This window comes from Lepidochelys kempii, chromosome 1 (genome assembly GCF_965140285.1).
Source record: "Lepidochelys kempii isolate rLepKem1 chromosome 1, rLepKem1.hap1, whole genome shotgun sequence".
NCBI classification, from domain to species: domain Eukaryota; kingdom Metazoa; phylum Chordata; order Testudines; family Cheloniidae; genus Lepidochelys; species Lepidochelys kempii.
The window spans coordinates 175,590,441-175,662,529 of NC_136380.1; the positions used below are offsets into that span (position 1 = coordinate 175,590,441).

Here is a 72,089-nt window from a genome sequence, read left to right on the forward strand (position 1 = left end):
CGGCTAACCTGGTGGTTGAACTTAGTGACTTTGTCCTTACCCATAACTATTTCACATTTGGGGACAATGTATACCTTCAGATCAGCGGCACTGCTATGGGTACCCGCATGGCCCCACAGTATGCCAACATTTTTATGGCTGATTTAGAACAACGCTTCCTCAGCTCTCGTCCCCTAATGCCCCTACTCTACTTGCGCTATATTGATGACATCTTCATCATCTGGACCCATGGAAAAGAAGCCCTTGAGGAATTCCACCATGATTTCAACAATTTCCATCCCACCACCAACCTCAGCCTGGTCCAGTCCACACAAGAGATCCACTTCCTGGACACTACAGTGCTAATAAACAATGGTCACATAAACACCACCCTATACCGGAAACCTACTGACCGCTATTCCTACCTGCATGCCTCCAGCTTTCACCCTGACCACACCACACGATCCATCGTCTACAGCCAAGCTCTGTGATACAACCGCATTTGCTCCAACCCCTCAGACAGAGACAAACACCTACAAGATCTCTGTCAAGCTTTCTTACAACTACAATACCCACCTGCAAAAGTAAAGAAACAGATTGATAGAGCCAGAAGAGTTCCCAGAAGTTACCTACTACAGGACAGGCCTAACAAAGAAAATAACAGAACGCCACTAGCCGTCACCTTCAGCCCCCAACTAAAACCCCTCCAACGCATTATTAAGGATCTACAACCTATCCTAAAGGATGACCCAACACTCTCACAAATCTTGGGAGACAGGCCAGTCCTTGCCTACAGACAGCCCCGCAACCTGAAGCAAATACTCACCAACAACCACATACCACACAACAGAACCACTAACCCAGGAACTTATCCTTGCAACAAAGCCCGTTGCCAATTGTGCCCACATATCTATTCAGGTGACACCATCACAGGGCCTAATAACATCAGCCACACTATCAGAGGCTCGTATACCTGCACATCCACCAATGTGATATATGCCATCATGTGCCAGCAATGCCCCTCTGCCATGTACATTGGTGAAACTGGACAGTCTCAACGTAAAAGAATAAATGGACACAAATCAGATGTCAAGAATTATAACATTCATAAACCAGTCAGAGAACACTTCAATCTCTCTGGTCACGCAATCACAGACATGAAGGTCGCTATCTTAAAACAAAAAAACTTCAAATCCATACTCCAGCGAGAAACTGCTGAATTGGAATTCATTTGCAAATTGGATACTATTAATTTAGGCTTAAATAGAGACTGGGAGTGGCTAAGTCATTATGCAAGGTAGCCTATTTCCTCTTGTTTTTTCCTACCCCCCCCCCCCCCCGATGTTCTGGTTTAACTTGCATTTAAACTTGGAGAGTGGTCAGTTTGGATGAGCTATTACCAGCAGGAGAGTGAGTTTGTGTGTGTATGGGGGTGGGGGGGATGTGAGAAAACCTGGATTTGTGCTGGAAATGGCCCACCTTAATTATGCACATTGTAGGGAGAATGGTCACTTTGGATGAGCTATTACCAGCAGGAGAGTGAGTTTGTGTGTGTGGTTTTTGGGAGGGGGGTGAGGGGGTGAGAGAACCTGGATTTGTGCAGGAAATGGCCCAACTTTATTATCATGCACATTGTGTAAAGAGTTGTCACTTTGGATGGGCTATCACCAGCAGGAGAGTGAATTTGTGTGGGGGGGGTGGAGGGTGAGAAAACCTGGATTTGTGCTGGAAATGGCCCACCTGATAATCACTTTAGATGAGCTATTACCAGCAGGACAGTGGGGTGGGAGGAGGTATTTTTTCATATTCTCTGTGTATATAAAGTCTGCTGCAGTTTCCACGGCATGCATCCGATGAAGTGAGCTGTAGCTCACGAAAGCTCATGCTCAAATAAATTGGTTAGTCTCTAAGGTGCCACAAGTACTCCTTTTCTTTTTGCGAATACAGACTAACACGGCTGTTACTCTGAAACCTCACATGGGAAGCAAATCCAATTGTGGATTTGCAAATGCGATTGCATGTCTAGCAAGAATAGTCATTGTTGGGGGGAGGGTTTGAGGCCTTGGCCTTCTGACATGATCTCTTGACCTGCTGCGACCTGACACACCACACCTCAGAAGTAGACACCGCCTCATAGTACAGGCCTCTCTATCTAAATCTGTCCAGAGCAATAAGTTCCCAGGTTTTAATGCCTATCTTGAATGATTTGATGTTGGCCTTCAAAATGTCTTTATATCTGAGGATGGGTTGACACTTACAGTGGATTCCTGTGCACAGTTGGCTTTAGAGCACCACTTTCAGTATACAGAAAACCTCAGTAGGGACCATGCGTCTGACCCAGCAAAGTTGAGACCTGAGCATGCTCTCGATTCCAAGGATTTGGCACCTCTCAAGGACTTCAGTGTTGGGGATCCTGTTCTACTACTTGATGTTGCAGATGGATCTTAGGCAGTGAAAGTGGAAGCTCTCCAAGTGTTTGAAGTGCTGTCAGTATAGCATCCATGTCTCACAGCCATAGAGGAGTGAGGTGAGAAAAACAGGATGGTAGATTTTTATCTTGGTTCTGAGGCAAACTCCACGCTCCCGCCAGAGCCTGAAGATGAGCCTGCCAAACGCCATACCGGCCTTTGCCAGATGCTGAATAATCTCATCTTCCAACATGGCGTTACCGGAAAGTTTGTTACTCGGCATAGCAGAATTTTTGATAGAGTTGAGGGGTGAGTTGTCAGTTTGGATAATGGACTCATGGTACTTGTGATGCTCATGATGTGGTGCTGTCTGGTACATGACCTCTGTCTTGTTCAGGCTAACTGTGAAACCAAAGCATTTTAAGGCCTAGGCAGAGCAATACAAGACAACTGAATGTCGTCAGGTATGTGTGCAATGATGGCACAGTCACCAACAGGAGCTCTCTTAAAAGCTATTTGATTACCTTGGTGCAGGCCCTGAGATGCTGTCGACAATGGACCACCATCCAATCTAAACCAGATGTGTACCTTTATGCCAAAGTCCTGGAATGTGAACAAGAGCATGGCTGAAAAAGAGACAGTGGCAAAGAGGGCTGGAGCCATTACACATGCTTGTTTGGTGCTGCTGGTGATAGGGAAGGCTTCTGATGAGTCACCACACTCCATCACCCTGGCCATCATGAAATGAGTGGATGACAACAATCCTCTTCTCTGGGAACACAAATTTATGAAAGAGTTTCCACAGGCGCTCGCAATTCACAGTGTCAAAAGCCTTGGTCAGGGTAACAAACACCGCATACAGGTCCTTATTGTGGAGTCATCTCTTGTATTTGTCAGGCTGCAAAAATCATGTCCATGGTGCCGCAACCAGCATGAAAGCCACTCAATGACTCTGGATACACCAGGTCCACTAAGAGAGATGAGCCTGTTGAGGACAACCCAGGCAAGGATTTTCCCAGTTATGGACAGCAGTGAGATTCTGTGATGGTTGTCACAGCTCAGTATGCTTCTCTTCCTTTTGTACAGATGGACTATGAAAGCAGCCTTATACTCCTGGGGCATGGTACCCTGTTCCCATATAGTCTTGAAAAGGCTGGTGAGTTTCCTGACCAGGTGGGCACTCCACAGTTGTATACTTCAGATGGCATGCTCTGGGCGTCCGGAGGCTTGCTCCGGGACAGCTGTTTGTTGGTCTTAGTAATCTCGCCTAAAGAAGGGTACAACGACAGCTCCTCCAGGACAGAACACAGTGGGAGTGAGTCAATGGCTTCATCGGACGTAGTGGATTGACAGTTCAGGACGCTATCAGTGCTCTGCCCAGCGAGAGAGAATCTTGCCTTTCTCTGTGAGCAGCCAGTTACCATTTGCTGTGAGTACAGGGGCCATACCACTGGATTGTGTGTGTGTGTATGTTTACTTTAAAAAGCTGATTATGGAATATTGGTTAGTTTTTCATGCTCATTAATTAAAGCACATATATACATCTCTCTCTCAAGTGTCAGATTTTATATTTTGGTCTACTTTGGCGTGTAATCCTAGCACAAACAAAATCAGAATAGCACAAATCTAACAACTAGCACTCTTGACTTTCAGTGGTTACCATCATCAGGGAAGGAATAACAGCCTGTATCATCAAATTACATGGGTACCTTCAGAGAGAGAGAGCATGGTAGAAATCACTGCATTAAGCCTTAAATAATACAAACACATTACCTCACACTGATTCACTAACCCAACAATCAAATGAGATCTTCAACAGTCACTGATGAGCACACAGCATACCTCAGGAGTCTCTCTGTGTGTGCACAAAACGGCTTTAAGACAATTGTGCTCCCTTAACAGTAGCCCACTGCATGTCAGTCTAGTCCAGGGATCAGCAACATTTGGCACACAGCACACCAGGGTAAGCCCCCTGGTGGGGCGGGCCGGTTTGTTTACCTGCTGCATCCGCAGGTTTCGCCGATTGTGGCTCCCACTGGCATATCCCACTGGCCATATCCCAGCATATCCCTCGGCCCACGCCGCTTCCCGCAGCCCCCATTGGCCTGGAGTGACGAACCACGGCCACTGAGAGCCGCGATTGGCCTAACCTGCGGAAGCGGCAGGTAAACAAACCAGCCCGGCCCTCCAGGGGGCTTACCCTGGCGGGCTGCATGACAAATGTTGTCGATGCCTGATCTCGTCCTTCAGGCTGCTTTAATTTATGCAGATTATGTATGTAACAAGGAGCCACTCCAATGTTTGGGGATTACTGGGGCACTAAAACCCTCCATCCCACCATGCCTTCTTTCTCCAGGCCACAGTCTTGATGCCAGCTACATAGTGGGTAGATTTGCTATCTGACACCAAAAGATCTGCCTGTGCTGGGGTGATTGTCCCATAGCCATCTGCACCAGATTTATGGCCACTTTGCACTGTCAGAACTGTACAAAGCCATCTTAACACACAGAAGAATCTAAGATAATGTATGTACATTTCTTTGTTTAAACAATTCCATTACTATTTACATACTCTTTGCCCCTCTTTTCTATGTTAAAATGATGAAAAGCAAAGATAGGGTCATAAACTGACATCACTTATTGCAACATATATTTTACCAGATTTTGATATATGCACTATACACATTATAATGTAATGTTTTATTAAATATATGTTACAAGATTTACAGTCTAGGAATACAATATAGCAAAGTTTTTTTAAAGAAATGTTTATAGAAATCATTTTTATAACAGTATTAAAAGACAATATTATCACAACATTTAAATATACAGTATGCAAGGCACCTTCCTATCAAAGAAATAAGGCAATTAACTAGTTATAAACAAAATTCACTAACTCAAAACTTAAAATCACATTAATTTCTTTGTGATTGGACTGAAATAATTTCAACACCAAATTGCATAACATGCTATATTTTTTTTGTCACCTGAGCTGATTTCTGTCAACTTCATCATGAGGTTTTACATGTACCCAGAGGCATGGCTATCTTCATATTATCAAAGGGTTTTTTTATTTTTTAATTCTTTAAAACCTAGAACTAGTGGAGAAAAATCCTTTAACAGTCACATTGTAAACTTTGCAACAGATAGGTAGGTGAGATTAAAAGAAAATGCTACCCGTAAAACTGAACAGAGTCTAGTTTGTAATCTTGACTCCAAAGTGAAAATAGGTAAAGATGAAACAAACAGTACTTCATTTCATAATATACTTCAGTTTCTCCATAGTTGAAATTCATGGGGAAATACAGCCTGTTTCTTCATGTTTATACCACTGTTATATCATGAATCTTGTATGCGAGGTCATACTATAAAAAAGAGAATACCATTAATCTATATGAGGTGCTGATATTTGATCATCACTTAAGTAAATAAGATAAACACCATTAGGTTCATGCAGATTATTAGGACTGAAATCAATGGAGTTACTCCTACATTAAAATAGGGTAATGAAGTGGCGAGTAAGTCCCAATATTAATATGTTAGAACAGAAATGAGCTGTCGCAGGCACTGCCCCTGCAGCTCCCAGCCAATGGGAGCTGCAGGGGCAGTGCTTGGGTTGGGGGCAGTTTGCAGAGCAGAGGCCCCTGGCTGCCCCTACACATAGGACACGGAGAGGGGCCATGCTCCCCAGCTGGAGGGCCGGAGCGGAGCAAGCCCCAGACCTCACTCCCCAGCGAGAGTTTGAGGGCTGGATTAAAACAGCTGGCCGGCTGGATCCGGCCCGCAGGCCGTAGTTTGTGCACCCCTGATCTAGAACCTGCTCCCACTGAAGTCAACAGAATTTTGCCAGTGCTTCCTATGCCTATAAGACCAGACTCCTTAGTTCATCCATCAGCTAGTGTAAAGTTATCTACAGCATATTTTCAAGTATTTATCTGGTCTAGTTTAAAATCGCAAGCAAGGCGTCTCCCACCATCACTATTATGAAGATATTTTTTGTGAAATTCAACTTGACATGTGCTTTCCTTAATTTCATCCCATCACACCTAGTTACCAGTTGTTTCACCCTACAATTATTTTTCCTCTTTTGTGTTTACAACTTTTAAGTACTTAGTTATCATATCCCTTCCCAATGCAACTGGCTATTTAGTCATATTTATTTTGCATTCTTAATGTTTCTTTGTAAATCAGCCCTTCCAGTTGATTGATCCTTCCATCACCCCACCACCCCCACCTTCTGAGTACCTTATCTTCCTGGTACTGAGGTACTCAAAACTAAATAGAATATTCCAGTACTCATCTCCCTAACGATGTATAAAGAGGAACTATAACCTCCCTTCTTTATGACATGATACACAAATTGCTGTTCAAGGACACAACTCAAAACTAGATTTCCTTTTTTTGGCCACCACATTGAGCTGAAAGTTCATATACATTTTACATACTGACTGCTATCACCCCTTGCTGTATTTCAGCACAACTCATTTCTAATAATATACAGAAAATCTCTTTTCCTAATTAGTATATCATGGAAGCTTGCAACTGTCCAGGAAGCATTTCATTTTGTTATTGTCTAACCCTATTTCCAAACTTATTATGTGCCTTTGTATTATTTCTCATTCTTCACTACTGTTCATACCATGCCTCAATTAGACAGTATTTATGAATGTAATTAGCACACTATTTATTTTCTCTTCCAGATCATTAATTAAGATGTTGACTCAGACTGGAACTCTTGTAACACTGGACGCTGTCACTTCCTATAGACACTTCCTTATAACTTGACACAGTGCTGATTAGCATTAGTCTTTGTGTAAAATACTCCAGCTACTCAATCCCTGTAAAAGTGATTATTGATAACCGCATTTACTTTAGACCATCTGCCTACTAGTTTTGTAAATCTAGCTGCAAAAAATCTAGCTTGATCTGTCATTCTTCATAAAGCCTTTCGGGTAAAGGCTTGTCCATCTAGATTTTTGTCTTTATTATTTATCCCTTTAATTTAGTACGGGTTAAAGTTAGCGGCACCATAAAGCAGTAATAGTCAGGATCATTTGTTTCATCCCTTTCCCCTCCCCCCATCATTTTGGAAGATTAGCATCATATGTGCTTCTTTTATTGTAGTAGTAGTATTTATTTGAATCCCCACTGTACTTGCCACTGTACAGAGAACAAAAAGACGGTCCCTGCTCAAACATATTGATCTATGTATTACTCCATGTAGCATGTGCATCCCCATACCTGTGACCACAGGAACAAAAACAATACAAAAATAAATGCAAAAACATGATTGTTACACCCATTTTTTTCATTTTCTTTTAAATAGATTGTAAACTTTTTGGGGCAGGGACCGTCTTTTTACACAACAGCTAGCACAATGAGACTCTGCTCCTACTTGAGGCCTCTAGGTGTTACCATAGTTCAAATAAGTAATAAAATAATAAGATAATGAAAGAACACTTCCCAACAAAAAATAATCTTCCTTCTCCTGTGCCACAAAGACAACGACTGCCACAAGGTCAAACTTTGCTTCTGTCAAACAACAGGGTAGGGACGTAGATTCCAGAGTTGAGGGCCTCTGTCAGGAATGCTCTGTCCCCACTCCTTATATGAGCAAATCTAGGGCAAGTTAACAAGATATTCCCCCAATTTTGGAAAACCTCTGTTATGTAGCGCACTGTAATTGTCAGAATATTCATGATGAAAAGGCTGGGCTGGAAAAAGTATTGAGCTAAATTCAGCTCTAATGTCAACAAGTGCAAACTCCATTGACTGAAGAATGATACCTATTTTTCCAGTCTAAATTAGGCCCTTTGTTCCCACACATGCTTCCCATGCAGATGATACTTGCCCCAAAAGGCAGCTTTCACCAGAAGATGTATTTATCTGACATCCAAAAAATAAAATAAAACAATCACATATCTTCTCAGACATTTGGAGGAGCAATGATCTGTTATTCAAATCTGGGTTTTCACTGGGTACACTCCAATTTTTCCAGTTCATATTAATCTGTCCAAAGTACTGTCAATCCTGAACTCAGGTTTTATTTTCCTCAGTTTATCTTTCCTCTGCTGGTAAATCTCTTTAGCAAACAAAGGATAATAAAAGAAATGTCTCTTCATCCCAAGGCAACAAAATCAACAACTAACATGGGACTTCAATTCAGGAAAAACAGGAGGTCTCATGCAGCCAGTAGTAAATCAGAGTTTCTAAAAATTATAAATAATTTTCTAACACAAAAACAGTTCTGCAACCAACAGAAGGTAATGCTATTCTGGACCTCATAATGATAGATAAAGATGAATTAATCACTGACCTCTAAGTTATTGGTTGCCCAGTGACAAGCAATAATGACCCGATTACATTCAATATGGACAAACTTGGCACTTCAGAAAGGCTAATTTCCTGAAGATGAGAAAAATTATGAATGAAATTTATTCGGGAAAAAAACCCAGAAAAGTGTAAAGCTGTGTTTGGCCAGATGAATGTCCTAGCCTACAAGGGAGACATCTGTAATTAACATCTTCTAAGGAGGTGCAGCAAATGGGGACTTTACACACACGTTCCCTGTCCTGTCCCCTAAGCTAGAGAGTCTCACACTGTAGGAGCGAACAGAACTATTTTTTCTATATTGTGCCTGATACATATACTGATCAAAGCCAAGCTTGTAGAGAGTACAGCTGGAATCATCCTTCAGGTCAAGATCCATTTACCATTTTTGTCTGTTTAGGAATGGGATTATCAATACCAGGGTGACCATCCTGAATCGTAATTTTAGGATACAGACATTGAAGTGTTATCTCCATCCTCCTTTCTTCTTAGGGAATCGAAAAATATTTGGAATAAAATCCTTTTCCACCTCAGCATTAGGGTACAGGTTCTTTGGGTCCCTGTAGAAGTAGGGAGCCTATCTCCTGTAAGAGTATCCTTTCATGAGAGCAATCCTTGGAAAGGAATGAGAAAGGGGGTTTTGGAAGGGAAGAGGGGAACTCTACGGTACAACCAAAGTGAATAGTATCAGGAATCTATTTGTCCGTAATCATCCATCATATATGAGAAAACTGGGCTAGGCAGCCACCAAATCAGATCTTGGGAGGACCTGGCACCTGGGTAGGTTAGTGATTCTCACAGATCCTATCAAAGACTTCTTGGCAGGTGTTGCCCCTGAAAAGAAGAGGTAAAAGGAGCATTATGTTTATTTTGTTGCATCCTCTGACACTTTTGCAGCAGTTCAATAAGCTCTCTGGTGAAAGAAAGTACCTCATGTACTTCCTCTTGGCAGCTGAGGTGTATATCCCCAAGGAACCAAGGGTTGCCCTTTAGTATTTTAATGAGTGCAATGCCTTGTTCAGTCAAAAGATTGATAAGTTGTTTCCCTCGAAGGGCAAATCTTCCACAGGGAACTTTATTTCCTTGGGGAAACAGTGCTGGCCAGCGTGCTCCTTGACTCCTCAGACCCTTGCACAAGCGTCTGCCTAGCCTGGATCTAACTGGGGACTCATAGCCTCCTCCATGTAGTGTTTCCAAAGCCTGAACTCCCCGGCTTAACAGGTTTGAGACAAAAAGGAGTGATACTGCACTGAGTGGAGATATGAGCTTCTCCAAGACAGTACAGGCACCTCTGGTGCTCATCTCTGACTGGGAAAGCAGGGAAGGAGCAGAAGTGGGGCGAGGGGCATTAATTTACTAAGAAAGTTTTATCAGCTTTTGTAGACAGTTCTCCAATATTTATAGATTTTTATATAATTATTATATAATACTTACAAAAACAGAGTCAAGGATCAGTTGTGAACACTGGAGGGCTCCATCCCAGACCATGTGGCAGTAAGAAGGGACTGGGGAGACGGTCAGTCAGAAATAGTGCAGGTATGGACCAATAGACTCCAGTAGCAAGAATCTTCTGGTCTCAGGCACATTCGTATCCTCAGTGGAATACACATAGGGAATAGCACTCAAAGAAGTTTATTTGTACAGTATATTAGGAACAAAAGAAATCACAGTAACGGGGTAGGACCATTACTAAATGGAATGGCAAAACTGTTAAATAGTGATGCAGAAAAGGCAGAAGTGGTTCAATTAATATTTCACTTTTGTATTTGGAAAGAAGGACGATGTACTGGTATTGCATATGATAAAGAAATACTTTCCAGTCCATTAGTAACTAAGGACGATGTTATGCAATGTGTAGTGGGGATAAACATTTTTGAATAAACAGACCTGGATAACTTGCACAAAGAATCCTAAATGAGTTAGCTGAGGAGATCTCTGGTCCACTGGTATTAATTTTTAATAAATCTTGGAATATCAGGGAAATTCCAGAAGACTAGAAGTGTGCTAATATTGTACTGATATATAGGCCAGTTAGCCTGACGTCAGTCCTGGGCAAAACGATGGAAAAGCTGATACACGATTCAATTGATAAAGAATTAAAGAACAGGAGTATAATTAATGCTGATCAACATGGTTTTGTGAAAAAAGTTAGTCAAACAATCATTATTTCACCTTCTTTGGTGAGATTATCCATTTGGTTGACAAAAATAACTGTGTAGGCTATAATACTTTGACTTAGTATACTGCATGACATTGATTTAAAAATTGGCACTATACAATATCAATAAAGTACATGTTAAATGGACTAAGAAATGACAGATCTCAAAATGTAGTAATCAATGGGGAATCATCATCAAGTGGGGATGTTTCTAATGGGGTTTTTGCAGGACTTGGCACTGAGCCTGATACTATTCAACATTTTCATCAGTGTTCTGGAATATATCTGCAAGATATGTTCAGCCAAACACAATTTATGCTTTTGTCAAACGCGAGTTATTGAGCTCAATACGGAGGTAACTCTGTAAAAAGTAATGCCCTGTGACATACAGGTCAGACTAAACAGTCCCTTCTAACCTTAATAACTCTACAGATCTGAACCAGCATTCATACTGATGAATATTTATATAACAAATTTACAGCTGGCTTAAATCAAAGCATTTTGGAAGCTTTGTGGGACTAAAAACAATTGAAAAAACCCAGACCTTATGTGGTATCGTTATGTCTCTCAAGAGCATATTGATCAGATATTGAGTATGAGGTGGGATTTCGAAATATGGAATCCATTGCGCACAAGCACTCTGCTGTCCCTACGCAGAGCTTCATTGATTTCAGTGGGGCTCCATGCAGTTACAACAGTCTCCCATTTGCCTACTGAATTGCAGGACTGAAACGCAAGGTAGTTATTAAAGTCGCTTAATAAAGATATAGGATGCTGTCTGACCAAAATTCATGTGCACGCTGAAAGGACCCCATTTTCATTGTCAGTAAGTTACCCCTTATGCCTGTTCCGAGTGCTGACTAAACTCCTACACTAACCAGATATAACCAAACACAGGGGAATAATGGAAATTCAGACAGCCAGTAAGTGGGGGAAAGGCATGAGTTTTTTTTCCAATTCTTGACCTTAGCAGCAAAAAATTCTACTGGATTTTATGACAAATACCAGTTTAAAAAAAAAGCATTTCTATGCCTTTTACAGATACATATATTTCATAAGACACACAGCTTAAATGTGCTAAAAAATCCTTTGATGTATGATATTACATACCTATTCAGTCCTGATCAACACAAGGGATGAGCATACAAGAAATACAAGGAAATGAATTTACTCCAAGTGATACCTATCTTTAAGATTTACAAATTAACTAATTGGAATCTATGGTCAGTTTCTCAGCTAACTGGACAGCTTCACCCTCTCATCTTTAAAAAAAAATTATTGTTGAAAATGTGCAGCCTTGATGTCTCTGTAAACGGAGAGAGAGATCTGGCATGATCAGACTCTACTGTCGCAATACAAGAAAAATGTACTTTCATTTTCCTAACTACAGCCATTTCATCGGATACATTAAAACCTGTCTTAGGAATTTACATCTCACCTGGAAGAGCAGTGACCCAGGAAACATTTCCAGGGACCTTAGATGGCTTCAGCTACATTGAGGACAGCTGATATTTCAATGTCTTAGTGTAGTACATTTCTTCAATATAAAAACATAGAGCCGCTCTCTTGGAGTTAATCAGTTTTCAGTTAAATTCAGGTTTAACTTTAATAAGATCCTTATTATATTTACACCCACACAGTCAACTTATGTGCTTTTCAGAACTATTTTTTCATTGTAACTCCTTAATTTATACTTCCAAATATTTTATGTAATGGTATGGGGCACACCTGCCTAAAGGCTTCCTAAGTTTAAAAAGTCTGTAAATAGTTCTTAAAACAGTTAAACCTGACCAAAAGAGAAAGTTTATACACCAAGCTGTACATTTTCTTTACATTACCTTCATATAATTCAGCTTTCCTTCCAGAGTTTATGCAGAAGGGTCAACTTATTGCTCTTGCAATTGACATGAATTACAATAGAATTTTTACTTTATTTTTTCATTTTTGTTTTTCAGGATTGTAATTTTCAGTAGGATATCTAATTTTCTGGAATCCAAGAAGTTAAGCTAAATTCTTTTTTGCTTTACTATAGAGCACATAACAATATTTAAAATGATTTACTATGAATTAACAAATCACAGCAAGTCACAAGCAAATGTGTGGTATGTTTCAGTCACTGGGGTATGGGTGAAGCACTGCTAAAAAAAAATTAAGACAATCAGAAATCATTGGCCACAAGAGGGCATCCAATATTTTCTAACCAAACCATATTTCATATTAGCATGTTTCAATTTCAAGCACTGTGATGTTTTAACATATTGGGAGGGGGATTGGAGGGCAGGAGGAGGAGGGATTATTTCGGATTGTAGCATTTTTCAGGATGTCTTCTTTTTACCTGGTTTTGACTAATGTTCTCATGTTTTTATTTTACTTTTTTTTTAAACTGTACATAGGGAATTGTGAATTATAAAAGTTATTAAGGTACCAAGTAAAGGGCCTGATCCAAAGCCCACTGAAGGCAAAAGGGACTCTTTCCATAGACTTCAGATCAGGTCCTGAAAGTTCTGCTTAATCAATCATTTTTGTCTTATTGTTTATAGGCACACACACTAATGTTTTGGTGAATGTGCAGAAATAATGAATAATTTAGACATTCACATGATAACCATTCATTTTTAAAATAATCAGTATAATCATTTTAAGAGGGTTTTTTTTATGTCATACTATACTATGAATGACTACACAGAAATAAATTGTTTTTTTGTCAAACACTGTCCAGCTTAATACAATTATTTAAAAAATCAAGAAAATTGTTATATTGTGCTAAATCAGTCTAGTCAACAGACAGAGCATTGTGATCCAATGCCAGTAGAATAAAGAAGGCTAGTTTATAATCTCCAGAACACTTCCTCTACCTGCCTGTGAATACATCTGTAGGTAACTCAGTTGGAAACAAAAATGTTGCAACCTATTTACGAACTATTTAAAATGTTTCGATACTATAAAAATACTCATTTCACATGGTATTTAATGACCATTCTAATTTATATTACTTATACTTTATTTAAAGGGACACTGGGCTTGAAAAAACATGGGTCTGGCTGAAAATGTCATACATACTATAGATACAAGGTAGGTGAGGGAAGATATTTTATTGGACCAACTTCCGTTAGTGAGAGACAAGCTTTCGAGCCACACACACAGCTCTTCTTCACATCTGGGCAGAGTTGTCTCCCCCCCGTTCTATAGGGGTCAGGCTGTGATACAGAGACCCCCTTGACAAAGGGTTACAACTCTCACCTTTGGCCCGACAAACACATTACACCAGACCTGAAGAGCAGCTGTGTGTGGCTGGAAAGCATGTCTCTCTCACCAACAGAAGTTGGTCCAATAAAAGATACTACCAAACCCAACTGGTCTCTCTAATCTCCGGGGACCGACACAGCTGCAACTACACTGCATACATACTATAGTTAAGGTAACACAACTGGCATAACTGAAATAAGTCCGTGGAGGGAAAAATCTATTTATTCAATTTGCTAAAGGGATCTCAGAGCACTCCATGTATAGGTAGGCTCCAATCCCATAACTTGTTTTGCAGGCAGGCAGACACACACTAGTGCCTGAGTGGAGTCCCAGTGGAGTCAGTGGGACTCTGGATAGGTGCAGGAGGCCACCAGCATGAAGTTCAGCACTAGTTAATTTTTTCTCTGAAAAGAGCTTTTTAAAATATCAGAGGAACAAAATACAAACAAAAATAAAAACAACCCACATTATAAAAAAAATGGTCATACTTTATATTAAGGTTCTGTTTGTAAATGATTAATAGAAGTTATAGAGTGTTAGAGACATGAGCCGTATTTATTACAGATTATAGGTACATCTGCAGAGGATGTTATGAATGGTTGGGAATGCTTGTCTGGAGGATACCTGTTCAATATCTTTCCTCTGTTGCCTGAGCATCCAATAGCCTTCTATATTACCCATCTTCTCAAACAAGTCCAATTTCCATGACCCTCCCTCTTTGCAGGTTACCGTTAAACATTACTAACATACATTCAGATCAGTTTCCTAGCTTTGAGACATCCTGGTGTATTAATACATACTGTTGCCACCCTCCCAATCTTTAACTGAGGATGGGCAAAGCAACACTTTGCGATAGTCAGTAGATCAACAGGGGTACCAGTTCAGAAGTGGCCATTAGTACCCCCTTTGGCTTTGGCTCATTAGTACCCCCCCCTTTTTTTTTTTAAATTTAAAATGGGTGATTTCATCCTTGCTGTTTTACATTCACAGTGGTTCATCTCAGACTGCCGCCTTTCTATTTTTATTGAAGGAAAACTATAGTGCATCGATAAAGGGCATACACATCAATATATTTTAAAACCAAGCTTTTGCATCATATTACTAGGTTATTTTATATTCTGGAAGAAATATTTCTGCTTTCAGCAGTTATGGGATTACAAGTGATGGGAAAGGGCATCCTATTTACTCACATAAAATGTATAGTGCTGGCAGCCACAACATAAGCTCTTGACAGCGCTCCGCAAACCACCAGCTGTGTCCCAAAGATGTCATCTTGCTTAAGTTAAAATTCAGTTTAGTTATTAGCTGCATCTCGCACAATTTCTGCATTAAGTTGCTCAATTCCCACCTGAGCTAGACTGGTGGTAAATTGAAACCATAGTAATTAGAGAGCAGATAAATAAAATTATATCTTGACAAGTGCACACTTTGGAATGGGTCCTGGTATTTATCTACCATCAGGTTTGACTATGAAACTAGTGACACTGGCCCAGTTCCGTTTTCTCAGGCACTAGCAGTTTGTATAGTGGAGATGAAGATGTGGGATAAGTGTCAGGCCAGTTCTACTCTACAATGTTTTGTCAGCATAGCGATATTGGTCCTGGGTGTGAAAAACCAAACCACACTTCTGGCTGACAAACCTATCCCAGCAAAATCCCCACTGTAGACATAGCTATGCTCAAAGAACAGTGCATCCGTTGCCATAGACAATGTCATTTGGGAAGGTGATGTTGCTATGCTGATAGAAACATCATCTTAGGCCTGGTCTACACTAGGGGGGGATCGATGTAAGATACGCAACTTCAGCTACGAGAATAGCGTAGCTGAAGTCGACATATCTTAGATCGACTTAGAATCACTTACTTTGCGTCCTCGTGGCGCAGGATCAACAGCTGCCGCTCCCCTGTCGACTCTGCTTCCGACTCTCGCCCTGGTGGAGTTCCGGAGTCGACAGCAGAGCAAGCGGGGATCGATTTATCGCGTCTACAGTAGACACGATAAATCGATCCCTGATACATTGATCACTACCTGCCGATCCGGCGGGTAGTGTAGACGTGGCCTTAGTGGTCTTGACATCATTCAAATTTAGTAGATACACTAATGTTCTGAAACTTCTACCAATTTCTTAAGACAATTTGCATAAAAGGTTCTTACTTTGTTCGAATGTATCCAACCTTGAGATTTAGTTTATTAATCTGTTCCACAGAACACTCAGGTCCAGCTAGTGGTTGCTGTCACTGAACTCCAGTAATGTTGTGCTTTAATATTGTTGGCTGGAGATTCATAAAATATTATACATTTTAGCCCTGAATATATTTCTCCTAGTCTTCCATCCCAACATAACTGATATAAGTAGAGGTGGCACTCACTAGATTTGTGCATACAAGGCTGGAAGCAGGGATTTTGTCACGGAATTTATTTCACTCACTGGTTGATGGATCCTAATTGAGGTGTCCAGAAAACCATGTCTATTTAGACAGGCTTTTGCACAAAGAATTAGTTTATGAGAATGGGAGTGTGGTGGTGGTATTCTTTGCTAGGGAGTTTGCAGCTTGTTTTAGCAGAGCCTGTGCCAATTTTGATTTAACTTAGAGTTCTAAGTATGTTATATAAATTAAAAATAAATAAAATTTTGGAAAAATCAGAGCTTCTGGCATGTATAAATTTCTATTTTTTCCTTTATTGAACTCCTGCTTTTCCTAGAAAGTGAGGATTTTCCCTTCCTGTAATTCAAGTTTCTGCCACAAGGTAGCTGGCAGTCTCTAGACCATTGGGCTTTCCTCTTTGAACTTGCTAGTGATCAATCAACTTCCAACAGCTTATCCTCCTTACTCAGCGACACTATCTACAGGCTGCTTTTGTACACTTTCTTTAGGTGGATTATTCCTTAGCCTTTAAAGATGCTTATGGAAACAATTAGATACGGGCAAACATAAAGTGACTAAAATGTTTTCTAAAATAGCAAGTCTAACAACTAATTAATTATCAGCACTAATGTAATAAAGGTCTGGAAGAATCCCAAACAGTTAAATGCTTCTTCACAAAAACCCAATTTACCAGTACAGAATTTCTTTCTGTTCCTACTTATTTGACAATCTGGATCAATCAGATATAAAGAGTGCACACTGACTCCCTAGTTCTGGTGGAAAAATAGCTGGTCAAGATGCTCCTTCTAAGGACAGTATCTGCCAAAGCTGACACAACAAATCTACAGTGGCATATAGGTACCTAAGGATCATCATTTGGCAGCTTTAGACAAGTCCCTTGCTGAAGCCCTTTTCCTTTCAGCTCATGGGATAGGTCATAGTTCTAGTACAGTGGGCTATAAATGGCTCAGGGGAAGAAGACTACGCAGTTTACATGGAAACACAGGACTTTTAGCCATCTAGCTGTAGTGGGTCTGGACTCCACCCCCTCCCCTTGAAGTCCTGAAGTGGGGAAGGGCAGTAGCGTAGCTAAGGGGGAGCGGGGCAGCAGGCAGTGTGACTGAAGGACCCGACGCCGAAGTGCTGCTGAAGACCTGGAGCGCCGCTGGGTGAGTACTAGTGTGTGGCACTTTTTTTTTTTTTTTTTTTTTTTTTAAAATCTCCGCTCCCCCTGGTTTCTCCACCTATGTCACTGGGAATGGAGTGATGAAAACTGGACCAGGAGGAGGGTGAGGTGGGACGCCGCCCAGGGGGAAAGTAAAACATAGCGTAGCTCAGGTGATCTTATAAAAGACGGTCTGTCCTGAAAAGGGAAGAGGAATGCAAGTTTCAGCTTTTAACATTGGCTCTCCAGTAAGGACTCAGGCGGAGGGGGATGCATTAGTCACCAAAACAGAGAAGCAAGGATACTCTGACAGGGGTACCCAGAAATTTCAAGGCTGCTTCCACTGACACGGAAAAGGTCTTTATGTTCAGAGGGGAAGCAGACTAAGTTTGGGCCTGCTGTACTCTGTCTCAAGGAAGAGCAAAAATGGACATCACAATTGCCACTGAAGAAATTTGGGCACTGCTGTACCTGTGCATCTTCTGCCTGTCCATGTCACTGCTTGCTTTATAAAGAACTAGAAGGTGTTTGCCCGGAGCTTAGGCAGAAGATTAACTGACAATAACACAGCATCCAGAGTGAAGGAAATAAAAATCTAGGAAGTGGTGATTGCTCCCTCTTCCTTCTAGGTTCAGCCATTGAGGGAAATCATTTGATCCAGATTGTTAAATGAGTGTCAGCAGTCTTTCATTTCTATTGCAGGATATGTATTCTATAATTGTTAATCTCACTTGACCTTTTTTCTGATTGGTCCTCCTTTCAGGCATTACTTTTTCCAGAGGTATTCCTCATCCCCAACTGAAGAAACTGGGTCGCTTTGGAGATGGCTCATGACACTTGTTAAGAGACATACTGTGTAGCCTGTAGTTTATGAACATTTTAAAATCAGATCAGTTTTTCCTCAATTGAAACTTGTTAGATTTAGAACATTTATCTCTTAGTTTCCTTGCATTCTGCCTTAAGTTTTCTGCTTATTTTAATTTCTGGGCTATATTAAAACAAAACTCCTCTGTACTCGAAGGACAGAAAAGGACAGCTATATATGGGGAAAACAGTCATTGTCATTACAGGTTTTTCATTAGTGTGCTCACTTCTTAAGCTCCATTGATCAACTATTAATTATATATATTGAAGCAAAGTTCAAAATGTGCTTGGCACTGTACAGATTTAATTAAGCATGCATTAACATATGTAGACATGTATCTTTTTCAGGGTATTTTCAGATTGTAAAAAAGTCATGTACGTTACTTCCTTAAGCCCTTAGTGGTATTCACGCCTATTATAAATACAGATCCAGTGCTCATATGCATAGAATAATTTTTAATTACACAAATTTAACTTAAATATAAATGTATATAAATCAATGAAATTTTAAATTCAAAATTTGAGGAACTGAACACCACTAGAAATCTATACACATACACTAAGAATCTGCCACATTTACAGGCTTCAGACCAAATTTAACATATTAGTAAAATACTTTAAACAACACTTAAAATGAGCAACTTGAGGGGGTTACTTCGACCCATAAGATATCTTATTGTAACAGAATATGTTTGACTGGTTAACAAAGGGAAAATGTTAGGAATAGCATTCACTTGGACATCTACAATAATAATGGTTAAGTTCCTGGGGGAACAACTTTATATTCAAATATTTTATTCCTGCAATGGAAAATGGATAATCAACCCAATTTAAAAATCAATCTAAGCTATAATCTATATTGTAATGAGTAATCAAGTTACAGAATCTGAAGGTGCATGCCAATATCCACAGAAAAGTTTAAAATATCCAGTCAGTTTTAACTGCTATTTTTCATTCAATTTGAAAGCGGTAACAAAAGGAGGAATAAGAAAGAACAAGATGAGCACAAGTGTGGTAGGGAAAGTCACGTTTATTAGTACGCTTAAAAGAGTACAAGAGGAAGAGAAAACTAAAGACACAAACAAGCTCTGCTTTAGAATAAAGACAGACTGTTTTCTCTAACAGATTTATTTCAAAAAGTACACGTCTGTCATGAAACTACAGCATTCTTGTATTTTTTTTTAACAAATGGACTTCCTACAAATTTCAATGCTTCTACTTTAAATTCATAAAAATTAAATATAGAACCTCATGCCGAAATTCATACCAATACCAAATACTATGCTTTGTGCACGTGAAGTACCGAATACCTTTTTCCAGTTGCAGACATTTACTCCATTAGGCAGTATTGCTTTAGTATATGGGCTGAATGAATGGACTATAAGGTGGATAGAAAGTTGGCTAGATTATCGGGTTCAACAGGTAGTGATCAATGGCTCCATGTCTAGTTGACAGCCAGTATCAAGTGGAGTGCCCCAAAGGTCTGTCCTCGGGCCGGTTTTGTTCAATATCTTCATAAATGATCTGGAGGATGGTGTGGATTGCACCCTCAGCAAGTTTGCAGATGACACTAAACTGGGAGGAGAGGTAGATACGCTGGAGGGTAGGGATAGGATACAGAGGGACCTAGACAAATTAGAGGATTGGGCCAAAAGAAATCTGATGAGGTTCAACAAGGACAAGTGCAGAGTCCGGTACTTAGGACGGAAGAATCCCATGCACCCCTACAGACTAGGGACCGAATGGCTAGGCAGCAGTTCTGCAGAAAAGGACCTAGGGGTTACAGTGGACGAGAAGCTGGATATGAGTCAAGAGTGTGCCCTTGTTGCCAAGAAAGCCAATGGCATTTTGGGATGTATAAGTAGGGGCACTGCCAGCAGATCAAGGGACATGATCATTCCCCTCTATTCGACATTGGTGAGGCCTCATCTGGAGTACTGTGTCCAGTTTCGGGCCCCACACTACAAGAAGGCTGTGGATGTGTCCAGTGGAGGGCAATAAAAATGATTAGGGGACTGGAACACATGACCTATGAGGAGAGGCTGAGGGAACTGGGATTGTTTAGTCTGCAGACAAGAAGAATGAGGGGGGATTTGATAGCTGCTTTTAACTACCTGAAAGGGGGTTCCAAAGAGGATGGATCTAGACTGTTCTCAGTGGTAGCAGATGACAGAACAAGGAGTAGTGGTCTCAAGTTGCAGTGGGGGAGGTTTAGGTTGGATATTAGGAAACACTTTCACTAGGAGGGTGGTGAAACACTGGACTGTGTTACCTAGGGAGGTGGTGGAATCCCCTTCCTTAGGGGTTTTTAAGGTCAGGCTTGACAAATCCCTGGCTGGGATGATTTATTTGGGGATTGGTCCTGCTTTGAGCAGGGGTTGGACTAGATGACCTCCTGAGGTCCCTTCCAACCCTGATATTCTATGATTCTATAATTAAGTTGAAATGTACTCATCATTGAAAAGCCCAAAGGCCCTATAAAACACTTAATGCAGTGTTTCAGTAGGGTTTAAGTGATACAATGAACCTAATGTGGTCTTTCCTCCTATATGGCATGAGTACAAAGAACAAAAGTCTGCCATGAAAACTATTTTCTATACTGTTGGCTTCCTTTATTGCAGAAAAGCCCTGATTTAAAGACAGATATTTGAAACACATCTTTAACACTTAGTATATTGTTACATGTCAGATTAAATGTCCTCATACCTCTTGTTTAGTAACAATACAACTACACAACATTAGATTAAATGTGTACTTTTGTACATTTCTGAATAGGCAAAATACCACAATTAATGGTGTTTACAAAAATATGATGGGTATTTATTTTGCTCAACTGGAACAAGGCATTTTTAACGCACTAAACTCTAAAAAATTTACTGATGAAATATCAGTGTAAAATAATGCCTCACAAAAATACCTTTAAATATCTGTTTCAGAAAGTATATTAAAAGGAAGTTTATGATATCTGGTCTAATGTAGTGTTTTTTCAAATTACATAAGGCTGTCACACTTTATTCATCCCAAACTAAAATCAGAGTATGCCCCACTGACAATGGAAAAGTAAATTTTCAGTCATCCAATTAATTAGTTATTACCTCTTCAGTTCATTTAGATTTAATATTTACAAAAGAAAGTTTATCTTCAACTATAAAACTGCATCAATGAGGTATTGAGGATGGTGTGTTCTAATCAATGAACTAGCTGTCCTTGCTACCTGTAAGAGTTTTCCTTAGAAGTCTTATTTGTAACAACATTCTAATTGGGATGTGGGGGGAGTACTGGGACAAGCTATTTGGTCCCATCCATTCCCCTTCTAAATAGACAATACATTGTTAATCTGGTATCTGCTTTAAATAAATTAGATGTGTGAATTTAAAGAAAAAAACAATTTACTAAAATATTTATTTTGTGATATTAATCAAATTTATAGTAGTAATAATGTAGCCTTCATGATAATTATTTGTCCATTCAATAGGCCTGGATGTTAGGTACTTGAGGCAAAGTCTATCCCAAGTAGGTAGTCCTATGTATTTCAGAGGACAGTGTCAGTTTCTGTTACTTTATCTTCCATGCAATTTCATAAACAGACATTGTCAAGGCTGCAAGGCCTAAAAGCTATATTCTGAGGGCATATCATGCTGTCCTTCCACTTTATCACTTATTCCTTTCTTGTGAGCTGACAGGGAATTAAATACGCACAAATGCAGCTACACCTGCTTTAGTGTAATACATTTATGTTCTTCAGTATCTTGCCTGTTTACCTGACAGGAATATGGAGTATTGGACAATGCAATGAGAGCTCATCTCACAAACATGTCCACAGATGGATTAATCAAGCACTTTAGACGGTTAGCTAGTTGCCCAGCCCTACTGCTGGCTTTTAATCTCTGCTTTACCTCCTGTTTTGCATAGCAGATCAGTTTTCAAGATTGACATAACAGCATTTTAAAAATAATAAACACCTTACTTTCAGGGTAGGTAAAATATTTGGTGTATCAATATATCAGTCAACTGTGACAATCTCTCTTCAGTGTTTATAACTGGATACGGGAAGAGACTGTCTTCATTCCCCACACCAGGGGTTCTCAAACTTCATTCCACTGCAACACCCTTCTGACCACAAAAGTTACACCACCACCCCAGGAGTGGTGGACTGAAGCCTGAGTCTGCCCAAGCCCCGCTGGCGGGGGGAAGGTGGGGACGGAAGCAAGCCAAAGCCCAAAAGCTGCAGCCCCAGGCAGGGTGCCTGTAACCTGAGCTCCGCCGCCCAGGGTTGAAGCCCTCTGGCTTCGGATTTGGCCTGGGTGGCGAGGCTCGGGCGGCGAGGCTTGGGCTTAGACTTTGGCCCGGGTGGTGGGACTCAGGCTTCGGCCAGGGCCCCCAGCAAGTCTAAGACAGCCCTGGGAACCCCACTGGGGTCACGACCCACTTTGGGTCCCCACCCACAGTTTAAGAACTGCTGTCCTATACTTTCAAACATTCCTTAAAATTAAGCTTTTTTTTATTATTAAACTTTTGTATTCATGTGTCTGGAAAATAACTACAAAGTAGCACGTATCACATGTGAAAGTTCTAATCATCCAATCTGGTACTACAGTGAAAGTGAACAATTTTCAGGAACATAACATTTACTAGCTTGTAAAGAGAAGTTCAAGCAAAACTGAAGCGCTTTGAAATACAGAACATTATGCAGAGTTACTTAAGCCACATCCAAAATATTGGCAGAAAGAGGTACAAATATAAAAAGTATGTAAGAAGAAATCAGGTCACAGTGTTGTGAAGTCTGTACCTTCATGTTAAGAAGCACCTTTCAAGAAAAAGCAATTTAGGCACCAGAAACTTCTTTAAAAAACATAAGTTACAATCAGGCATAAAAGTTTATTGGAAAGGCACATATGAAAGATAAAAGTATCTTAGTTCTAACAGTATCTGATTACAATCTAAAAAAAGATGTCCCAAAATGTGGAAAGTTTTATACATATCTAAAATACTTAATATCTACTTCATTCTCTAAATTCAGAATGAAAAGGGTTTATGTACTCTACATAATAATCCAGATAAAAAATTATGTATCTACCTATAACTAGGACAAACATCTAAGAGCAAGCTGAATAATTTCACAGACCTAGTCAGCTATAGAAAAAACAGACACTGTAACCTAAAGCTTCCCTAAACTCTTGAGAAAACCTTGTGTCTCACATCATTGTAATACAGATATATCTAGTATCTTTCACACAGGCAGTTTGGACATTTACCTTAAATAAGATCAGTGTTGCACTCTATCTTCCTTTTCAGTTTGAAAAATATTTGGCAGTTTAGTATCCACTATTGACATTTTAAATTTACAAAATTCTTTGTTCTGAAAAACATTACTTTCAAAGACTCAAAAGGATGCAAAATTCAAATACACTATCCACAACAACCCAATAGCTATCACAAGATATCAACAGTACTTTAATAAGTCTGAAACTAGTACAGAAACCACACTCTAAACCTTTTTTTTAAAGTTTGTAAATTGTGAAAGGTTTTTTTAAAAAAAAAAAACGAAAAACAAAACAAAACAATGAATTTTAGTTCTATATCTACAATTTTGGATAACCACAGTGCATGAAGAGGAGAAATTATTTGAAATTCTATTTTTGTTATGAGAAAGTAAATGTAATTAAAGTGTCTGGTACCAACATTTAGAGGTTGGTTTGTTTTTAATGGGGACACCGAGGACCAAGCTCTTTTACCCCTTTTACAAATTCTTTGTACAAAAACTGTTTACACAATGTCCTAAAATAGCAGACTAATGTTGTACTGTGTATATACACTAGGGTCAAAAATAAGTTTCCAAAATAAGTGGGCAGATTTTACAAACTGATGAGCACTCATCTTTTCCCATTAAATCCAGATGGACAAAATATGGATTTAAAAACCTAAAGTGAGATTTAGAAAACTAAAGCAAGGTTCTGAAAATCTTAAGACAGATAAATATCTGTCCTGCATAATTTAACTATTTGTCCACAAACACATACCCATTTTTCATGGGAAAACAACAACAGTTGTAGTTTTGGAAGACTAGGTTCCATGAGTAACAAGTTGGTATAAACTTGATCATGCCCCTTTAATGTCAGTGAACAGTTTTGGGTTGCTTGGCATGACTATAATAAAATGCGCTTCTCTTAAAATTGGGGTTTCATAAAGCTTGAAAGGTCTCCTGTAGCATTTCCACTTGTTGCATTTAATCCCCAAATCAAGTTTATTAGTTGATCGGGTTCAAGTAACTGCAACTGGTAGCCCATGATATACGAGTTCTCAGCAATTCAGAAGATGCCCCAAAAAGCACATTACGAAAGGTAAAGATTTCCACAGACTTTCAGTAAAATATTTAGATCATTCAAGTACTTCAGCCACTGTGGCCATTATCACAGAATGGCCAAGGAGTCAAAGTATTTAAGTCATTCCAAATTTTGAGGGTGAAGTCTCTGGAAATCTAATTTCATGGAGTACAGTTGCAATGTCTTTTCACTGTCAAAAATACACAATGTTGTGTTTCATATTCAGAATTCCACATCTAGCTGATATGGTGTTTCTTCATCTAAAATTCAAATACCTCCATTGTTTCACATCTCATTAGGAACTTAAATGCTTTTGCTGAAGCTTTTAATTAATATATTTTAATAACAGTTCAAAATTAATAAGCAAAAGTGATGGCTGTTCAAACTAACTGTTCATTTACTTCAAGGACAATTTTGTGCACTTTTTAAATGTAGGCTGGAACAAGGTTTTTTTGTTTTGTTTTTAATATTTGTAAAGAATAATTTAAAAAAAAGCATAAATTAGCACCATTCTATACTATGGACCCATCCTTGCTTTGTGCTGGAATCATCACAGGGACAGCTCCCATTCTACTTAGATTAGGTGCAGCTACCTTTGATGGTGGAAAGTTTGGGTTTTGACCAGAACGACGTTCAAAGTCTTCACTTGGTACTTGATTATATGGAGTCTTGGCATAGCCTTCCATATTGGAGGGAGACATTGAACCCAGGGAAGAACGATTGCTGCCTATATAGCTGTGTGCTGTTGAACTACGACTCTTTGGAGGAGGAACATCCTCTCTGAAAATAGTTAAAAATAAAAGTGGTTTAAACCAAGAATGTACTGCTGTTTTAAGGGATTTGTAAAATGTCTACTTTTTTCCTATTCCAAAAATAAAAGTAGCAAAAACATTAATACTGTTCATTACTTTAAACAAAATGTGTTTCAAATATTTACCACTTTCAGAATCCTTTTTAACTGAACAAAACATTGAAACATATCAGAAAATAGTATACAGGCATATTAATGTATACTACATTAAAAGTATAAGGTTATATAGGCTTAGCTGTCACACTGGCTTAATGTACTGGCTTAGGTCAATGCAGAATTCTAATCAGCCATAATGAATATATTACCCACGAAAAAAACTTTAAGAGGAAGTTATGTTCTAGTTTCAGATATTACTGTTCAAAGGGTAAAGACAAAAGGTCATTACCTAATATCATGATGCACTTCTTTTTCATATTTTTTCTCTTTACGTTTCTTACAGCAACAGAAGACGAGAAAGGCCAATAAAAAGAGACCCAGAAGAGTTCCAATAACTGCTCCAGCAATTGTGCCAGCTGTATTTATAGCTAAAATAGATTAACACAAATTACTACAATGCTGGCCTTTAACTTAATTTGCATAACTAGAGAATTCCCCTTACACCTTAAAATAAAAACAAATGTTCCCTACACTGAGAAATATTACTGAATTGATACATCACTACTTATACACATGTTTAAATAAACAAAAGAAAATCTTAATTCACATGGAAAGACAAGTCAAAAGGCTGACATTTATAGGAGCTGAAAGAATGCTCAATACTCAAAAATATGACAAAATTAAAAATGCTGTCAGCTACCTGTTCTACAGTATATTTCTTTTATAGATTACAAAAGGATCAAACGACTATTTCTTTAACTCATTCATCAACATTTCTGATTCTGCGGCAACTACTATACAGCAAGTACTTACGAGGAGTGACATTTAGCACAACGAAACAGTCATCAGTGCCAACTCTGTTTGCAGCCACACAACTGTATGTACCAGAGTACTCCTCAGAGGCATTTTTCAGAGACAATTCACCTGTATCTTTATCTACAAATATTGAAGAAACTTTGGTTAAAATTTTCCATTAATGGTTATTATTCAATATTTCCAAAGGTGTTAATCCATTACAACAAATTTATTTAAAAAGTCAGTTTCTTAGTTATGTTGACATTAGTTTGAAAAAAAATGAGACATCTGTCAAACTGCAAAGAGCTGTCATATATAATACTATCATTCTTTTATGAATAACTGGAAGTTGATTCCATAGTATTTAATTTCAGTATTAAGTCTTGGTACTCATACCACTCATCTGCTGAGAATATTTCCTTGCCAAGAGTTTAAGGGATGTGTTTAACACAGGTAATCTGCGAGGTACCAGGTCTTAAGACATTAAGCCTAGGCATAAAAAAGGTTTAGCATTTCAAGGTGAAATAAAAACATGAAGACAAGGCCTATTATCCATCTTAAATATATTAAAATAATAAAGGATAAACATTACTCAATAATGATGTTGCCGGAAGTTCCTCTGTGCCAGTTAATTTTCTCCAGTTGTAGGACAAGAGTGGGGAGCCTTCTTCCGATACACATTTCAGGGTAACGTCTCTTCCAGTTTCTTGTGATCCTTCAATGTAGCATTTAGTCCTTGCTGGCTTTACTAATAAATCAAGTATTATTTAAATTAAAAGTCACTTATGGTGTCCATTAATTAAGCCTTAGCAAGTAAATCATTTTTCACTGCACAAAACTTGAAATCAGCCTAAGTTTTTTAACGCTTATGTTTCCTACAAGGGCAAACCAATTTTAGAGCCATTTTCAAGAAATGTTCATTATTTCTACATTTTTGTCCTCCTTCTCCCTATTCCACTGGGGGAAGTGGGGTATCAATCCTCTAATTTTTGAACACTAAATAATAGGGCTATCAATTAATCTCAGTTAACACCGGCTATTCACTGAAAGCAAACTCAACGTGTTAATTTTTTTAACACATTAATCACATACGTGTGTGAGGGTGGAAGGCATCAGCGGCAGGTAGGGGCTGGAACCCCATGCACCAAGAGGGGCTGGAGCCCAGAGCAAGGCTGAAGCCCGGAGCCCCCACCCGACCCTCTATTTGAAAATATAGAAAACCCACAAAAATTTAAATAAATGATATTCTATTATTAACCGTGCGATTACAACTGTGATTAATGTTTTTAATCTCGCAATTAATGTTTTTTAATCGCTTGACAGCCCTACTAAATAACAATTTATCCACTTACAATTCAGTATTAGATTATGAATTTATTTTACACAAGCACCTCTCTCATTTTAAGTGTCAAATGTAATATGGCATGTAACAATTTGCCTTCAAAAACATATACAGCATATAGCATCTGTACTAGTTATCTTACCAAGCACAGTCAACTGTATTTTTTGGCTTTCAACTCCAGGAGCCTTCTTCACTCTGCACTGGTATGTGCCCGTGTCTGTTGACTTTAGATTCAGGATATCTATGGAGCCGTCACCAGATTTGGGATCAGGATTAGTGAACTGTACCCGTCCATTCATAGCTTCATAGTAATTATTATAAATCCTGTCTACAGAGTACATAATGATCTAAAGGAAAGGAAAAAAAAACGGGTATTTTCTTGAAAACAAAATCTGCATAACAATTTGAATATTTCAAATGAACCACAGTTCTATTTCTTTTAAAGTCATCTTTTCATGTGTAAAAATAATTCTAACTAGAATAATAAAAAACCCACACAATGCAATTTATCTGATGGGAAATGAATAAACTATTAATAGCTGTTTAAAATTGCTACATGCTAATACTGTAAACCTCTGCACGAAGGGGCTCATCTAAATTTACTAATATTGCTTCTAAAGAATGGAATGGGACTAATATATTTTAAGATCTAAGAATTTCTTTTAAGTATTTTCTTCGTAAAAGATGACTTGTTTGGTTCAACACAGCATTGTCTTTATCAGTAACTGAAAAAAACGAAAAATAACATTATCCTGGAGTTATTTTCTCTTTACAGTTCACTAACTTATAAGGAGCAATCACTTGTCCTTCTAGATCTTAATTATGTTTATATAACTGGAATTCATTGTTTACTATTCCTGTGCATGGTGCTTCACAGACATGCAAGATCACAAGTGCCCTGACCTGAAAGAGGCAAAATTCAGAGAACAAGAGGTGTTTATGGGCAGAAAGCTTTAACCTTCAGAGCTCTTACAACAGCTAGGAATTAAATGATCTCTAAAAAGCTGTCTCTACTCACTGTTTGTTCCTTCTTTTGATTATCTATTGGTATTAAGACCCATTCAACATCTAGTGGGCCTTGATCTTCTGGTGAGACAGTGAATGTACATGGCAATGTAACTTTCTCCCCTTGAGCTTTTTCAACCATAGGCTGCTCAGTTGAAGTTATCTTTAGGCCTTTTGTTAGACCTAGGGGGGGAAAAAAAAGTGATGGTATAAACAAGTGTTAAACCTCTACTAATTCAGCAAACAATAACTCAAATCTATGGATAAACATTCAGCTTTTATGATAAACTTTCCATTAGGCACAGGCCAAGATTTTCAAAAGTGGATACCAAGGAAGTTGCCCAATTATCCAAAGTTCTGAGCATCCAACAACTCCCTTCACTGTAATAGAAACTGCTTGGAGCTCAGCATCTTTGAAAGTCAGCCTGCTTATACAGATGCCTAACTTCAGGCACTCACGTTTGAAAATCTTAGCCATAATACATGGTTCAGTGTACAGAACTAGAATGGTCCAGTCAGACATATTTTTAGCAGAGCTTACCCAACAAACCCTGTGCCATACTGTGTTACTGAACAATGAAGCAAACTGGATATAATGTTAATCAGTCAACCTGGGAGTCCTATAAATAGTCACTTGAATCAGGAAAAGCTACACCCTTCCTCATTTTCTATCTCCTACACAAACACACCCTCGTTTTATGCAACAGAAGTCCTATAGAAAGCATACATGATCATAACTAAAACCCTTTGACAGTGACCTTTTCATGTCAACAGTAAAAACATACCACAATCCTAACGCTACCTCTCTGGCAAGATGAGGACATATAGCATACTGCTAAGGTCAGTTAAGTTTGACAGGACAGTTGTGAAATCTTGAACTTAAATTACTTGTTCTTGAAACATAAGGATCATTTTGCTTTAAAGGAATGGGTGGATTAATCTTTTCAAAAAATCCTACTGAGTTTTTTAGATTTAATTTTTGCCTTAGCCTTTTCTGCCTGATCCCCTGGAAAACTCAGCATAATCCTCATTTGCATGGTATGCTCAAAGAACAATATGTTTCCAAGCGACAGATTCCGCTCAGTCCAATGTTTCAAAAGAAGAAAGATAAACTATACAATGATGAAACAGGATTTACATAAAAAAAGACTTAAGTAAGCGGCCAGAAGCTATCTTAAATCTACATGTGTTCATCTGTCATGTGTTTTATAGCAGAATCACGAAGTATTTGTTTAGCAATCAGGAAATGTTCCAAGAGGAATATTTCACTATGTAAATTATGAGATGAACCAGAAAAGTACTTGATGTTTTGAATCTATTGTTGGGTGCAAACATCTTGCTGAAAGTTAACATTTGTGATAGACTAGAAGGTTAAGTGGTTTAAAATGGTAATTTCTTATCTGAAGTAGTAAAACTAAAATTCTGTGCAGTAACTTCTCACTTAACATTGTCCCGGTTAATATTGTTTTGTTGCTGATCTATTAGAGAACATGCTCATTTAAAGTTGTTCAATGCTCCAATATAAAGCATCTCCACAGAGCAGGAGCAGAGGGACGACAGGGCTCAGAACGGAGGGAGCTTGCTGGCAGCAGCTGATGTCTCAACTTGCTGATCTACTTAAAAAGGCAGTTTACTTAGATTGGGGTCAGTGTACTTAAAAGGGCAATGTGTGTCTCTGGGCTAGTCTACACTGGCAACGTTAAAGTGCTGCCATGACAGCACTTTAATGTGGCTTGTGTGTTGTGGCAAGCGCGGGGAGAGAGCTCTCCCAGCGCTCTAAAAAAACCCACCTCTATGAGGGACGTAGCTCCCAGTGCTGGTACACTGTCTATACTGGCACGTTACAGCACTCAGGGGTGTGTTTTTTCATACTCCTGAGCAAGAAAACTGTAAAGTGCCAGTGTAGACAAGCGCACTCTCTCACATGGTCTCAGTCTCTCTCTCTCTCACACACACCCACACCTACCTGTTTCTGCCATGCTGTGTCTTCTCCCTCCATTTGTGCTGCCTTGTAGAGTGTGAGGCTATATTAACAACAATATGTTAACCCTTGAGGGCTCAGCCAAGGGCTAGTTCATCATTTAGCAGTAAGGCACTCCCTGGGAAATATCGCACCCTCTGACTCCACCACCTCAACCAAGCTTCACAATCATCATTGCTGTATACAGTATTAAATTGTTTCTTTACAACTTATAATAAGTGTGTGTGTGTGTGTGTGTATTATATATATATAAAAATAGTCTTTTGTCTGGCGAAAAACATTTCCCTGGAACCTAACCCCCCCATTTACATTAATTCTTAAGAGGAAATTGGATTTGCTTAACATTGTTTCGCTTAAAGTAGCATTTTTCAGGAACATAACTACAAATGTCAAGCGAGGAGTTACTATACTAAAACTTAACAGGGACAACTCTGAGACTCACCATTCTGTCTTAGGTAAAATTTGTTTCAAGATGAGTTGTCAGCCTTGCTGCAAAACTGAAGTCAAAGCTACCTTCAAATGACAGCCAGAGGAACGTCTTCTCAGATGAGGAGTTCTCATAATCAGATTCTACCAAGTCCCAGGTTGCTGAGGAGAATCTGACTGTTAGAAATTCCTCAGCACTGTTTTGATTACATAGATGCAGAACTACAAGAAGCATCTGGTCCTTCTTCCCACTTCTATTTATAATGCTACTTTGCTTAAACATCTACATTCAATTATTAGGTGATACATTCGGGGGGGGGGGACATTTCAATTTCATAGACTCATAAGACTGCAAGGGGCCTTGAGAGGTCATCTAGTCCAGTCCCCTACACTCATGGCAGAACTAAGTATTATCTAGACCTTTCCTGACAAGTGTTTGTCTAACTTGCTCCTAAAAATCTCCAATGATGGCGATTCCACAACCTCTCTAGGCAATTTATTCCAGAGCTTAACCACCCTGAGAGTTAGAAAGTTTTTCCCTAATGTCCAACCTAAACCTCCCTTGCTGCAATTTAACCCAATTGCTTCTTGTCCCATCCACAGAGGTTAAGAAAAACAATTTTTCTCCCTCCTCCTTGTAACCACCTTTTACGTACTTGAAAACTGTTACATCCCCCCTCAGTCTTCTCTTTTCCAGACTAAACAAACCCAGTTTTTTCAGTCTTCCCTCATAGGTCATGTTTTCTAGACTTTTAATAATTTTTGTTGCTCTTCTCTGGATTCTCTCCAATTTGTCCATATCCTTCCTGAAATGTGGTGCCCAGAACGGGACACAATACTCCAGTTGAGGCCTAATCAGCGTGGAATAGAGCAGAAGAATTACTTCTCATGTCTTGCTTAGAATACTCCTGCTAATACATCCCAGAATGATGTTTGTTTTTTTTGCAATAGCTTTGCACAGTTGACTCATATTTAGCCTGTGGTCCACTGTTACCCCCAGACCACTTTCCGCAGTATTCCTTCCTAGGAAGTCATTTCCAATTTTGTATGTGTGCAACTGATTGTTCCTTCCTAAGTGGAGTACTTTCCATTTGTCCTTACTGAATTTCATCCTATTTATTGAAGTAGCAGAGAAGAGATGTGGGAACTTGGTCAAAGTGTCATATGGTCAGAGGGTAACCAGATTTTTAAATCACTCTTGGTCTGTCTGCCTTCCTATGTGACAAGTGAGACAACCCCCCAAACAGTTCAGTATGAGGTTACAGAATACACAGAATCAGCTGAAATAAGTTTCTAGAAAAATATTACCAACACATTATTACCAGCCAGTGTGTGTGTATATATATATATATCATTACCGAGTTTAGAGCATCTCTGTAAAAATACAGGTTTAACACAGTTTGGATCTATCTATACTAGCAGAATGTATTAGAAAAACTGGTTTTCTGGAATCATGTTTAAGCAAATATAAACATTATTTCCAAACTACGATAGCTTCCCACTGTGGATTGAGCCAAAACTCTCAATTCAATCAAGAGTGGAATACTACCTGTCACAAAAGATCCCTACAGACCCAAAGCCACTGTAACAAGCACATTTGGCGTTAAGAGGCTTTTAGAGGGAATTTTATTGCTACCAAATAAACCTTACATTTGTTTAAAAATACAAAGGAAAGAAACAGTCTATGCAGAGACAACACTTTAAAAATGAATTTAGCAGAGTCACTAGCTGTTATAGATTACTGTTGCTATGTGAATTCGTATTAAGGGCATCACAGTGAGGCAGATTAACAAAGACCTTCAACTCAGTATCAGTCTAGTAAAACTGTCCCCGTTCTCCCTTCACCCGTCCCCCTTTCTCCTACCATCACCTCAGTGAGAGAGGGTAATGAGACATCTTCAAGTCTGCCTTCCAGCTAAATCCAACTCCAACTAACACAGCCTAGAATGACCATCCATGGGAAGCATGAAGAAGAGGCATATAGGAATCAGAGTTCCCATACTGTTTTTTTAAGTGCATTTTAAAACTACTCGCAGCTGATAGTATAACATATGCAGACTGAATTTCTATAGCCCCATACAGTTTCCGGTTGCTTGTTACCACGTTTTCTCCAGTCTCAGCCAATAAATACAGCCAAGAGAAAATAAGCACAAACCCATCCATCAGAGATCACATAGCAGTAAAGGACTTATTACAAATACAATTATTTTACGTAGCAATACAAGATTCAAAAGATCGGATTATTTCAATTGCAGCTTGAATAGCACTTAAAAAAGCCATTGTGCACTTTGTTGAACATACAACAATCCTTCCACAATGACTAATTTTTTAGATAGGACTCCTAGGGGGTCTGTGACCCTAGAGTCCCTCAATGCCAGCTGACAGAGGGCCCCCATACTGTAACTCACAGCAGGCCTGTCACACACAGTGCCCCAACATACATTATAAAGGTGTCATGTAAGGTATCATATGTAAACTGGGGATATGCTGGTCCTGAAAAATCAGTTATGTATGTACAGACTGTACATAAAAAGTTATAGATGTGTGCTCATATACATTCTTAAAATGTGTTTGGGAGGCAGAGCAAGAACCCAGCCTGCCCTAGGCAAAGGAATGTGTATTTACCTTCTGACCTGATTACAGGCAGAGGACAACAGAAATACATTTGCATATACAGTAAATAAAGCCATTAAATTAGACAAGCAGGGGAGAAGACCGTTAAACAATCATGCCAGGGGAGAGAGTCTGCACCCCAGGAAGGTTCCTGGCTCTTGAAACAGAGACAATAAACTTTGGGTAATATAAGAGGGGCAAAGAGACAGTCTAGAGATCAGTAACGTAGGGGACACAAGAGCACAGCACCTTACTGAACCCCACACTCCTATGAGGCAATCCAAGTAACCAGTATAGATTTTAGAGCACTTAGAGGACTTGGGTTTTAAACAGAAAGATGTTCTTAACCTTAACTACAGCAGAGTTATTGCTCTAATACAGACTTCATGCTAAAGTGAATTCAACTGATACAGCGAGTTAATGGCCCACTTCCTAGTAACTGAATGTGAAGGATGTTCTCCTGATGCAATATGCCTAGCCTCTCCATATGAACAGTAAAACAACACAGGTAAAGGGAGAAAGCAGAAAATTAATTGAAAATGTCTTACTCAAGAAGATTTTCCTTTTACAAACCAAAAAGCTTTTAACCACCAAGACTAGAATTAAGTGTTCAGCACTTTAACATAATTACCCTTGTATACACAAGACCTAATTTTAAGGAATCTCCCATTGGTGCTACCACGGATTCAGTTGCATCAGTGAAAGCCTGAGTAGGAAGTTGATAGTGGTAAAAATGTTAGAAGCTGCTACACTCTTCCCTACGCTTGCCCCACCCAAGCTACCACCAGTGCAGCTGAAGTAATCATAGCACTGGTGGGATTTCCATGCAGTCATGTTCTCAGCAAGTGTACCAGACCTAACATGTACCAGACTTACATTTCTTGCACTGCCTAAGCTGTTGACATCAACTGTAACAGAAAAACAGAACTTTGTGCTGACAGGTAAATAAAGCAAAAATAGTTTTCAGGGGTTTGATTTTAAAAATGTGTTTTTAAGTTAGTGCATACAGACTCTTTGGTTTTCATTTTAAAGTAAAAATAACCAGTAATATAACACCAAACATAATTTTTCAAGAAACACTACAGGCTGATGATGGGGAAGGAAGGGCAGGAAGAGGCAAGGATACTTCAAAGGGACTGTCGTTAAAATTCATGTCCTGTTCACATTATTAATATAAATTACTCATTTCCTGGTCATCCTTTCAGAGTTTCATTTCTTAGGGTATGTCTACACTACCGCAGTAAGTCGACCTATGTTACGTAGCTGGAGTCAAAGTAACTTAGGTCGAGTTACCACAGAGTCTACACTGCGGGGGGTCGATGTGACTTACCTTACTCTTCTTATCGGGGGTAGAGTATAAGGGTCAACTGGAGAGCAATCTGCAGTCAATTAGGCGGGTCTTTACTAGACCCGCTAAATCGACCACTGGTGGATCAATCTCAGAGCATCAATCCCTGCCGTAGTGTAGACCAGCCCTTAGTCCATGGCTACAAGACAGCTTATGTTGACATAAGTTATGTCGCTCAGGAGTAATTAAGCTGACAGGAGAGTTCTCTGCCCATCGGCTTAAAGGGCAACACTAGAGAGCTTACTGTGGCGCAGTGCCACTGTAAACTCTCTAGTAGAGGGGACAGTTTAGAACTTAGGATGCAAACAATAAGACTTTTACAAAAATTTTAACGCAGTAATTTCTGCTCAAATTTATGTAATCAGTTCAAATATATCCATAAAAATATTTTTTCTGGAAAAATCACAATGCCTTAAACTGGCTATTTTTTTTTTAAAGTGAGTAAAACAGATACTTACATATAGTTATGATTTAAATCTTGATGGGAGAGGGAAGGGAGAAGCCATAAAATTCCCATTTAAGTAGTCATAGCACTAATACCAACTTAGAGGTCTAAGCAAAAGGATTCTGTCTTAGACCTAAGCTACGCAAGAAAAGGCTTGATGGCATAGCTATAGTAGCAAACCCTCCTAGTATAACGCAGCTTATCCTGGCACGAGTGCTTTTAATGGTATTGTTTATACCAGTTCACTGAACAAAATAACCTATAACGTACCATTTTGCTGGAGCAACTGCATCTGCGCTAGGGCTCCCCCACATCCAGCCCCCATATAGAAGCGTTGTTCCAATCATAAATAATACTAATAATTCACACCCCTAACATTACTATACTGGCAAAAGTTTTTACTGCAAATCTAGCCTTTGTCATCAGAGGGTAGCCACTGAGTATGTTGAGGAGTATCTCACTTAGAAAATTCCCTAATACCTAGAGTATTTGATCATGGGTAGGATGTATGAAGAGTTCTTTTCCAAGCAGAGCAGGATGGTGCATTATTAGATACTCTAAATGTCAATGATCTGTAAAAGACAATATGCTTAAAAGTGACCTTCAAAAGGGAAAAAATGATTTTTTCATTTCTTTATGGAAGACTAAAATTTTATTTCCTGTTTTTTGTTTGTTTCTTTTAGATCTTCAATCAATTAGGATTACCAAACCTTCCCTCCTTCTCCCGCCCGACCTTCCTATTGTTGCTGGAGGACTCCTTAAAGTACTAAAGCCTTGTCTAAGCACAAACTTGTAACAATTTAGTTAAACTGATCTTATTTCTGTTTAGTTTAAACCTGTTCCCAATCCATTTAAACTCCACAGAAATAAATGCAGTTTAAACCTAAATAAGTATCCACACAGCTTTTTAAACCAAGTGCTTAACAAAATTATTTAAATTCACAGCTAAAAATAAACTGGTGCAACTCTGCAAGCAAATACATCATATATAGCTGATTGGATGTTGAATCTTTTCTCCTCCCAAGAGTTTGACAGGACTTTGCATTAATTAATTAAAATAATAAATTTAAGCAGAACAATTACAAAAGTTCCTTCTCTCACCTACACTGGTAATCAGCTACTCTTGTAACATTGTAATCCCACTATTTGCGTAGTCTTCCTCCAAAACCAGGGAAATTAGGACCTGATATTCTGAATAAAAAAATTCAAATAAATCCGTTCCAGCTTTCTTTATGCATTTTAAAGAAACAGGATAAAGAACACAAGCTATTTTTCTTCTTCTGTAGGTAACCTTTAATTCAAATTATTTGTTTTGTTTTTTAAAAGAGAAACTCAGTTCCAATGGACCAATTCATCATCATCTCTGTTTTACTTTAGATACTCTAAATATCAAGTGCTGAAGGACAAGGTTTGAAATTTATGTTAGGTGCATAAAGCCTAGTAAATTTTTAGGACATCTATTATTGAAAAGTACCTTACCAGCGAGACAACCTAATTTATTCTAGAAGGGTCAGAGAAAGCAAAAAGAATATACACCAAGGAGAAAGAAGCAGTAGTAACAAATAAGCAGCAACTAGGGAATTAGTGAAAACAGTTGGCAAAGATGCAGTAGGGAAGAAACAAATAGGAAAAGGCTGCTTTGGCTAGTACTAAAGAAACCCAAACTTAATAATAGTGAGAATTTGAGGGCAAGGAAGATGAATCCACAAAAAGAAAAAGAGAAAAGTAAACTGAGGGAAAGAATGTGAAAATAAAATAAGTGGAAAAGAAACACAGCTATGGCTGCATTTAAGCATTTTATTTATATAGCTATATTTAATTTCATTTCCCTGGAAAATGTTCAAGAAGTCTTAAATATGGTAAGTTTGGAGTGCTTGGGCAAAAAAGGAAGAGATGGGATAATATTGCTGCTTGCTTCGGGTATGCAGCTACTGTGGGTAATAAGGCAGATATTTTTGAACACTGAATACCACGGTAGCAGAAAATATATACATTTTTTAAGAACTATGTAAGATATAAACCAATCCCTTAATTTAGATCTTATATTGAAAAACCCTTTTTGCCTACTATGTTTTACCGAGTTGTGCAAAGAAGATTATCTATATCTATTTGAAAGTCTTAAAGGTCAGCGTGAATGCTAAAAACTGAGCTTTACAAGTTAACAACTTCCACAAACTTTCTTTTTGCTGATTGCGAGGGATTACAATGCAGTCAGTATCACACTATAAAACCTCTCCCAGTCAGTGGCACTCCTGAATTCCTGCTCAGCATGAAACAAAACAGAACCACAAGGAGCCTAGTACACATTAGATATGGCTTATGGCAACTTCTAAAAAGCACTATGCACAGGAGTTGTATGTTGTTTGTGAGAGAGTATTTTGAGGCTGCGCAGTAATCCAATAATTGAGTATTCTGGTAAGTGTAAACAGCACTCTGTGTAAGATCACTCTGTCTCTCTTTCATGAACAGAGGTTGGCCCAATAAAAAAATATTACTTCACCCACCTTCCTGTCTCTCTAATATCCAACACTGCTACAACAACCCTGCAAACTAAAGAATAGTAGCAGCTCTAAATGGCAAAGTATCACTGCACAGAGATCATCATAATAAAATTACGAGCACAAATTATTTCTAAAGAACATCTAACGCTGTATAAACTCAGCTATGAGCAAGGCTTTCCAATACACATAAAAGGAGGCACCATCAATTTGCAATCTCATTATTTTGCAAAAAGTTGAGGTAAAAAGTTTTTTACTTCATTTGTCACCAGGTCCCTCTATCAATTTTTGTGGGTTTTGTTACATATTGGATTACTGCAATATCCTCAACCTGGAATTTTAAATCGGTGCAGAATACAATGGCCTGTTTATAAGTAGTGGTGATTCTCAATGGCTGCACATAACACTTTTCTTCTGTGATCTACGTTGGCTGCCTATTGGTTTTCTGGACTGAACTGAAGTGGTTTTGACCTATAAAGCTCTATAGAGTTTGTGGCCTTACTTAGGCCATGTCTATACTTACATTTAGATCAGCACTGCTGCGATCGATGCTGCAGTATTAATTTCGCGGGTCTGGTGAAGACCAGCTAGATCAATGGCAGAGTGCTCTCCTGTTGACTTTGGTACTCCAGTTCCCTAAGAAGAGTAAGGTAAGCCAGCGGTACAGCATCTCCCATTAACACAGCGCAGGACCAAAATTATGTCAACTTACAGCTGTAGTGTAGACCAGCCCTTAGAGACTACCTCTCTCCTTGTACTCTAGGGTCACACTTGTGAACAGTGGAGATGCTGAATCTGAATCCCTTTTAATTTAACAGAGGGAGCTAGAGTGTTCTATGTGAGAGTGGACTCGGTTCTAGAACAAGCTTCCCCTCTCCCCAGTATAGGCCAGGTCCATTGACTTTGAGGACACACTGGAAGGTAAATCTATTTGTAAGGGCTGCCACAGAGCATGAAGTTCAGTCTGTATGGATGGAGAGTTCTGCTGGCTGTTAGTTTTACTTGTCTTTTTGCAATTTATGACAGTGGTGCCTAGGGCCCTTTTTATTTTTGTATACAAATCCAAAGTAAATGTAATCATGTTTTCCTATTTTAAAGAAATATTTTCCCTTGTTGCTGTATTAAAGGATCAAACAAACAGGACAAATGGATGCATACAGGATAAACAGTGAAAGGGGCAAAGTGTGTCTATGCACAAACTAAAGAAACTGGAAAAAAAAAAATCTATGTTCTCCTCTAACGTTATATCTTGAATGCTACCTATAATAAATAGAAGATGTGATAGTTTCAGTCAATAGCGTGATTACTGACAGGAATCTATTTAAAAAGTTGCACACTCCAATGGCAAAGACTTGCTAAGCAAGTACAATTTGTGTGTCTGCATTTAGCAATTGTCAGAAAAGTTATTTCTTCTCAGAGTGAAGCAAAGATTAATAACTATTAAAACAGATTTATAGATAACTTAGGCTCAAACCCTGCAAACAGCTAACATGTGCTTAGCTTTACTCATGTTAGTAGTCTCCACTGCTCAGGTGAGTAAAGTTAACATGGGCATTTGCAGAATCTGGGCCTTAGGAAGTAACTCCAAAGTGAAAAAGGGACTTTTCTAAATACTTTGCTTGACTATCATTAAAATAAATTTGAAAGCGAAAGGACAATAAATGAGTTTAATCTTTACCCACTAGTCCATTCTTTTTGTATCTGTCCCTGTATTCACAAACTGTTCTGAACATTTTTGAAGCTCTTGTTCCTGAGCTGGTTTCCAAGCAACATCAGTAGGTGATGACCTTGCTCCACAGGGACATAGTTATCAAGTTCAGAAGCACAGAACACTTGTATTCTTTTCATTACTGTAGGAAAGCAAAGATTACAATTCCTTTTGTACAACCACTATCCAACAGTTATAAAAAGCTTTATCAACAAAACAAGTTTAAGCACAGAGCTTTATCTATTCCAATATCCAGAATCTTCAGATCCTAGAGAACTACTCAAGATGCACATTTGATAAGTTTAGTTTGGTTTGATTTGGACACATTTAAATGATCCAACGCCGTGTGGGTCAGTCTGCAAATAAGTAAACGCCTCCTGGAATTCCAGTAGAGCAATCAACACAAAATTTAATGGAGGCAGACAGTGTGAAGAAGAGTAACAAAACCAGGATCTGATCAACAGAAGAACACCAACTCCCTTTCCCCTAGCAGGAAAGTCAGTGTCAACAAAAAGTACTGAATAGTGGCACCAGTTATACACTATATCAAAATAATGCCCATCACCCCCCATATGTCTTTACCTCTAGTTCATTCTAGGGGCTTTTCTTTTTGCTCTCATTCAACCAGATGCATCCTCCTCTCATCTCCATGTTTCTAGTGCCACTAAGATTGAGTCACATTAAAAAAAAAATGTATATATATAGAGAGAGAGAATTTTGCAAGTCATTGCTGACATTTACAAGGAAAGTGAGCAAGCTGGTTTTCATTTTGGGCATGTCAGACACATCTGTCAATCAAAGCATCTAGGATTTTGAATGTAAGGTAGCAGTTTATCAAGAGGACAGTAGGTTTTTGGCAGTCCAGAGCTACTGGACAATAGAATTTTTCTTAGCATGTGGTGAGCTATATGTCAATACTGTAAGCAAACTTATTCAGTAATACAACCTATTTTTAGAGGCGACATGCAAAGGGAAAAGTGATTCTTTATGATTCATCAAGGTGAACAGAAAGAATGGAGGATTAAGCTGCATAAACAGCCATAAAGGGAAATGCCTGTATTTTTAAAGGGTCTTGTCAAGGTTCCTTCCCCACTCTGAACTCTAGGGAACAGATGCGGGGACCTGCATTGTTTCTCCCCCTCTCCCATCTTTGAAAGTATCTTGTCTCCTCATTGGTCATTTTGGTCAGGTGCCAGCGAGGTTATCCTAGCTTCTTAACCCTTTACAGGTGAAATGGTTGTTCCTCTGGCCAGGAGGGATTTTAAAGGTTTTTACCCTTCCCTTTATATTTATGACAGGTCTTTTTCCCCACTTATTTCATTAAATTCTAGAGTAACAGTTTGACTGGTGATCACACCCACCTTTTAATTAAAAGAACAAAATATAAGAGGAAGTGATAAAATTTCCTCAGTAGCCTGTCAGAGAATGTTAAGTTATCTACATAGGTTCACTCTGCAGAAATCATACATTTTAGAGTTTTGAAGAAAGAATATCCTCTAAATTCTCCTAACAGAGGACTGACTCTTTAGATGAGAAGAGGTCCTCTTGCAACAGGTTTTACAGTAGGGCTGACAAACTAGCAGCCCTCAGGATCCTTCCCTCTAGCTCAGAAGCTCATCCCACCGCACCCTACACAGTTCAAATGAGTAGGAGCAGGAGGAGCTGAAGAGGGAGCTCATGCACCTGACTGGGCACAGGCACCCAAGCCCCTCCCCATCCCACGCAGAAGCTCTTTCAGGAGTCACTATGCTGGTGGCAGCAGCACTGGTAGCAAGGGCTGAGCTGTGGTTACACCCAGGAAAGCCTGCAACCCCCTGCTCTCACTCTGCCATTGAGCTCCACTGCACCAGAAAGAGAATGGCTCCTGTACCTCACCCATTAAAAATGCTCAAGCAAGTGGAAAGGAGAAGGGATAGTCCCTGAGAGAGAGAGAATGGGAAAATTTCCAAAAGCAGTGTAAAGTTACCATCACTGTTTAGCTGAGATAAAAATCAAAACCTGTCCTAATCCATACCAGTATTTCCACTAGTGTTACCATCCATGGGGCTGCACTGATGATAGCTAATGGTAGGATAAGTACTGGAATTTCAGTATAAATATAGTTCTGATGTCACAATTATGAGTTTTGAGAGCAATTATATTAGGCTTCTTCCCTCCCTGATTAATTATTATTTCTATTACCATAACACTTAGTAGCCCTGGTCTTGGACCCCACTGTGCTAGGAGCTGAACACACAGAACAAAAACATGCACCACATGCGCAAACATGCACCCCCCCCAAGCCCCCAAGAACGTACAATCTACATACAAGAAAAGAGACAACAGATGAATACAGACAGTTTGGGGAGTAAAGGGAAACAATGAGACTATACTGGTCAGCATGAGAGACAGCGTATCAGCACACAAGCAGCCTAACAATTGTCAATTTTTGTAAGCATCTCAGGGAGAGACTGTAAAAAGGATAATGAGGCAGTTTTTCAGATGTTTGTAGGGAACTCCTCCCAAGCATGAGGGGAAGGCCTGGGAGAAAACATAAAGGTGCTCATTTGAAAATTTAACAAGTGGGCAATGAAGTCTGGCAGACAGAAAATCTGCATCTCAAGAGTGTGCCTGGAAACAGCAGTGCCTCGACTATTCACATTCTGGGGGCTTCAAACACCTTGGGATTCAGCAGCAGGATTCCCTCACAGCAGTCCAGTGAGTGGCAAAGAGCAAGCACATGACTTGATCTGTGACAAGGGATCAAAATCAACAGGCTGAGAGAATGATCTTTGCAGCAGCATTTACAACTGATAATTATTGTTTCTCAGATACATAAATGAGAGATTAGCAAGAGGGTCAAATGACTGACCTTCAGTCTTAGGTGTAACATTACATTATAAAGGATGTCTGTTAGAGCCTGCCTCATAGTTAAGTAACAAAATGGTTTACATACTAAACTTCTTTAGCCCTGCTCTACACTACGAGTTTAGGTTGAATTAAGCAATGTTAGATCGATTTAACCCTGCACCCATCCAGATAACGAAGCCATTTTTGTCGACTTAATGGGCTCTTAAAATCGATTTCTGTACTCTTCCCAGACAGGGGGATTAGCGCTGAAATTAACATTGCCGGGTCGAATTTGGGTTAGTGTGGACGCAATTCGATGGTATTGGCCTCCGGGAGCTATCCCACAGTGCTCCATTGTGAACGCTCTGGACAGCACTCTGAACTCGGATGCACTGGCCAGGTAGACAGGAAAAGCCTCGCGAACTTTTGAATTTCATTTCTTGTTTGGCCAGTGTGGCAAGGTGACCGTGCAGATCTCATCAGCAGAGGATACCATGGAGTCCCAGAATCGCAAAAGAGCTCTAGAATGGACTGAACAGGAGGTACTGGATCTGATCGCTGTATGGGGAGACGAATCCATACTATCAGAGCTCCGTTTCAAAAGACTAAATGCCAAAATATTTGAAAAAATCTCCAGAGGCATGAAGGACAGAGGCTATCACAGGGAACTGCAGCAGTGCCACATGAAACTTAAGGAGCTTAGGCAAGCCTACCAAAGAACCAGAGAGGCAAACGGACGCTCGGGGTCAGAGCTCCAGACATGTTGCTTCCATGATAAGCTGCATACAATCCTAGGGGGTGCCCCTACCAGTGCCCCACATCTGTATGTGGACTCCTGCAAGGGGGGAAGTCTCACACAACAGGGATGAGGATTTGGGGATGAGGAAGATGAGAAGGGGGAGGTTGAAGATAGCGCACACCAGGCAAGCGGAGAAACCGTTCTCCCTGACGGCCAGGAACTGTTTATCACCCTGGATCCAATACCCTCCCAAACCGGGCTCCCAGACCTTGAAGGCAGAGAAGGTACCTCTGGTGAGTGTACCTTTGTAAATACAATACACGGTTTAAAAGCAAGCGTGTTTAATGATTACTTTGCCCTGAAGACTTGGGATGCATTCACGGACAGAACAGCTACTGGAAAAGCCTGTTAAAGTATCTGGGGATGGGACGGAAATCCTCCAGGGACATCTCAATGAAGCTGTCCTGGAGGTACCCCCAATGCCTTTGCAAAAGGTTTCTGGGGAGGGTAGCCTTATTGCGTCCTCCACGGTAGGACACTTTACCACGGCAGGCAAGTAGCACGTAGTCTGGAATCATTGCATAACAAAGCATGGCAACGTGTGGTCCCGGTGTTTGCTGGCATTCAAGCAACATCCGTCCTCTCTCTCTCTCTCTGTTATCCTCAGGAGAGTGATATCATTCATGGTCACCTGGTTGAAAAAGGGGAATTGTATTCAGGGGACTTTCCTACTGGGCTGTTTGCCTGTGGCTGAAAAGAAATCATCCCCGCTGTTAGCCATGTGGTGGGGGGAGGGTTAGTTGGGTTTGTGCTGTACGTTAACCCGAAAACATCAGCCCCTCCTTTTAAATGGCCAATTTGTCTTTTTCAATTTTAATCTCCCTTTTTTTTTCCTCCCACAGCTGCAAATGTTTCAACCCTGCGACTAGCATCTCCGTTCCAGAGGCTAGCACAGATAAGAAGGTAGAAAAAAATGCACTCACAATGAAAATGTTCTCTGAGCTCATGCAGTCCACCCAAACTGAAAAAGCCCAGCAGAATGCGTGGAGGCAGACAATGGCAGAGTCCACGAAAGCACAAAATGAACACGAGGACAGGAGGGACACGCAAGAGGACAGGTGGCGGGAGCAACAAGAGAGGTGGCAGGATCAAGAGGAAAAGTGGCAGCACCATGATGAGAGGAGGCAGGATACAATTACGAGACTACTGGAGGATCAAACTGATATGCTCCGGCCTATGGCTGAGGTGCAGGAAAGGCACAGACCACCACTGCAGCCCCTGTGTAATCAACCGCCCTCCTCCCCAAGTTCCAGAGGACTGCCCAAGCAACAGAAGGCTGGCATTCAGTAAGTTTTGAATTGCTGTGTGGCCTTGTCCTTTCCTCCTCTCCCACCCCACCCGGTGCTTCCCTCCTTCCCCACCCCTCCCGGGCGACCTTGGCAATTTATCCCCCCATTTGTGTGACGAATTAATAAAGAATGCATGAATTTCAAACAATGAACTTTATTGCCTCTGCAAGCGGTGATCGAAGGGAGAGGGAACGGCGGTTGGCTTACAGGGAAGTACAGTGAACCAAGGGGGTGGGTTTTCATCAAGGAGAAACAAACAGAACAGTCACACCATAGCCTGGTCAGCCATGAAACTGGTTTTCAAAGCTTCTCTGATGCGCAGCGCGCCCTGCTGTGCTGTTCTAACCGCCCTGGTGTCTGGCTGTGCATAATCAGCAGCCAGACGATTTGCCTCAACTTCCCACCCTGCCATAAACGTCTCCCCCTTACTCTCACAGATATTGTGGAGCACACAGCAAGCTGTAATAACAATGGGAATATTGGTTTTGTCGAGGTCTAACAGAGTCAGTAAACTGCGCTAGCGCGCTTTTAAACGTCCAAATGCACATTCTACCACCATTCTGCACTTGCTCATCCTATAGTTGAACAGCTCCTGACTACTGTCCAGGCTGCCTGTGTACGGCTTCATGAGCCCTGGCATTAAAGGGTAGGCTGGGTCCCCAAGGATAACTATCGGCATTTCAACATCCCCAACAGTTATTTTCTGGTATGGGAAGTAAGTCTCTTGCTGCAGCTGTTCATACAGACCAGAGTTCCTGAAGATGCGAGCGTCATGTACCTTTCCCGGCCATGTTGATATCGGAGAAACCTCCCTTGTCATCCACCATGCTTACAGTACCATTGAAAAGCACCCCTTTCGGTTTATGTACTGGCTGCCTTGGTGGTCCCAAGATAGGGATCTGCGTTCCATCTATTTCCCCACCACAGTTAGGGAATCCCATTGCAGCAAAGCCATCCACTATAACCTGCACATTTCCCAGAGTCACTACCCTTGATAGCAGCAGCTCAGTGACAGCATTGGCTACTTGGATCACAGCAGCCCCCACAGTAGATTTACCCACTCCAAATTGATTCCTGACTGACCGGTAGCCATCTGGCGTTGCAAGCTTCCACAGGGCTATCGCCACTCGCTTGTGAACTGTGAGGGCTGCTCTCATCTTGGTTTTCCCTGCCCGGAAGCTCAAGAATACCAAGTCACAAAGTTCCATGAAAGTGCCCTTACGCATGCAAAAGTTTCGCAGCCACTGAGAATCATCCCAGACATACAACACTATGCGGTCCCACCAGTCTGTGCTTGTTTCACGGGCCCAGAATCTGCGTTCCATGGCATGAGCCTGCCCCATTGCCACCAGGATGGCCAAACTGCCGGGGCCCTTGCTTTGAGAGAAGTCTGTGTCCATGTCCTCATCACTCTTGTCACCGCGCTGCCATCGCCTCCTCGCCTGCTTTTGCAGGTACTGGTTCTGCATGATGATGCGCAAGGTGTTTACAATGCTCATAACTGCCACGGTGATCTGAGCAGGCTCCATGCTTGCCGTGGTCACCCAATGTACACATCCATGAACCTGCCATGGTGAGCCACTAAGGCTTGCATCACCACTGAATAGTTTGAACCTCTTTCCATTATTATGCATTTAGATTTGTTTGAGGCTGCCATAAAATGTGTACATAAATTAAATGGCTCATACGGTTTGGGAGTCCCAGCTATTTAAATCCTTAACCGTGCACCTCTTCAACACATTATATGCCCTACAAATGTCTAAACTTCACTCATCATAGGCTTCCCACTGCCAAAATGGTGTCATATAAGTAGCAACCGTCCACGGTAGCCAGCTTCCACAGGGCAACTGCCCCTCTTTTCCACACAAAGAGGAGCTCTTATCCATAAGGTATGGAATTCCCCAAAGAGATACTGTAAAATCCATTACATCCTGAAGTTATACAGACACTGCTGCTCATCATAGGCTTCAAGAACTTCGTCTGTAGTTATGACCAAACACAGAAGTGATGCTCTACCGACTGACACCACTGTCTGCAAGTTCAGTGCAATGTTGTCTACTCCAAGCATGATGAATGCATGACTGGTGAATTACAAATTCCAAGAACTAATCTTCCTTCTCAAGCTGTCTACGGGAAGTGTTAAAACATCCTCCCTCCACCACCTCATAGAAGCCTCAATAGTTTCACAGAAGTTCCAGCAGAAACCTCTTCTTGTTAAACAAGGAGAACCAAGTCTTCACCTGTGGCTCCATTTTATAGAAAGGACTAGGAAATGGTACCAGAAGTAGGGAACCTATGGGATTTTCCCCAGTAAATTGGGGAGAGAGGGAGAAGAGGTCAGACTTCAACATTCCCCTTGGCTCCAAGATGGCCTTTTGGAAACTCTCAGAAACCCACAGCCTCAGACAGCTGTGCCAGGATCTGTGGGATAGGTATTCCAAGGGCAGATAAATTGTCATCAGATGGTACAGCGCTAATGAGAGTTTAGGGCAGAACTGCAGCTGACCTGCACCTGAAAAACCATAGCTAGGGTAGACATTGGACTGCTAATATTTACACTGGTGCTATCCCACCAGTTCAATTACAAAGGGTTACATTGTCTATTGTAGGCAAGGGCATTTAATTTAATTTAACCACACATACGACGAGTGTAGCTTCAAACTGCATAGTCAAGAGATACTGGAAACATATTTCTGGGTTGATTTGTATGTCACATAGACATATCTAAATTCTATTATACCTGGCATAACATGTTGCATTTGTCATGGATTATCCCACACTATTCCCTCTCAAAAAATCAGAACAAAATTCTCCCCAATAACCCAATAATTCAGGTGTACAAGACAGTTAACTCTGCCTGCCCAAAATCCATTCCCCCACCTTTACCTTGTTGAATATACAAAATACTTATATTACCAGTGCCACTCAAGTGGGATTTTACAAGACTGCAATAATGGTAACAGCATCAAGAGGATCACCACACAGAATCCTCAAAACCACTGTTCTTTATCTAGAAATGTTTCTCATCTTAGTGATATGGCAGCACTTCTGATTTACACCCACGTACCCCAGTCACCTGGAAATCTGCAAACCAACCCAATTTTCAACTCATTTACACTGAGTCTTAAACTTAGTCTTCAAGAGCAAGGAACAAAGACACTTTAGTCTCCTTTTTACAGTGTAAATGTTGCTAGTTTTTCTACTTATTCATATTACAGAATGTCTAACTAATGAATACAGTGAATTCTTTTTAGAATTAATAGCATTTCAAATGGGTGTTAATGGACAATAGATTCTATGGGTCAGCCATTAGCTAGTAGTACATATGGCTTATCATCACACTTTACCATCTTATGCCTGTATCTTCTTCTCAAAATAGGTTTTAGGTCAGGTCTATACTAGGAACATGTTGCCACTATAGCTATACCAGTATACTATACCAACATCACACTCCTAGCACGGACACGGTTTATACTGTCAAAAGCATGCTTTTGCCACTATAGCTTATTCCAACTGCACACTCTCAGCCCTCAACTCCAAGCAAAATAAAACTATACCAGCAAAGTGCAGTTTTGCCAGTATAACTGCATCTACACTAAGGGTTTTGACATGGGTGCCTACTGCCCTAGAGAATAGAGGAAGAAAAAGCAATAGGCAAACAAACAAAAGCAAATCAGACTAAACTGCCTTTAAGATTCACAATTTCAGAAGCAACTACCCTCTCTACTTTACAAACTGATTTTATTTAGCAAAAGTGAATTGACTGAACTGTTTTAAGAAACCTACTTTTGATCGTTTTAACCTTAGAATGTGCTAGTGTACAAAAATAACCAAGTACAGACTGTAAAATGTGGTATTCTGACCTCAAGCAGACCTGGTTAGAAAGGAATGACAACACAGAGGTGTTAAAAGGTTTGGTTATTCTAGAACTGCTGAGAGATAAAGTGAGTCAAAGGCTACTGCCTGTAGTGATGGTAGATGGGGGAGGGAATGAGAAAAAGCAGAAAAGTAGTCAGAGAAAGGTCAGTATAGATACAAACTAAACAGTTTTAACCTTACCATCTGAAGCTAAAATTCTCTATATTTCCCCCAAGTCAAGGGAAGATTTATCTGTAAATACTAAGCCAAGATATTACTGTATGTATTATAACTGAAGATTTGAAGCAGGAACTCCAAATTTTTGCTGAAGTGGGATATATTTTTCCTTCATAAACAAGAAAAGTGAATCTGATGGATTTGTTCCAAATAGCTATTCATAAAATTATTTCTTATCTCTCTCAAAAACAATAATTCAACCTGTTAAGTTACTTAAGATGATTATACGCATGCCAGCGAAGTTTGTTTTTAAGGGGGGAAAAATCACCCAATTGACAGAAAAGCCAACTCTCAGCAAACAATCCTGAAAAATCAGCTAAAAGCAAGGGTCGGAAAAGACAAAATCCTCTACCAGAGAATAAACCAGAGATAATGCAGTGACTGAAAAAAAGTATTCACCGGTTCACCAGTAGCAGGTAGGAAGCTTTCCCAGGTAGGTTGCATGGAGAAGGAGCTAAGCCACCAATTTCTGCAGAATGTAGACTTTCATTTTAACATATCTAGCTTTTATGACTGCAAATATATCCTTCCATATGTGAACAAATGCACTACCTGTCTTTGAATCCAGAAAGCAGCAGCAAGTGAAATTTACTAGCTTAGTCAGTTTCACAGCTGCTTTACAGAAAGCTGAAGGTAACCCAAATCCCATATGAACCACTTAGCAGCTGCTTGGGAAAGTGAAGCAACAAAAGCAGTCACTAAGGCCTTGTCTACACTGGCAAGTTGATGTGCAGTAACGCAGCTTTCTGCGGTATAACTCCTGAGGTGTACACACTGCCAAACAGTTGCAGCGCTATAAAAAAAACAACAACACCCCGATGAGAGGTATACAGCTTTCTGCAACGGGATACAGCACCTTGGTATCAGTGTAGACACCCTGGTTGACTACAGCACTGCGATTGGCCTCCAGGAGGTGTCCCACAATGCCTGTTCTCACCTCTCTGGTCATCAGTTTGACCTTTACTGCCCTGCTCTCAGGTGACCAACCGTGAGCCCCACTCCTTAAATTCCTTGGGAATTTTAAAAGTCCCCTTCCTGTTTGCTCAGTGACACACGTAACGGTCTCAGTGCATCTTTCCAGGTGGCCATGCCTGCTCCATGCACCAGGCGATCCCCGCTTTGGAGCAATGCCAAGCTGTTGGACCTCATCAGTATTTGGGGAGAGGAGGCTGTCCAGTCCCAGCTGCACTCCAGCCATAGGAATTATGATACCTACGGAAGATGTCATGATGCATGACAGAAAGGGGCCATGACCGGGACACTGCAGCGCACGGTCAAAAGTGAAGGAGTTGCGGAACGCCTACCACAAGTCACAGGAGGCAAACTGCTGCTCCAGTACTGCGCCCACTAGCTGCCGATTCTACAAGCAGCTGGACGCAATACTCGGTGGCGACCCAACCTCCACTGAGAAGGCCACTGTAGATACTTCGTTGGCTCACGTGCCAGTCGAGAGTGGACCGAGCCAGGAGGAGGAAATCTTGGACAAGGATGTGGAGAGGAATGGGGACCCAAAGGCAGAGGATGACTTGGAGGTCAGAGATGCATGTAGCCAGGAGCTCTTCTCTACCTCAGAGGAGGATAGCCAGTCACACCTGTCGGAGCTTGGCAAAGTGCAAACAGGAGAGGAGGCCCCTGGTAAGTGGTTTTGATTTTGGGAATCGCTGAAGCAAGTTGTTGGGGGCAAGAGGCTTGCAGAAAGCAGACTTGTGTCTGTATGATACACCTACCACCACATGCCTAGTCTGAGTGGCAGAACAGGGTGTTGACTGACTCCCTCACTTCACGGGAATCTGCCTCAGAGATCTCTACGAAACTCTCATGGAGACACTGGGCAAACCGCTGCCACAGGTTCTTTGGCAGAGCTGCTTTGTTTCTTGCCCCATTAAGGGTAATTTTCCCGCAGCACTCTGTCAATCACGGGGGGGAGGGGAGAGGGAGATGGGGAACAGACACCATTGCTGCACACAGTGGAGAGGCATAAGGGCCAAGGCAGAAGTCGCAGTCTTGGAAAAGATCCTTCCTTGATTCCCTGCTCACCCTCAGCAACGAAATATCTTCCATAATCAACACAGCCTGTGGAAAATGTGGGGACAGTAATGATTACAAGGCCCCCGCTACAGTGCTGGCTCTCCCCAAAAGCCACGTGCCCAGTGTACAGTATGGACCTGGAACACTGATTTCCCCTGCCCCAGCAGTTACTCACCATTTTGTGGGTCTTGTGGCTCATGTGTGCATGCCTGGGGCCAGCCAGTTAGTGACAGGTATGTGAATAGTGGTTGTTTTAAATCACTGAATCAGTGGTCTGTTTGTTGCAAACAATACTGTTTCTGTAAAATGTTGCATTTTGGCTTCACATATATGACCTTGGGAGCCCAGCCTCCCTCTTTGTTACTGCCAGCTGAACAGCTGTGCAGAATTAGAAAGCGGCTACAAAGAACTGAAGAGGACTTCCTGCGTGATGTCATGATGCACTCTGCAGCTGAAAAACAAGAACTGAAGGAGTGGCGGGACAGCAAGAAGAGGGACCGAAAGGAGAATGTGGCACGCCAGAACGAAGCCACGGAGCAGCTCTTAAATGTTATGGACACGCTCCAGGTGCTACTACCACTGCAAACTGAGCAGCTCCACGCCCACCCTCCCCTACAGCAGCTGTCGCAAAACTCTTTCCCATGAGCCTCCCAGACACTGCCAACACACTCCTATCAACTTCCTGGCTCCAGTCTGCACCCGCTGCATTCCACTTTTCCCTCATCACAGTCTAGCACTGAACACTCCCAGTACCCACTGCACTCAACATCTATCCCTCTGCAGTTTAGCCCCGCAGAAGACCAGTACCTGCTACACTGTACTCCCAGGGAGAAGGTTGGATGATACCTGGACATACACAAATCTTTAACCATCCCGGGACCCCACGTCCTCCTGAAACTCTTCCTTCTCCCATCCCCCTCAGTGCTGATGTGTTTTTTTTGTTTTTGTTTGTCTCTCTCCTCCAGTTGTTGTTTTTTAATAAAAGAATTGTTTTGGTTGAAAGCAATCTTTATTCCATGAATTGAAAACAAACAGAGCCCTGCAAAGCAACAGGCAATTTTCTTAAACCTTCACAGTGAATCGTCTGCACCAATCACAATCATCTCCTAGCATTACATGCACTACACTCCTGAGCATAGCCACAAATATTAGTGGCTTTCAGCTTCAAATTACTGTCTCAAGGCATCCCTGATCCTTATGGCCTTGTGCTGAGCCCCTTTAATAGCCCTGGTCTCTGGCTGTTCAAATTCAGCCTCCAGGCGCTTGGCCTCAGCGGCCCAGCCCTGAATGAAGCTTTCACCCTTCCCTTCACAAATATTATGTAGTGTACAGCATGCGGCTATAAACATAGGATTATTGTCATTGGCCGGGTCCAGCCTCCTATATCAGCAATGCCAGCGGGCCTTTAAATGGCCAAAACCACACTCAGCAGTCATTCTGCACTTGCGCAGCCTGTTGGTTGAACCGCTCCTTGCTGCTGTCAAGGTGCCCAGTGTATGGCTTTGTAAGCCACGGCATTAAGGGGTAGGCAGGGTCTCCCAGGATCACAATGGGCATTTCGACTTCCCCAATGGTGATCTTCTGGTCCGGGAAGAAAGTCCCTGCTTGAAGCTTCCTAAACAGGCCAATGTTCCGAAAGATACGTGCATCACGCACTTTTCCGGACCAGCTTGTGTTAATGTCCGTGAGACACCCATGGTGATCCACAAGCGCCTGGAGAACTATTGAGAAACACACCTTCCGATTAATGTATTTGGTGGCTAGGTTTCTGGTGCCAGAATTGGAATATGCATGCCATCTATCGCACCTCCGCAGTTAGGGAAGCCCATTTGTGCAAAGCCATCCACAATGTCATGCATGTTGCCCAGAGTCATAGTCTTTCAGAGCAGGATGAGATTAATGGCCCTGCACACTTCCGTCAACATGAGTCTAATATCACCTTTCCCACTCCGAACTGGCCAGTCTGGGGTAGCCAGCTTCCACAGTGCAATCGCCACACACTTCTCCAACAGCAAGGCAGCTCTCATTCTTGTGTCCTTACGCTGCAAGGCTGGGACAAGCTCATCACACAGCTCCTACACATCAACCAGACTGCACATGTGCTATCCCCACAGAATAAATAAGCATGATCTATTCCAAGGCTGCAAGAGTAAGCAGAACTCTCCCTGAAATTGTTCCTCTTGGTGGCTGGGAGTCTGTGGTGCCAGGCACCAGAACTATGAACAGGGAGCTCTGAATCCTCCACTGCTGGTGCTCAGGCTGCATGGAGAAGGAGCTAGCCTGATTGAATGCAAAAGGATGATGAGCTAGAGGGAAGGTGAAGAGAGATTGAGATAGGATCTGTGAAAGAAGAAAATGATAAAGGGGTAAGGATGTAAGGGTCTGTGACTATTAAAGCACAATCCAGAATTGAACCCAGGATTGGACTGTCTCAACAATCTTCTGCCAATCAGCAAATACATGTGAAACTCATTGGCAAAGTTTGTGGGTCACCTCCTTCCAGTCTGGTCCATAGAGAATTACAACCGACTATTGCTATCAACTAGTCCCTTAGCTCAAGTGGCAGAAGTCTGTGCTTTAGAGCCAAACTCCAAAGATTCCAACCCTAATAGTGATCAGTTTGGGTGTCATCACCCAATCCCTGCAGGCAAAATGTGTGCGGGGGGGTGGGAAGGACATGGAGCTACATTTGTGCTGACAGTTACAGATGGATTTTTCTCTTTTATTTCAATACATCAGCTAAAATCAACGTTTGCCAACATTTCTTCATTTAAACCAAATCCAGCTATGCCTAAATACAGGAAAGATGTGGACAAACTGGAGAGAGTCCAGAGGATAGCAACAAAAACGATAAAAGGTTTAGAAAACCTGACCTATGAGGAAAGGTTAAAAACCGAGTATGTTTAGTCTTGAGAAAAGACGAAAGGGAACCTGATAAGATATTAAGGACTGTTATTAAGGGAACTGCAATCAATTGTTCTCCATGTCCACTGAAGGTATGACAAGTAGTAATGGGCTTAATCTGCAACAAGGGAGATTCAGGTCAGATATTAGGGAAAACTTTAACTCTAAAAGGTAGTCAAGCTCTGGAATATGATTCTACGAGAGGTTGTGGAATCTCTATCATTGTAGGTTGATTTGGTCCTGCCTCAGCCCAGGTGTCTACAGGCAGTGCTAAAACATCCTCCTTCCACCACCTCACAGAAGCCTCAATAGTTTCACAGAAGTTCCAGCAAAAACCTCTTCTTGTTAAACAAGGAGAACAAACTCTTCAACTTTGGCTCCATTTTATGGAAAGAACTAGGAAATGGTACCACCAGCATGAAACCTATGGGATTTTCCCTAGTGAATTGGGAGAACGGGGAGAAAAGGTTAGACTTCTCAAGATCCCTTCCAGCCCTACATTTCTGTGATATTTGGGGTTTTTTTCCCCCAGTTTGCTTTAAAAAAAATTAGGAAATTACTTCCAAAAAAGCTACTTTACGAGAATGTAAGGTTCGAAAGTCAAGTACTCAAAAGCTGGGCAATGCCAGAATTAAAGTTGCCCATACAGCCTTAATTCAGACCCCTGGTGAGTATGCCTTATGATATAGTCTTTAATTACATGATCACACACTTTTTTCTCCACATGATCTCTGCTTAATTCAGTGCACAGGATAGGCAGTGTCCTAGAAACAAACCACAGTTGCATAGAAAACAAGGCTATTGTCTGTAGTACTTCTGCATCATTTGTTTCAGAGAAGTTGGAATGACTGAATAAAGCAGGGGACTACAGAAAGAAAGGATAGTCTCATGGAAAAAGCAGTTGAATGCCACCCTGGAGAACTGACTTCTATCCCCCCATCTCCCACAGGGTTTCTAGATGATGCTGGACAAATCACTTAAACCACGGGTAGTCAATATGCAGACTGAGGGCCAAATCCAGACTGCCAGACACTTTTGAATGGACCATGAAATCTTTTTACCTACTTACTTATCATTATCGTTATTGCAGTGCAAAAAATGTTTCTCTGAAGTCTGGACCTTGACAAAAAATAATTGACTACCCTGACTTAAATCAATTTATTCACAGGCAGCCACTAATCATTTGTTTCGAATCCTAATTTTTCAAGTGCCCAATCTGACATATTCGGGGCCTGATTTGCAGAAGAGCTGACCATTCACAACTACAGTGGAAGTCATTACAGTCTGGACATATAACGTGTTAAATACCCTGAAAAAAATCAGTCCCCTGGGTGCTTCAAACTGGGATCCCAAAATTAGCAGGCTCTCTCTACCTTAATCTCTTTGTGCATCAGTTCCTCATCTGTAAAGTGACCACAGAATACCACATTACCTCACTGAAGTGTTATGAAAAATTAATTAATTAAAGTTTATGAAGCAGATTAATATGACAATGATGAGCTCTGTAAGAAAAGCCCATGAGGAAATTAATTCTGTATTCAAATCAGAGTGAGAAGGGTGTACAATAAGCTAGACATGGGAAGACAAATCAAAACGTTGAATAGCTGCTACTCATGGAGTTAACAGAACCCATTATGTGCACAGGATGAGGCAGGGGACCTTTGAAAAGATAGTCTTTAATTACATGACCACATGCAACACATACAACAAATGGGCTGAATTAAAGTTGGACTATGCAGCATTAATTCTGTCATCTCCTAACTTTTTGAGTGGTTGACTTTGCAACCTTAACATTCTTTAATATTTTTAACGTAATACTTATATTTTAGTTCAAGGTTGAAGTAACAGACACATTTGCAAGTCACACTAAAAGATGATCAGAATCTGAAAACTATTTTGCAATACTGTATCCATAACCACAGCATCTCCTCAACTTGATACCTGAATACTTGAAGACTAAATCATTGTCACAACTGGGAAAAGATTATCTGAGAAAACCTGTAGGTCAAAATACTGAAAATAATCATTTAAATATACTGTTCATTCAAAGGAACATAATTTCATAAAGAGGGTAAATTTTAGCTTTCTGTTTTGTATTTGCCTTCTTCCAATTAAGAATATTGTTTTAATCCAAATAATTTATCTAAATAGAGACTGCGTACTGAACATTGATTACTGCTCTTTCCAAATTCAATTTGAAAGCAACTGTTCAAATCGCCTTTAAATAAAAAGACAGATCGGAACTATAAATTGTATTTTCTGCTACTCGGTTTCAAATTAAACAACAACACTTTGTGTCATTTACTTCCATTTTATGATAAGGAATCAACGTAATGTGCTAACAGTTTTCAAATGATAGTAATTATATACACTGGTACAGTTTAATGATTTACAAAGAGAAAGTAATGTAAGTATTTTTTCCTATGAACAGTTTTCACTTGAATCAAGTGTTTTGTGCTCAAACTTCACTCTGGGCAGAACTGTCCAAGAGTCTCAAAGAAAGCAAAGAAGTTTCTAAATGCACAAATTAACACCAGTCAGTCAATCCAGATTATACACAGTGCCTATTTGAAGTACATGGAAAATATTTTTAAATGAATCTTAATTAATCCCTGAACAAATGTAATATATTCAGTAAAGCAGATAGCAAAAAGCAAACCAGCCATATATTTTTACTTGAAGTTGACAAAAAAGTTTCCAACTCATGCATTGTCACACAAGAGATTAGATTTGGAGATTCTACTATAACAAATGTTGGTCCCATGAGTAATTCCCCAACACAGCTGTGACATCAACAATGGCATTAACATTTCAACAGGAAACAGACAAAGTCATCCTAACACTTCTGAAAAGCATTTTTTCTAACTTTTAACCTCCCCAGGTGTTTCACAGGTCTTTTGTATTACATCAAAATTGATGCAAAATTGTAAGAAATATCTGAAAGTTTTGAAAACAGAAAGTGTTTCAACAGATAACTGTAGCAGTTTCCTAAAATTAGGTGGAATTAACCAATAAGTGTTTGAGGCAAACTATAGGGAACACATTTTTCTGAGGAAACAATGAACCAGTTGTTTAAATAGTGCCATTCCCTAACATTTCTATAATTTGTAAAATAACTGCAAATAAATTGAAAGAATTAAACTATGCTTATCCACCTTTTATCAGCCAAAAGGGTGTCAAAACAAGGAGCTGTTTTAGGAACACTTAGTGCAACATGCCTCCTCCTTTTGCTTACTTAACTCTTGCTTTTGCTCCAGACGCTGCGAATAAACCAAAGTATTCCCAACTACAGTAATTTATAGTCTTTGCTTGGACTTCTACCCCAGGAATGTAGTCATAACGTGTACTACTCGTTGTGAAAGTTAGCTCTGCCCTGAGCTTTTCATTTAATCCACGTTTCCTACATTGCAGGTTACGGAGCCACATGTTTACACGGATCACGCCGAAAGCCACAGAAAGACCAAAGCCCCGAAACGCGCGGCAAGGCGCCACGCGATCTCTTTTTCAGGCGGGTCAGGGCTGGGAGAGCGCCGGGGTGGGTCTGGGCTCCCGCACGGGGCGCCCACCGCTCGCACCCTGCCCCGCCGGCAAAGCCACTTCCCGGCTGCGGGATCGCGGCGCACGGAGCGGACAGCGCCCCGGGCAGGGGCACCGAGAATCCAGCATCCGCAGCAGCCCCCCGCCCCGCCCGCACCACCCGGCGAGCCCGCCGCTGGCGGGGGACGGGGGCAGCACCGTGCTACACACCACACCCCGTCGGGGATTGGGGGGGGGGGGAGACACCGACAGCGGGGAGGTGCCGGGGACAGCGCCGCGCAGGCAGCCCCGACCGGCGGGGCACACGGGGGGCGGGGGGACACCCCGGCACCAGCCCGGGCCGGGCTCTCACCTGCGCAGCACAGCAGGAGGCTCCCGAGCAGCGCGGCCCGCAGCGGCAGCTCCATGGCGGGGCAGCAACGGTCGCGCCTCGGCGTCCTCCTCACAACACGGCGGCTCCCAACGGACACTCCCAGCAGGTGAACGACGGCCCGTCACTTCCGGCCAGCCACAGAACCAACCCCCCCGCCCCTCCACCCCCAGGCGCCCCCCGCCGCGCGCGCACACACCGCCCAGGCGCTGCCCGCTCCGCCCCGGGCGCCTCTTCCCTCCCCCTCCCGGGACACACACACACACACACACACACCCCCAGAGGCGGCGGCTGCTGCCCCCGGGCAGTCCCCACCGCCTGAGCAGAGACGAGCGACAAAGACAAGGAGGAGTCCTGGTGGCACCTTAGAGACTAAGCGATTTATTTGGGCATGAGCTTTCCTGGGCTAGATCCCACTTCATCAGATGCCCCACGAAAGCGGATGCCTAATTTAAACGGGTTAGTCTCGAAGGTGCCCCAAACACTCCTCACTTGTTTTTGCTGATACAGGCTAATACCGCTACCCCTCTGAAACTAGAGACAAAGAGTCGCTGACCCGGACACACCCATTACCCGTAGCTACAGGACAGCCCCAGGCCAAGCGACACACCCATCCCGCCCCCTGCACGCAGCTGCTGGCTTCGCAGAGACACCCAGCAACAGCCCCGGCAGCTACACCCTCTACTGTCCCCCTCCCCGACAGGGGCACCCGCCTCCTCCCAGCACAGCTACAGCTGCGCACAGAGGCTTCCCCTCCCGTGCAGCCTGGCACCTACAGCTAATTCCCGCAGCTCCTGCTCTAGTTTACGCCCTACGACTGGGTCAAGCTAACTTCCTCACCTCGCCCCTGCACAGTCACCTACCCACTCATCCCTCTGGCCCTGGCTGCAGCACAAGGGTGACTCCAACTGAAATTACTCTCGAGCTGTGTCAACACCAGCGTTTCTCCTCCCTCCCTGTTAAATGTTTCCACCATTATTTTGCAGCATCCGTTCAGCTCCACGATGGGAGCACTAGTGCAGTGCTGTGGTCACCCGGTGACATCTAAAAATGTCCTTTGAGTTTGAGCAGGGTTAGGTGACAGGGTCAGTGCTTAAAACACGGAGCCTTATATACAGTATTTAGAGTAGCAGCCGTGTTAGTCGTATTCACAAAAAGAAAAGGAGTACTTATGACACCTTGGAGACTAACAAATTTATTTGAGCATAAGCTTTCGTGAGCTACAGCTCACTTCATCGGGTGCATTCAGTGGAAAATACAGTGGGGAGATTTGTATACACAGAGAACATGAAACAATAGGTGTTACCATGCACACTGTAACAAGTGAGAGATCACTTAAGGTGAGCTATTACCAGTTTGCAAATTAATTCCAATTCAGCAGTCTCTCCTTGGAGTTTGTTTTTGAAATTTTTTTGTTGAAGAATTGTTACTTTTAGGTCTCTAATCGAGTGACCAGAGAGATTGAGGTGTTCTCCGACTGGTTTTTGAATGTTATAATTCTTGACATCTGATTTGTGTCCATTTATTCTTTTACGTAGAGACTGTCCAGTTTGACCATGTACATGGCAGAGGGGCATTGCTGGCACATGATGGCATATATCACATTGGTGGATGTGCAGGTGAACGAGCCTCTGATAGTGTGGCTGATGTGATTAGGCCCTATGATGGTGTCCCCTGAATAGGTATGTGAACACAGTTGGCAATGGGCTTTGTTGCAAGGATAGGTTCCTGGGTTAGTGGTTCTGTTGTGTGGTGTGTGGTTGCTGGTGAGTATTTGTTTCAGGTTGGGGGTCTGTTTGGAAGCAAGGACTGGCCTGTCTCCCAAGAAATGTGAGAGTGGTGGGTTGTCCTTCAGGATAGGTTGTAGATCCTTGATGATGCATTGGAGAGGTTTTAGTTGGGGGCTGAAGGTGATGGCTAGTGGCGTTCTGTTATTTTCTTTGTTGGACCTGTCCTGGAGTAGGTGACTTCTGGGTACTCTTCTGGCTCTATCAATCTGTTTCTTCACTTCAGCAGGTGGGTACTGTAGTTGTAAGAATGCTTGATAGAGATCTTGTAGGTGTTTGTCTCTGTCTGAGGGGTTGGAGCAAATGCGGATGTATCGTAGAGCTTAGCTGTAGACAATGGATCATGTGGTCTGGATGAAAGCTGGAGGCATGTAGGTAGGAATAGCGGTCAGTAGGTTTCCAGTATAGGGTGGTGTTTATGTGACCATCGCTTATTAGCACCGTAGTGTCCAGGAAGTGGATCTCTTGTGTGGACTGGACGAGGCTGAGGTTGATGGTGGGATGGAAATTGTTGAAATCATGGTGGAATTCCTCAAGGGCTTCTTTGCCATGGGTCCAGATGATGAAGATGTCATCAATATAGCACAAGTAGAGTAGAGGCATTAGGGGACGAGAGCTGAGGAAGCGTTGTTCTAAGTCAGCCATAAAAATGTTGGCATACTGTGGGGCCATGCGGGTACCCATAGCAGTGCCGCTGATTTGAAGGTATACATTGTCCTCAAATGTGAAATAGTTATGGGTGAGGACAAAGTCAAAGTTCAGCCACCAGGTTTGCCGTGACATTATCGGGGATACTGTTCCTGACGGCTTGTAGTCCATCTTTGTGTGAAATGTTGGTGTAGAGGGCTTCTACATCCATAGTGGCCAGGATGGTGTTTTCAGGAAGATCACCGATGGATTGTAGTTTCCTCAGGAAGTCAGTGGTGTCTTAAAGATAGCTGGGAGTGCTGGTAGCGTAGGGCCTGAGGAGGGAGTCTACATAGCCAGACAATCCTGCTGTCAGGGTGCCAATACCTGAGATGATGAGGCGTCCAGGATTTCCAGGCTTATGGATCTTGGATAGCAGATAGAATACCCCAGGTCGGGATTCCAGGGGTGTATCTGTGCGGATTTGTTCTTGTGCTTTTTTCAGGGAGTTTGAGCAAATGGTGTAGGTTTTTTTGGTAACCCTCAGTGGGATCAGAGGGTAATGGCTTGTAGAAAGTGGTGTTGGAGAGCTGCCAAGCAGCCTCTTGTTCATATTCCGACCTATTCATGATGACGACAGCACCTCCTTTGTCAGCCTTTTTGATTATGATGTCAGAGTTGTTTCTTAGGCTGTGAATGGCATTGTGTTCTACATTGCTGAGGTTATGGGGCAAGTGATGCTGCTTTTCCACAATTCAGCCCATGCCCATCGGTGGAAGCACTCTATGTAGGAGTCCAGTCTGTTGTTTTGTTGTACCAATAAAATAAAAACCAGCAGGATCTTATTAAAGGGAAAAAGGCAAAATACCACATTTATTGTGAATACAGAAAGAATCCTAGTAAGCAGTTAGTTATAGCTATAACATGCCATTCAATCTCATATTTAGTCACACATTCATTCATACAAACACACACACACAGGTTCTGCAAGGTTGTTATCATAGTTACCAGCCTTAGAGTTGCTCATGCCAAGCCACTGGCCAGGTGGCCTGGACATGAGGAGGGAGCAGGGCCTTGTCAGATGCTCATCTGATGCTCCTGGAAGTTGGTTTGCAGAATCAGACCCCAAAATTCTCACTTTTTAGAGTCTATTTTTATAGGAATTTCTTCCTATGCCAGTCTATGGGAATTGCTTCATCATGCTGTTGCTGAATCAATCAGCAGATAGCACATTCCTGACGGCTCCAAGATGTTATCTTGTTCTTTGGTTCTCCCATTCTTGAGGCTGTTGGGTGGATTCCAGTCTGCCCTCCGGGTGGGGTCCTCTGGTTATTTCCACTTGACACCTTCTTCAGCCGATGGACACTGGATTCTTAGGCTGGCACCTCCCTGATCATTCAGTTATTATCCACACCAAGCATCCATCCACATACATCCTCTATCTCTATTTTAATCACAATGGTTAATACAACAAAAGGGCGGGGAGTCTCTGGGTGCTGTTTCTGTTGTTAGAGTATTGCTTTGAGTCTCTCTCTCTTGTGAATTGCTTTGAGAACAGACTCTGTCTTAGAATGTACTAACACAATTAGCAGCTTGCAAGTTTCACACGGAGAGGGAGAGAAACAGTACTAAAAATCGAGAGACCTCTTAATTAGTAATACCCTGGAATTTAAACTCTGGGGAATCAAACTCATTTGTGATTTTAATACAGAACTTCTTTAATATGATCCAACATAATCGCCCTTTTGACACTAAGATTTATAATCATCAGTGTCACTTTCTATGTAGCCTATTCAAGAGAAAGTACTGTGAGGCAATTTGAGTTTGTGATTCCAATTCATGCCACATACATGATCCTAGTGATGTATCTTTACTACAAGGTTCTGGGGAAACAGGCAAGGTGAGGCACACCCACTTTTGAGGAGTCCATTCGGTACAACCTCTAGTGTCCAATAGCTTCCCTCCCTCCCCAGCCCACTGGCTCAAGGTCCAGGGTAGCCAAAAGGATCCCATGTGTAATATGGGGAGTGGGTTAACCTTCAATACCTTTGCCTCCAGGGACTGTTGGTGTGCAATTTTGACAACAATTTCTCCCATTAACAAGTCTGGTTTACAATAGTGGAAACATATTGCATCCATTCATATTGATAGGTGTCAAACAATGATCTCTTTCTTTTTTAACAAATGCATCAAACCCTTAATATTTCCCAATATGACCCAGAACATTTTGTGTTCCAAAGTAGCTAGTGCAAGTATCTGCATTTCAGTGCATCCCATAGCTATGGTTGTGTAGTTTCCTATTTCTAATATATATATTTTTTTCTTATGGATAAGCCATGTGGTAGTATTAAGCCATTACTAAAGATTCCATTGGCCTTTTAGGTTACCCAGACCAATTTGGACCAAGTCTACATTGGCATGTACTTGTTTTTGTATCAGGCTGTCCTGTAGCTGGGACAGAAAGCTTAATTTATTTTTAAGTTCCTGCAGGTCTTCAGTATTTTTTTTTTAAACACACAACAGTGCTAGCAACAACACAAAACACAAGACAAAACATAGAACACAGAACACAATTTCTATTGTGACAGTAGATTCATGGTATTGGGTTGCTTTTCAGCTGGCAGCTTTTCCTGATTTTCTGAAAGACAAAAAACATGTTTCTACCCCTTTTGGGATGGCAGATTATTGCTTAAAATATTTCTTTTACAAATACCCTTGCTGATTGCAGGCAAAACAGAGAAATTGCCCCCATATTTTCCTGTTTTTGTTTTATAGGCAGGCCAGGTTTCAAAGGCTTTTATCTTTTAAGGGTTATGGGGAAATTATCTCACTGTTTAGTCATTAAATCCCTGAGTTTTCCTTCTTATACAGCAGACCAAGTTTATAATGTTTTTCCTGCTGTGTTAAGCTTTAAGTTTTATTTACAGGTAATAACTGAGAAGCATCATTACCATACGACCTTAAAGGATTTTTCCAAAAATCATACACACTATACGTTGTTACAGGGATACTTATTATCATTAAATTTATTAAAATTATCTTGTTATCCCATGCCTTTTATTTAGACAATTTGTTTGCTGACCAGGTATGTCCTTTATCTGCAGCTCCTTTGTGCTGCTAGTTCTTTCCTTCCTTTATCATTTAGGTAATTTGCATTTTCACAGAAACTTCCTGCTTTTGGATTTAAAGCCATCAGCAGCTCAGAGACTCTATCTTAAAAGGGACACAATCAACTTTCACCAGAGTTTTGATTACTTTTAACTTCTGCTTCCAAAACACACAGCAATCTGAAAAAGAAAACCCAACCTATTGTGGCTCCCTTTGGAGCCCTAATAGCATTTTAATTAAGTAGCATGGTATGTTTGCATTTCTTTTGCCCCTTCTACAATATACCCTGCACATGTTCTGGGGCAAATGCACATTTCTTCCATAGTTTAACTTCTATAACATTATCCAGATCCATTTTTACATAAGGTGTCACTATTTCTTTTTTTGCTTACAGAGTTTTCATGTACCTTTATCAAAGTGACAGTCTGATTACTCAGAGCCATTTTAAGACTCAGTGTTTCTAACATTGCTTCTTTTTGTTTTGTGCACCTCACCCCTGCTGTTGCTTCAGAGAGGCACTGTCTTTTTTTAATTTTTTTTTTACTACAACTCTCATCTGCTATTTTGTTACAAAAACAAACAAACAACAAACAAACAAAAAGAATCCAAATTTTTTTTTTTTATATTCTCCTGATTTTGACTGCCCTGCTGCAGCCACAACTTAAAAACATTTTAAATTTTGTAAAGCATTGAGTTACCTTTTAAGGGTTAAATGCCAAATCCCAAAGCCAAACAACACTAATTACCTGTGTCTAGCAAAAAGGTCTGTCAGTTTTGCAACTTTGAATTAAAGAGTCAAATGGATTTTGAGTGGCATTATTTAAAACAAAAACAAAACTAACTGGTCCTTAGAACTTTACATACTTACACACACACAGACAGATACATACACGTTTTCTTTTTCTTAACATCCCTTCCACACTGCTCTGTTTTTTACATCTTACATTCCCTTTATACATTTGAGGCAGTTAAGTTCCAATAGAACCCTCTTATGTTCTTTTAGCAAATTTGACTAAATTGTCCAGTCAAATGATTTTAATCAGATAGTTTATTTTTGCCTGGCTAATTTACAGACATTCCTTTGGAAAAGGGCCCATTTTTCTTTCAGAATGGCTGCAAAGAAACCAAGAATGCTCTAACACTTTTCCTTTTTAACATTTTCGGTTAAAAGTTGTTTGGGTGAAATACAAAGTTTAACTGCTTAATTCCCTCCAGCCTCTGCAGAGTTAACTTTTTTTTTTTTTTACTCTCTTTTCTCTTTGTAATTATGCCTGGGGGTGCCGTACATAGGACCTTCTCCCCCTTTACCTGCCTCCCTCCAGCCTCTGCAGAGTTAACTTTTTCACTCTTTTTGTATTCCTGGAGTGCCTCTTTCACTATTTTCAGCTGGCTTTGGATATTTGTAGCCAGCACCTTCCAATTGTCTGCTCCCTTTTCCATTTGTGCCTTTTCCTCTTTACATGAAGACAAGCGGAGGGAAGAATCCTTACATGCCTCCCACAACAACCAAATTGCTGCTGCATCTCTTTTGGCAGCACTAGAAGGTTTGTATATGAGGATATACTGATCCAATCTATCCTCTAGGTCCGAAATAGTGCAGACATCAGCTAGGGCTTGTTTAGTCCAAGGACTGTGCCCAAATTTTTGAAGGATTTGTTTAAAAGGTGTAATTTCTTTAACAAAAGGTGAGGTTGGAGTTCCTTCTGACGCCATTCCTCCCTCTAGTACTGGCTTACCCTGTTTTCTTTTAAACATCTTAACATGGATATTTCAATCTCTTTGTCACTGCTGGTATTACTTAGCAAGTGACACAGCCTAGATTCTGAAATCATAGCTTAATCTATGCGTTTTTCCCCTGCTACCTTCCCGGAGGCCAGCAGGTCCCCTGCTACCTTCCCAGAGGCCAGCAGGTCCAGTTAACCTATTTCTCCCTGCTACCTTCTCAGAGGCCAGCAGGTCCGGTTAACCTGTTCTTCCCTGCTACCTTCTCGGAGGCCAGCAGGTCCCCTGCTACCTTCCCGGAGGCCAGCAGGTCCCCTGCTACCTTCCCGGAGGCCAGCAGGTCTAGTTTAATCTGTTTTCCCTGCTACCTTCTCGGAGGCCAGCAGGTCCCCTGCTACCTTCTCAGAGGCCAGCAGGTCTGGTTTAATCTGTTTTTCCTGCTACCTTCTCGGAGGCCAGCAGGTCTGGTTTAATCTGTTTTTCCTGCTACCTTCTCGGAGGCCAGCAGGTCCCCTGCTACCTTCTCGGAGGCCAGCAGGTCTGGTTAACCTAATAGAAATGCCTAGCTCACTAGAGCTGGCGGTGTGCACACCAATATTTACAATAACTGAGGTTTTTTACCAATATTCCCCCTTTCGCAATTCTCCACCAAAATGTTGTACCAATAAAATAAAAACCAGCAGGATCTTATTAAAGGGAAAAAGGCAAAATACCACATTTATTGTGAATACAGAAAGAATCCTAGTAAGCAGTTAGTTATAGCTATAACATGCCATTCAATCTCATATTTAGTCACACATTCATTCATACAAACACACACACACAGGTTCTGCAAGGTTGTTATCATAGTTACCAGCCTTAGAGTTGCTCATGCCAAGCCACTGGCCAGGTGGCCTGGACATGAGGAGGGAGCAGGGCCTTGTCAGATGCTCATCTGATGCTCCTGGAAGTTGGTTTGCAGAATCAGACCCCAAAATTCTCACTTTTTAGAGTCTATTTTTATAGGAATTTCTTCCTATGCCAGTCTATGGGAATTGCTTCATCATGCTGTTGCTGAATCAATCAGCAGATAGCACATTCCTGACGGCTCCAAGATGTTATCTTGTTCTTTGGTTCTCCCATTCTTGAGGCTGTTGGGTGGATTCCAGTCTGCCCTCCGGGTGGGGTCCTCTGGTTATTTCCACTTGACACCTTCTTCAGCCGATGGACACTGGATTCTTAGGCTGGCACCTCCCTGATCATTCAGTTATTATCCACACCAAGCATCCATCCACATACATCCTCTATCTCTATTTTAATCACAATGGTTAATACAACAAAAGGGCGGGGAGTCTCTGGGTGCTGTTTCTGTTGTTAGAGTATTGCTTTGAGTCTCTCTCTCTGTGAATTGCTTTGAGAACAGACTCTGTCTTCGAATGTACTAACACAATTAGCAGCTTGAAAGTTTCACACATAGAGGGAGAGAAACAGTACCAAAAACCAAGAGACCTCTTAATTAGTAATACCCTGGAATTTAAACTCTGGGGAATCAAACTCATTTGTGATTTTAATACAGAACTTCTTTAATATGATCCAACAGTTTCAACCTTCAGGAGGAGTCCACCCAGAATCCTTCTTTTTGCAGTCTTGGTAGGAAGGTCTCTGTGGGCTAGTATGTTGTTCAGAGGTGTGTTGGAAATATTCCTTGAGTCGGAGACGTAGAAAATAGGATTCTATATACAGTAGTTACCATTGTTACCATCATGGTAAGACTAAGAGGTTTTTGCCTAAATGCCTTGGCTGAGGGGAGATCTGATAAACTGTGTCTACATCCATAAAAACAGAAGCCGTAATCAACACCTCTGGTAGCAACTGGGGAAGCTGTCATGCAGACCACTCACAGGTAAACTTATCCATGTCATATAACTCTTTTTACCGCTGGTAATGAATTGCGGGTCCCATTTTTGCCAGTATAGATGATGTCATGTAGGACAATCGTTATACAGTACTGTAAAGTTACCCATTAATAACCAATAAATATACCTTTACAGTCAGCATTTCCCCATTAAGTTTCAGACGTCACCAGTCCCATAAAGATATCTTGTATGTATTTTCCATATATAGGACAACCTTATATTTTCACTCTGAACGATTTACTTTTTATTAAAGGAAACTAGAAAATAGGAACAAACAAAAGTAAAGTTTCTGTGAAAGAGTACAATGCGTGTTTCCTCTGTAATACACTTAATCTGTGCGGAATACAAAATGGCAGCTGCAATCAGTGGACAGTGACTCCTAGAAAATAAGATTTGTATTCCACAGGCAACAAGACCATAGCCGTTACATAGTTATATATAGTACAAGACGGAGTGGGGTGCAGTGTATGGCCCACCCATAGTCCAGTGGTCTAAGCATCTAATATATAACTGTGCTTTAATACATATCAGTATTTATTGTTGATTTAACTATATCAGTTTAGTTAAAGCAACATAAATACCTAGTTTGGCACAGTTATTCTGGTATAAAGGTGCTTCTACTGGTGTACTTTATTCACATACAGCCAACAGGAAGGAAAATAAACTATACCAGTAGAAGCACCTTTATACTAGTATAACTTCATCCACACTCGAGGCTGTAGCAGTATAACTATTTCTGAGAGAAAAAAGCCCACTTACCTCAATGAAATAGTTATGCTAGCATAAAATCTGTGTGTGTAGACTAGGCCTTAGACATCCAGGAACCACACGTTTGAATTTTGGCAGGAGTTCAGCTAAAGATATTTATTCACCTTCATAAAATACTTCAACATATTATTATACAATTTGTTGCGTGGGAATCTTTCAGATAAGACCTTAAAAACCAAGGTCACTTCTGCCCTGGGTATATATTAATAGATCTTAGGGGCCACTATTCAAAAGGGTCCTCTCTTACCTGTTATCTAACAGGGCATGTTATTCAGTCACCAGTGCAGTTGTGCCACTGTAGTTCTTAGTGAAGACAGGCGTGGTAATATCTTTTATTGGACCCATTGGCATAGGTACTCCACCTCCGCGAGAAGCAGTCACACTCCCATCGACACAGTGCTGTCTATACCAATGGCTAGGTTGGTGTATAACTATGTTCTTCAGGGGTGTGGAAAATCCTGAGTGGTGTAGTTATGCCATCATAAATTTGTAGTGTAGACCGCAGCTTTGATCACTGATGTGATCCATGAAGTCTCCATTTCTGCTGGGATAATTATTGTATAAATGTGCACTGACATATTTTGAAATGGTTGGTTACTGTAAATAAAACTACAGCTTCTACCTGCCAATGGTGAGCCTCTGTGTTCTTTATAAGGTTAGAGAGGGTTAAGTGGATGCAAGTCATTTTCTCTAAGAGTACAACAGAGTACGGTTAACATTTACACTATAAATACATGACAATTCACATGGTCTAATGTTTGTTTACATTCCCCTTCAAGATGATCTTGCATAATTAGCATTGCCTTTTAAATCAGGATTTTTTTCTGCAATTTAATTATACAGATCAAAACTATTATCTATTCCACGAAGAAAAATATCTAGCATTAATGCAATATTAAAGCAGAGAAATCAAGAAATTAAGAGCTTAAAAGCGAGAAAATTCAGAGTTAAAGTTGAAAGCTCAACCCTCAATTTTGTTCCTTTTGTTTATACCTTAAAATAATGGTTTCTCTTTGTAACATACTAAATTATCTGTCAATAAAATAGATCATACAATAGAAATCAGAATTTCTAATATCATTTTTCAGAAATTAACAGTTTTCAAACTTGATCTAATTTTTCAGTCTCAGGTATTGTCTATACAAAAAAGTTGTACCTGTTGAATTCAAGATTATTTAAAATATGTCGAGGTAAATCAGTGTAAACATGTAATGTCGATATATTTAGCCAATTTAACCCTTGCTTAAATTGCTTTATTTTGCATCTGTAACTTTAGCAATGGTTAAAGTAGTTTAAGTGTGGGTACAGTAGGGGTTAAATTGATTTTTATATCTATTTACTTAAACTGATGTAACTGTTAGGTATAGATAAAACCTTCAGTGAGATCTCCAAGGCAAAGCAAACTGGAAAAGAATATGTTAAGTAGTTTCTCAGGGAGTGGCAATGAAATATTTACTAATCTAAAACACTAGAGACAAACTGAAAAACTTTGCATACAGTGGATTTCATATAAAGCGTGTTTACAGTGCCTTGAAATATATTTGTTTCGTTTCCCTCAGATTTGTTGTTTGGTTTTGTATGCACTGCAGGTTAATACTTTAAAGGTTAACTGGACTTTAGTATCATAGGCTGGGTGAGTGAAGTCTTTGTTGAAACACCTCTTGTTTCAACACAGACATTATATACCATGGAAAGTATGATGAAGTATTACAGAAAGAGAAAATGATTGTTAGATTGGAGAGCCTCACCCTTATGTGGAATAAACACTAGCTAGTAATTAAGTTAAATGCTGTATAGCATTTAAGAAACCTGAAGTCCACACTTTGTCTAGTCTCCATAGGGCCAATCCTACTCCCATTTAAATTAATATCAACAATCCTAAAAATTAGGTCTTAAACCAGAAAGTTTTTAAGTATAAGAGATGATGTGTCAGAAATCTACATTTTTCAAGAAATATTCTTGATTGAATAGATCTCAATAAATCACTAAAATCCATGTAGAAAAGTCACAGCTCATAACTGTGATTACTTACAAAAATCTACCAGATGTATTCCCAGGTGTGACACCTTGTAAATTCTGAGATTCACCAAACTGGGGAAGCAGAAGGTGTAGGTGGCTATACTGCTGAAAGTGAGATAAGATCTGCTGAAACAGGAGGCCAAAAGCACTTTACTGACAAAGAAGGAACAAAGGGTCTTATTCAAAACCCTCTGAAGTGAACAGAAACACTCCTTCTGAAGTCAATGCTTTGATCTTTGAATCAAAGGAGAGCATCCAGGATGGGAAGAAAAGTCACTAGCGGGGAAGAGGCAGACATTGGAGCAAGGAACTGTAATCTAGGAGTTGCATTTCACCAGCTCACAATAGTTTAGCAAGATGAGGTTTTTGTTTGTTTGTTTTTTGTTGTGGCTGCCAGCTTGTGCTCTAGTACCTAAACTTCTATTAAAAAATAATTAAGTATCGAGCCCACAGGATTACAAAGATAATCTTTAAAATTTGAACCAGTGCAGTGCTGTCTCCCTGAGTTTACAAACAGCTTGAAACAAAACACTGTAAAGTATGAAAGGGAAGTTACCCTTCATAACCGGAGTTCAAGAACTGTGGTCCCTACCTGTATTCAACTGCGGGTACATATGTGCTCCATGCGCCTGAGACCAGAGAATTCTAGCAAGTAGAGTCAGTTGGTCCATGCCTGTACAATTGCTCTCCTCATACTCTGTGCAGAAGGTTTAAGGGGCGGTGCAGGCTGATGTCTCTCCAGTTTTCCCTCCTACCAGAAATCAGAGAGGATCTGAAGCAGATGGGGAAAGAGGGTGGGTAGTGGAATACAGAGAGAGAGCACACATCTCGAAGAACTCCAGTTACAAAAGGTAAGTAACTTCCTCTTTTACTTCGAGTGCTGATCACTGTGGATATTCCACCGTGAGTGACTGACAACTTGACAAGCAAGTACTCAGAGAGGAGGAAGGTGAAAGGATGTAAGTGTACTGCTGCTCACAGAAGCACTTTTCCAAAGGATGCATCAGTAGAGGCTTGGACCGAGGCATAATGTCTTATGAATGTGTGAATGGAACTCCACGTTGCTGCCTTAAAAATATCAAGATACTTCTTGAAGTGATGCTACTGAGGCAGCCTGGCTCTCATAGAATGAGCCCATATCCCATGTGGGAGAGGAAGGTGTGCCAGCTGATAACAAAGTAGGATACAGACAGAGATAAACTTGGAGGTCCTTTGGGAGGAAACAGCTTGACCTAGAGCTTGTTCTGCTGTGGCATCAACCAGCGCATCGGTAACTTTCTGATCTGTTTGGTTCTCTGTAGGTAAAATGGCAAAGTTCATCTCATGTCAAGGGAATTAAGTTTCTTTTCTATGCTGGAGGATTGGTGCTTCAGGAAGAACACAGGAAAGTGAATAATCTTGTTTATATGGAATTCTGAAACTAGTGGTTAATTAGTGAGACCTTATCTTTATGAAATATTGTGTAATCGGTGTCTGCCATTGGGGCTCCCACTTCACCTACGTGTCTGGCCAAGGTATGACGGCAAGAAGGAAGACAGCCTTCATAGAAATGTAAGACATCGAACAAATGGCCAGGTGTTAAAAAGTAGGCTTGGTAAGTGTTGAAAGTACAAACTTAAGGTCCATTGAGAGGTTGGTTTTCTAACTGGTGGAAATGTTCTAATTAAGACTTTTAAGAATTCTGGAGGTGATTGGGTGAGTAAAGACTGTCCGCTGAAAAGCTGATTGCCTCCAGGTGAACCCGTGTCAAGCTAAGGGAAAGATCCATCACTCTGAGGAGGAGGTGGTAATCCAAATTATCGGGAATATCTATTGTCTCAGGAGACATATGGTGCTGCTGGGCCCAGGTAGAGAAATGCTTCCACATAGTACTGTTGGAGTCCTTCCTGCTGTTAGTAAGAACGGCTTGTACAGTTTTGGAACAGGAGTGTTCTAGGTTCAACACCTATCCAAATACCCAGCTGTAAGGTGAAGAACTTTGGGGCTGGGATGTCAGACTGTGACGGCATCCCCCTGGGGTGCCACTTGGAACTGGAGTACCACTGAGCACCCATCATCACGGGCTCCCTATACACTATACTGCTGTGACCAATGTGCCAACCCCTCTTCCAGGCTCCAGCCTGCACTTTTACCAGCACATATACAGGTAGGGACACACCCAGCTGCAGTTACGTACACATGCTGTGATCAGCTCTGAATGGGGGTGCTTCAGCTAAGGAATGTCCCAGCTACTCAGGTACCACACCCGCCCCTGGGGTTTAAAACCAAAATTATACCATCCTGTGCTGCACAGAGAACTGTGCAGTGTAGCTCATGAAATTCACCCCCTCCCTTAATCTGGAGAGGAAATATACAATAGCTTTTTGCCCCGCGTTATCACTCCCCCACACACTGGTTTTAGACAAA

General features: G+C 41.0%; 1 protein-coding gene across 2 annotated transcripts; it reads right to left on the minus strand.

Moving 5' to 3' along the window:
* Positions 1-5,195: 5,195 nt before the first annotated feature.
* On the minus strand, positions 5,196-57,878 carry CXADR (CXADR cell adhesion molecule). Of its 2 annotated transcripts, XM_073303497.2 has the most exons (8): positions 57,740-57,878; positions 28,901-29,070; positions 28,025-28,229; positions 27,133-27,288; positions 26,559-26,681; positions 26,035-26,173; positions 25,432-25,618; positions 5,196-5,751 (listed from the first exon to the last, which is right to left on the minus strand). In XM_073303497.2, the coding sequence occupies exons 1-8, from the start codon at positions 57,792-57,794 to the stop codon at positions 5,710-5,712; spliced, it is 1,077 nt and encodes a 358-aa protein (XP_073159598.1). In that variant the 5' UTR covers positions 57,795-57,878; the 3' UTR covers positions 5,196-5,709. The 2 variants fall into 2 exon arrangements, with proteins under 2 accessions (XP_073159598.1, XP_078710899.1); XM_078854773.1 differs by lacking the exon at positions 5,196-5,751 and having other exon boundaries at positions 18,250-25,618.
* Positions 57,879-72,089: the final 14,211 nt, after the last annotated feature.

Excerpts from the sequence above, each read along its gene's own strand:
- CXADR (XM_078854773.1), bottom strand. The coding sequence starts at position 57,794 with ATGGAGCTGCCGCTGCGGGCCGCGCTGCTCGGGAGCCTCCTGCTGTGC. Across the intron at positions 28,230-28,900 it reads ATCAAAAGAAGGAACAAACA|ATCATTATGTACTCTGTAGA; the intron begins GTGAGTAGAGAC and ends CCTTTCCTTTAG. Across the intron at positions 27,289-28,024 it reads AATACAGTTGACTGTGCTTG|TAAAGCCAGCAAGGACTAAA; the intron begins GTAAGATAACTA and ends TTGATTTATTAG.